A 70,977-nucleotide genomic window follows, 5' to 3' on the forward strand; every position below is an offset into this window, starting at 1 on the left:
GTTGTGTACTTCAATAAGTGGACGCTCATATTTTGTTTACGAACTTTTTATAGAGCTGTTTCATACGTCTGAAATAATGAACTAAAATATCTGTTAGTCAAAAGTAAAGATTATTCTTCCTAGTTTTAATCCTACTAATCTTTTAAAAGGAAGACAAGAGTGCATAAAGAGATATTTTCAGGGACAGTTAGTGACGTTTAAGGCATCACCGTATATGGACTTTGTCGCCAAAGTCACAGATTTATATTAATGTATGATACATTAGTCTTGATGACTCTTCAGCTCCGAATGAAAAAAGCTAGGTTTGGAATCTGCCTTATATGAAGGAGTAATATAGTTTTTAATTACTTGGTGATTATTTACCCTAATAAAATCTAATTAATCATCAATAATTAACAGATAGTAATTCATTCATGCAATTCTCAGCCTGATTCCCTTTGGACCGTCGAGTTGGGAAAAGGGAGTAGTGAATGGCCACCAGAGGCCAATTTTTGCTACTTAAAGGAAAGGGCGTCCCGTTGTCTTGTTCAATCGAGCTTGATTTTGAATCTGCTGACAAGGAAAAGTTCGTTACTTAGGCCGGAGGATAAACAAAAAACCATCAACGCAGCAACATGACAAAGTCTCAAGGCCGCTATGTGACATATCAAAGCAAAGTTTGGTCACATTTTAAGTACGCAGGTTACTAATTGACATATAGCATCCGAGTTACTCCTCGTTACGTAAAAAATGGTCTCAATGTGACTGGTTTTTAAGCCTCTAAAGGGCAAAAGTACTTACCCGTTAAACCTGTACCAGTTTGCGTACGAAGTAAAGCACATGAAAGGTGCTTATTGTCTATGAATGTACAAGGCCTGGAGAGCAACAAGAAAACTCATAACATTTACTCGAGTCTCTCCGAAAGGCTATCTAAGAGTCCTATCGTGACTCGGTAGAACCATGTGTTTTGAGCTGGTAGGCCATCAACTCTTTTTTAAAGTTCTGTTTATATGTCGGGCGGCTAACGCTATATGGTGGCGTGGCAAATTCTTAGCAAAACATATAACAACTTTTTAACTTGTATTTTAGTCGAATTTAAGCTGACTTTGAACCGAGACACGGCGACAGAACCTAGACAAATATGACGTCGCAGGCAGATAGCAGCTGCAGCGCATCAGTTCCAAGCCTCAAAATCCGCAGCAAATCTTCACTTCTGTTTACCAGTTCTTCTGAGGCTAGATCTTTGTGTAGATCTGGAAAAGAATTGGAAAAATTGGCTTCAGACATGGAATTTACCCTCAACATATATCAGGTCAGAAGCCGTCGATATCAACCCTGGTTCACTATTTTCCTCCAAGGAAGAGAAATGAAGGATCGATAAAGTCTTAAAGTCGTGGAATAATTACCGCGTAGGCAAGACCAACACAATGCATTAGCGCTAAACAAATTTAAGTCATAATAGGGTAAGACCATCGTTGAGCAAAATTTATCAAGCTGGAAAAGGAGAAATTCGAATTCAAATGAAGCAAAGTGCCATTCATTGGATCTGTGGTGACGAAGAATGGATTGAAGACAGAGCAAAGGAAATCGGATGCAACAGTCAAGATGGAGCGAGCAGCACATGTATCAGCAGTGCAGAGATTTATAGGGCTAGTAAGGCACCTTCCTTAATTCCTTCAAAACCTTTCAGAAATGTGAGAGCCACTACGCCGCCTGACAAACAAGAATGCGAGTGGATATGGAATCAAGAGATTCAAAGCACCAGTAATCAAGTACTTCAGCGAGGGTGACCCAAACGAGGACTAAGGAGATGCGTCCAAGGACGGGCTTAGCTTTATTAATAATCATGATCTTTTAATTCCATAAGGATTAACCGTGAGTAAATGTAAAGGTCTTTCACGTAAATTAAGTGACACATTCTGACATGTAAAGGAGGCGATTTATGGAAAGAGCGTTTTATCGGATAACCATTCATTTTATTTTATTCTTTGTATCAGTATGATATACTTGACAATGCCAAACTGACGGCTTAAACAGGGCCACTATTAACAAGTTCGAGTTGCACTTCTAATTTTTTTGTTTTTTTATCTTTCAGATTCTTGTCTGATAACCCGTTGAAGAGTTTGCCATCTGACATTTTCGCTACAAATACTAAATTGATTTGGCTGTAAGTTCATTTTTCCTCTATTAAGGGACATCAAACTATATTTGTCTTTGTATTTTAAAACACATTAACTCACTGTTATGTGAAATGTTTTTACCACTTTTAGTTTGAAAAACAAGAAAAATTTAACTTTGATATTATGATTATACGTTGAGACTAACAGATCATATGAAAAAATTAGGAAGGCCAAATAAATTGAACAATGATCCTCGCAGTTGACCTGTATTCTACACAGTTGCAGAAACTGAGAAGCCCAAAGAAAAATTTAGGCTTCAACAGGATTCAAACCCGTGCCTCCCCAAAACCAGTGGGATGCTTCAACTAACTAAGCTAAGACGCCACTCGTTGAGATCAGAGCATATTTTAGAGGGTTCTTCTTTCCCGTAAAAGAAAATTATCATATTTTTTGATGAAAATCAAGCAAAGCAATGATCCCCGCAGGTAACGTGCAATTGCACAACTGCACCTGCGAAGATCATCTGCAGGTCAAAATGAAACGTATTCCTTAAGAAAATCGGATCAAAGTACAAGACAAGGTATCGCAAGAACTTGTGGAATCATGCGAGGAGGAAAATACGATGGTGTATTTGAGAATCAGGAGAGATAACCTTTCTATACGTTTTCGGAGCAACAGATTCGGAAAGGAAACGGGGAACCACAACTTATCGTAAGAAGAACCCCCCCCCAAAAAAAGAAAGCCTGCTTCAGTTCGTCTATAATGGGAAAAGGCCCGAAAGGTGGCCTAGGACCGATGTAGCTGGAGGATTGTTTTCGAGGCCTTATGAGTAGCTTGTTTCTCCGTCAAAGGGTACATAACTGAGTTAGGATAAGCATGACAGACAAAATCTTGCTCGTCTTGACAAGTGAGAATATTAAAAGACACGTATATAGCTGCGCCACTTTGATTTCATAGTAAAATCTCAATAATAATCATTCTGAGTTGTCTACACAATCCTCAGACTGCATTTCAAAACTGAGTTTATTCCACTAGTCATCTGTTTTATTACTTTATATGCATCCCAGCTCTGTCCTTTATTTAGTGTGCTAAAGTTTCTCTGTGCTAAATTTTCATCGAATTCATAGGTACTTGTCTGAAATGCAATTGCACCACCTACCTCCAGGAATCTTTGACAAGAACACACAGCTAAGGTTTCTGTAAGTAACCTCATTTTTTTTCAAAGTGATCGGCGCTCTTAGATTTTTAGTGATGCAATGTAAGCGTTAATAAGATTAACAACATTTGCAAATATTTCATTCATAATATGTATCTGTTTAATAAAATAAATTCACCTATAATGAACACTACTAGTCAACTTTCGCACCTGCAGACTGAGAACTCTAATCTCAGACCAGCTGCACAACAGTTCTAAAGGCCTCCGACTGCTTTTTGTTGTAGTCGTTGCTTTATTAGATTTATCAGATTATTCGTTTCGCTTCGTAAATCAAGAATTAAGTAGCGATCTCCGTGAGAGCGTTCCAGGGCATTTCGCATCGGAAAAAAGTTTTCCCGTAAATTTAAGCTTTGTCCAATAGTCTATCTTTGGTAGCAAGTAAATAAAACAACACCAGTTTCTGGAAATACGTTAAAATAAAACTTTTAGAGCTCTTAGAGCTCTAGAGTCAAAGCTGCTTAAGGTACTTTTTGTCCTCTTGTGACAAAAGTTGAATACCCTGGTCCTCGTATCTCACCGCATGCAGCAAAAAATCTTTTGTATTTTCAATCTGTGTGATATGTAAGGTGTATAAAAAGCATTTTAATTTTGCTATTCGTTTATTCAGGGGTTCGTCATGATTTATTTAAGAACACTCGTTAGACAGCTTTCTGAAATTGGTCAAAAGTACTCTTTCTTTCTTGGTTGATATTGCTCAAGTCTAGACCAGATCATTGAAAACTCCGCTTGATTTCTTCTAATAAGATGTTTGGCTGTATGAAAATATAAAAACATCTTGCACTTATACTTTTAGCGATTTTGCTAGCGTGACAGCTAATTATGCAAATTAATTCACTGGGCAAACTCTGACCGTTTTATATAAGTAGCTCAATAAATCTTATATTTTAGCCATTTTAAGTTGAAAAGATAGTAGGAAAGAGCTTTTGGACCACACGATTGATACTCTAAACATTTCAAAGTCCAAAATTTGACAAATTTTCCTATCTCGTGACGAAAGATATCAACAACAATGCAGCGAATAGCGCTCGGTCAGCATTTTAATGGCAAACTCTTTTTAAAAAATTTGGCTTCTGCCATTTCATATTTGAGTTCTGACAGCTTACGCTATTCAAACCTGTATGAACATTTCAGAGCCAAACTACAGGATTCTATTTAGTGTAACCGGCGATGACAGCACATACAGAAATACACCGTGACCAATGACTCTGTCAAGTATTTCCGTCGTATAATTGTCCTGAACACCTCATGTCTAAATAAAGCAGCGATTGCTCGGATTTCTAGCTGACAGGAACAAATTATATTTGGTGGTCACACCTGTCTGCATAACAGTCTCTGTTCATAACTTTGGAGAGTTCTTATGTAATGATCCTGAATTGCTTCTCCTTTCTAAATAAGCAGTAGTAACATCGTTTTTTGGAATAGAAATCGAGTCGGCAGGAAGAAGATAAATTTTGTCTGCGCACCTGTCTTTACGACAGTTTCTATTCAGAACTTTAGCATAAATCCAATTCAAGTCTTTAATCCATGCATTGATAGCCTCGCCGATGCTGCACAAAAGCCCAGGATTACGCATTTGGAATCCCAAGTAGATTTTTGGGAAAAATGCTCCTTCCTTAAAAAATCTGAGTTTGTTCAAAAAGCTGGGGAAGCGTGCCAGCTGGTGTGCGATGTCATTGCTCTAAGAGATGGTAAAGCGTTATTCCAAGCGGTCGTAGACCATGGAAAGAAGTGCAAGACAGCTATTGATGTTGGACTTCAAACCCTTATGGTCGCCTATCAGAAGGCTCCCACAAAATCACTTAGCACTCAAATACTGAGTATTTATGCTGACAGATTCTCAGCCAACGAGCTTAAACGCATACATCAGCCGTTTGAAAATCTCTCCGACAGACAAATAAAGAAGGCAAGAGCACAGGCGAAGAGTGAGGTGCCTACTGAAAAAATTCCGCGCCACAGAATCCGTATACAACAGCGTCAGCTAGACCACTTCTTAGAGTTCACTATGAGGCCACATTACTTTCAAGACGTAGCCTACGGCACTCACACCATCAAACTTGAGAGTGTTGAAGAGTTTGTCATGCCTAACATGGTGCGCACAGTGGCCAAGTGCACCATCATTAATCAGTGTATGGACCATTGCAAAGAGAATGGATTTGAACCGAAAAGTAAATCCACGATGTGGTGAGTACTAGAAGTTCAAGAGGCCAATCAGAGGAAATCATTGCGACGTCTAGACGATACCGCAGCTGAGGGAGCGGATGGTTTTAAGAATTTTCTCCAAATTATAGACGAACTGGAACGCGTGGGAGCAGTAAAAGGATTAGTGTAAAGAACTTCGGATGAGACGTCAGGAGAGCAAGTTGTATTTCAAGACTACATACCGTAATCAATACAAAGAGGACGATAGGAAATGTGCCAATCACTGTAGGGTCTTTGCACCGAGCAGTGCTGGTGATACTGACTTTCATAGTCAAAGCATGTTCTGAGAGCAGAGAAACAGGATCAGTGCAAGCGGCAAATTCTTGATTCTTTGAAGGGAGATGAAGCATTTATAGTAGTTGACTGGGCAATGAAGTTCATAGCGATCAAGTTCCAGTAAAAGCAAGCAGAATGGTTTGCTCATAGGGGAATCAGTTGCCATGTGAGTAGTGTTGTTGTAAGACAGGAGAAAAGCCTGGAAGTGACCAGCTATGTACACTTTCTTAACAACCGTAAACAAGACTGGTTTTCAGTGCTGTCAGTCCTTGAAAATCTCTTGTCACCATGAATTTACAAAGTCCAGGAATAAAAAAAGCTTTCTAAGATAAGATAAACCAGGTTGCTGTCACAACGGTAAGCTGGTGTCATCCCCACGAGAGCTCAGATATCACCAGGGAATCAAACTCGTGGGGTACGATCATTCTTAGCCGCAAGCTGAAAGGGATATGTGTGACAGGATCCTGTGTCCGTTAAAAGCGTCAATCAGGAGATACTGCAACGAAAGCCATGATGTTGTTTCTGCCAAAGACACAAAGACATCCATACCGCATTGAAAGAGAGACCGGTCAGGGAACGACGGCGTCAGTGTGCATAGTCCAGGAACAGAACTGAACCCTAGAAATTAACAAGATTGCCAATTTCAGCAACTTTGAGTTTACACAAGAGGGCCTGCGCGTTTGGAAAGCGTTCAATGTTGGGCCTGGAAAGTTTATTCAATGGAATTAAAATTGCAATTTGTCCACAGAAAAAGACGGATCTCGCAGAGGAGACTCCATTCTTCCCCCCTACTACTGATTGATAGTTCCTATCAATTCCCTGAGACTGCAGCTGGTTGCAATGAAGATTTTAAGACCTAGGCCGACCTTGACCTCCATATGAACTTGCTAGTTCATCAAGTAAGTCCTGTGCCTGCGAGCATGACTGAAAGTCTTTATGAAAAAGTGAAAAGGGAGTGGGTTCATCACTTTAAGTCATTGTCATAGGGGGGTGAAAGTTCGACTGAACTGGTTGCAGTGGCCACAGAACCTTTGAAAAGTGCTTCACAGCTTCCCATGGGATGGGCTCTTCATAAGAGAGGTGCACGTGTACGACTTCCGCAAAACGTCTGGCAGTACTTGACACAGAAATTTAATATTGTACGAGACACTGGCAGAAGACAAGACCCAGAGCAAGTAGCAAAGGACATGCGCACTGCTTGCACTGTAGATGGAGAGAGAATGTTCGATGAAACAGAGTGGTTATCCAACATACAGATTCAGGGTTTCTTCTCGAGATTGTGCCTTAAACAGCGATCTAAAATATAACAAGAATCGGATGATACCACAGACGCAGACGACGAAGACGACGACTTGATAGAGGCACCCGAGTCTGATGTAGACGAAGAGTGTTTGAGAGAGGCCTGGAAAACAGTAATGGATGAGATAGGACTGAAACATCCAATCATGTTTGATGTCTATGATGTGTGCTCGTTGGAAAAAGAGTGAAGGTTTCCTAACCTCAAAGTCAAGATACTAAGAGAAATGTGCCATCATTTTGAGCTCGCATTCAAAATGCGAGATACAGAGGCAGCACTTCTTGCAAAAATAGAGGAAATGATTTCGGAGTGGAGTTGTTATGCAGTCTAATTATGACGTCCACTGCGACTGCGATATCCTTTTTCACAAGAACTCTCGAAAGTTATGAACAGAGACTGTTATGCAGACAGATGTGACCACCAAATATCATTTTTTCCTGTCAGCTAGAAATCCGAGCAATCGCTGCTCTATTTAGACGTGAGAGGTATTCAGGACAATTATACGATGGAATTTCGTGACGGAGTCACTGGTCACGTTGTATTTCAGTGTGTGCTGTTATCGCCGGTTACACGAAATAGAATCCTGTATTTGGTTCTGAAATGTTCATACAGGTTTGAATAGCGTAAGCTGTCAGAACTAAAATATGAAATAGCAGAAGCCAAGTTTTTCTAAAAGAGTTTGTCATTAAAATGTTGACCGAGCGTTAATCAAATTATGATATTCGATGCATTTTTGTTGACGTCTTTCGTCACGAGATAGTAAAATTTGTCAAATTCTGGCCTTTTAAAATTTTTAGAGTATCAATCGGCGTAGTCTGAAAGCTCTTTCATACTATCTTTTCAACTTAAAATGGTTAAAATCTAAGATTTATTAAGCTACTTCTATAAAACGGTCGGAGTTTGCTCAATGCATAATCGGCTGTCACTCTAGCAAAATCGCTAAAAGTTTGAAGTCACCACGGCGAAGAAAATTAATAGATGCAAGATTTTTTAATATTTTTCTGCAGCCAAACATCTTATAAGAAGAAATCAAGCAGAGTTTTCAATGGTCAGGTCTGGATTTAAGCAATATCAACCGAGAAAGAAAGAGTACTTTTGACCAATTTCAGAAAGCTGTCTAACGAGTGTTTTTAAATAAATTATGACGAACCTCTGAAAAAACGAATATCAAAATTGAAATGCTTTTTAAATACCAGACATATCACACAGTTTAAAAATACAAAGGATTTTTTTCTACATGCCTTGTGATACGAAGACCAGGCTATTCAACTTTTGAAATTTTCGATGTCGAAAGAGGTCAAAAAAAGGCCTTTTGCAGCTTTGACCTTTGAGAGCTCTAAAAGTTTTATTTTAACGTACTTCCAGAAAATAATGTGGTTTTATTTACTTGCTACCAAAGATAGTTTATTGGGAAAAGTTTGAGGGAAAACTTTTTTTCCAATGCGAAATGCCCTGGACTGCTCTTACGGAGATCGCCACTTAATATATCAAGCATCATGAAGATCATACATCGACTGTTGCATTCTGCATCTTTGTCCAGGACTGACCGTTTATGAGATCTCAATGTCTGTATAACAGGCATCAAGAAGTGCCTTCATTTAATAAAAAGATCATTCCAATTTTCATCGTTAACAAATTTCCATATCTATGTCACATTAAATTAGAATCTTATGTTGTAAAATGAGTAAACGGTGAAGTTAGCACAAACAACTCTTTGCTCAATGACACAGATGCCGACTTTTGCTCACAAGTCATAGGAACCGTAACTATCTTCGAAAACAGCCCTGAAAGGTTTCAGTAGTACCCCTATCTTAGCAGATAAACTTCTGGTGGATCTTTAAACTAATTGTCAGTTTTATATGGTAAATAACGCAGACGCCTGAATGACAACGACATGAAAGGGTTGAGTGGAAGTGCCTTCAAAAACTTGACAATGCTAAAGGAACTGTAAGTTAATTTACTGTTGTGGAAGGAAAACTGTTTTTGTAACGCAGCAGCATTCCCCTCTCTTACTGCCTTGTTTATACTTGTTTTTCCAATTAACTTTTTTCCTTTCTCTTTTCTTCCCTTCCCCTCAGTGATCAAAAGACAAGTCAGTAAATACCTGTTTTAATAAAACTAAACATATTTTTTTACATACAGCTCACATATACATATTTTTTAATTTCAACACAGATGGTTGCAAGACAACAACTTCACTGAATTGCCCCCTAATTTATTCCAAGATCTAAAAAACTTGAAAGAACTGTAAGTTATTTCATACAAAGCTTTCTCCTTGTTTTAACTCAATAACTACATAAAGTGTTCCAACACTTAGTAAAATTTTCCTCTCTTTTATTAAATCACTGCTAGTGTATTTAAACACAGATTCTGTCAGTATCAAACTTTTCTTCCCTTTCCCTAATAAGAGCATATAGAAAGAAAATAGAAATAAAATGTTTTCCAGTTGCAAATTTTAAAATATTTCCATCTGCACTTACAACACATTTTAAAATTGAACCATCTGAGATTTTGTGTTCGTTGCTGAATTGACATTTCAGTGACAACGATCATACATACAACAATGAAATTCACGCATGTTATGAATATCAGAGTTGTTTTTATGGGTTATCTTTCTCCGTTTTGAACCATGTTGGCATATTTTCTTAGATCACGAGCTTAAAGATTTCATTATTGATCCACGAGAGGCAGCCATTGCCTTTGTTGGGGAAAAGAGTTCAGTGTGCACGCAGATTTCAAGTTTTCAGTGGCCTTCGATTGCTTTTTGTTATAAATATTGCCCAAACTACATGAATGAAGTGACTCTTAAATGTTCTCTCTACTATAAGACAAAAAATTGCATGTGTACGACTGCGAACTGCTCTTTGTTCTTTGGTTGTTTCTGATGACCAGAATCTTAATGTATTTTTGCTTATAAATTTCAGATCGCAGACTTAATGAAAATTTATTATCTTGTCTCGTCATTTCTATCAGCTATTTGTCAAATAACAAGTTGAAGAGTCTACCAGACAGACTTTTCAACAGCCTTTCCAAGCTGACATATCTGTAAGTGAGCTAATTATTTAACCAAGGAGATAACTGGATAAAATCAAGTGATCATTTTTAAAATATTCTTTCCAGCACAGCCGTGAAACACCATGAAGTTTTCCTGCTCGTATTTGCAAATCTTAATTGAATTAGACGATGCTATCTTATCTATTTGTTGTGCTTTGGTTAGTAATGTTAAGTTACTTTAAGATGTAAGAATTAAATAGCTTCTGTTTAAATAGCAACCTTAACAATTCTCAGATTTCAGTTGGTAGCTCTAACATAAGCAAAATCTTTGTAACTGTGTAATAATTGTTTTCAGGGATTTATCAAACAATGAGCTTGAAAATCTGCCAGCGTATGCTTTCAGAAACATTAGAGCGGTAAAATTTCTGTAAGTAAGATTGATATCGGCCCAAAATATTAAAAATTGTTTCAAAGGATTTTCTTGAAAATATCAGCACTTGGTGACTATAACAGCTTCTTAGTGAATGACAACTTACATTGTAATTTACTTCTGGAATGCAAAGGTTTTTTTTTTTGTTTCCTTTTTATCCGAGTAAACAATATCTAAGAATTTGTTGTATTGCCAGATCAAACTACCCTAGCACTAATTTTGTAATTTGTAACAGAGAGTGAACTTGAGAGTTTTCGCGCTTAATCTTGAGATCATTATAGATATGTCTGTGTTCTTTGAAGATTAAGATATAAACATTGGGAGCTATTTTACTGGAAAACGTTGCCATTCCCTGCCTTAACCACAAACGTTGCTTAATAAAAAAAGTAGGGCTAAAGATATCACTACCACATGAGCACATTTCAGTCTAAACTGCACATGATGCTTTCTTCAGGAAAGTGGAGTACAACAAAATTGAGAAGCTTCATGAAGATCAGTTCCAAGGCTTGGTGGAGCTATTAGATTTGTAAGTGCATTTAGAGTTTAAACCGTTTTCCATAATGATCTGAATCTCAAACCGTATACAGTTATATTATTTTACTGTTAACTCCGTTATTTCTCAAATAAAATTTGCCTTACCCAATCATATTATGTTACTGCATTTTAATATTTATTTCATTATCCGTTTCACCTTTTTAAGATATCTGTCGGAGAACAAAATCGAGGCTCTGCCTGATAAAATTTTCAAGGGCGTTAAAAAGCTCAGATCTCTGTGAGTACAGTTAACCACATACAAAACTTCAAGAATATTTGAAGTGATAGAATGAATATGATATCAGCGTTCAAAATCTGAGATTTCAGTTAACAAATTTAACATGATGTAGGACAGACGTGGTGCAAGTCATCTGGCTTAACAAAGCAATGATTTATATATATATATATATATTGCACTAAAAATGTGCTTTTATATAACATTCTTTTGGTACGTCAAGTTGGATATTATAAAAAACGGCAACAAACATCATGAAGATCTATGTAGTCTTACCTAGAATTCCATGTGAATTTATTAGGATGAGGAATATGACAACTGCAAGCCCCGTTTAGGTGTTAATTGTAAATTATTACGTTCTTCCTTTTAGCAATATCTTCGGCAATAGGATACAAAACGTTACTAGCACGACTTTCAACTACGCCCACGAATTGCGATTTTTGTAAGTTCACTGCAAATGACAGATGTTCATCTAGGCAACAAAACTTTGTTGCATATATTGAAATCGGATAACACGTAGGCGAGTATTCTTGTGATTTTGTTTTGTCAAAGAAAAGACCCGTGCATGCTGATTTTGGAAAATAACAAATATACCAAAGCAATGTTTCACTGGATGAGTCCGGAAAGAGACTTTTATACAGCGAACGAACTCAACCGAATGGGCTGCCAAGTCCATAAAATCATTAGCCATCAAAAATTTCCAAAAAAGCAGGACGAGACTTATCTTAGGCTAAATGATAAATTTTGGAAAAAATCTTTGAGAAAATCTCAAGCTAGGGTCCGTACTGAAGATCCTCAGCTAGGATTCTTGATTTTGTCTTTTTGGACAGTCTATTTGAACATTAACATTAGCTCAATGAATCTTATTATTGAAATTCATTTTTTTAGGTTATTTATTATATAAACCAACCTAATACTCACATCATGATTACTTGAAATTACAGGTTTATGCATTACAACCTGATGGCTGAACTTCCTAAAGGCTTTTTCAAGCATTTGACGCACATCATTAGAGTGTAAGATTCCATAACGATCCTTTCCTTCACTCCCCCTTCAAAAGATCATTTTAATAATAGTCTATGTTATTAATCAATTAATGATTATTGATGGATTTCAACGATGCAATTATAAAGTGTTATTTCTTCTTTTTTTTCTTTTTTTTTTGAATCCCAGAACCTTGGACACCAACCTGATGTGCTGCCATCTCGATCTTTTCAGGCAGGATGCTGATTGCGAATACTCCTTCAATGACAACTTCGCAAGCTGCCACTCCATGTTCCGCCACCATGCTCCAAGGAGAACTCTTTGGATTGTCGGTCTTCTCTCGTTACTAGGGTCTATATTCGTAGTTGGGTGGCAGTATTGCTACACTGATAACAATGTGGTCCAGTCTATCATGTTGGTGAATCTGGGTGTATCTGACGGTATCATGGGTATATACCTTATCATTATAGGTATAAAAGATCTGCAATGGTCAGGGGAATACTACCTGCATGACTATGAGTGGCGAACCGGTTGGTTTTGCCATTTCAATGGTGCCATGTCTGTCTTTTCAAGTGAAGTGTCAGTGATGATGATTTCTCTGATTGCATGGGACAGACTCAAAAACATCGTGTTTCCTTTCACCTTTGCAAAAATTACCCCAAGGCAGACCCGTATAATGTGTGTAGTTATCTGGCTGGTGGGAGGCGTCATGGCATTCCTTCCCTTGTCTGGAATGCACTATTTCAGTGAGAGGTATTACGGTAATAATGTAGTGTGCCTGCCCCTGCAGCTTTCCCCTGAATTACAAGAAGGCTGGGAATACTCCACTTCCATCTTTATCGTTTTGAATTTTTCCCTATTCATCTTCATCACGGTTGCTTATATTGCCATATTGTGGAAATCATGGTCGTCAAGCAGACGGCTTGGTGCACATAGAACTGTTCGTGAAATACGAGCAAGAGCACAAAGTGCACAGGCTAAAAGAGAAAGAGCACTTGCCAAAAGAATCTTCTTCATTATTCTGACCGATTTCTTGTGTTGGATGCCAATCATTGCTATCGGCATCCGGTCCCACGTCGAGAAAACATTTGACCCCCCTGGTGATCTGGCAGTATGGATTGCAGTGTTCGCTCTGCCGATCAATTCAGCTATCAACCCTTTGCTGTATACACTTTCTACCCCACAGGTAACATGTGTTTTTTTGTTGTTACTTTGGAATAGCACCTACCGTTATGTTCAAATTTGCTCTCGTGTCAGAGCGGGCTGGCAACTTAATTTGTAATTGTAACGATTGACATACAAAACAAGTGTGAAAAACGTCAATGACCGGACGGATTTTGTCAGCTTCTCCACCGTTGACTTCAACCATAAAGACCAACGTGACTTCTTAATACGTTACTTGAAAGTCTTTACGTAAACCGTCCAATATATTTTGAATGTCTAGGTGCAGGCTGTGTTGAAACCAAAACTGAGGAAGCTGTGGTCCAATGTTCGATCTATTTTTAGCAGAGGACAAAATCAAGAAGGTACAGTTTTAAGATCCATTCAAAAATACCATGATAACAACAATTATATTCCAAACCTTGAAATGAACAAGCTTTTATCACATTGAGTATTAGCAACCCAGTTTTCTCTAAGTTACTTATGTCATTTTTACTCTCAAGGCTTTCAAGAGGGAAGAGGGTGGAACTGGTATGAAATCGTAGAAAACTGATGTATTTTTTTTAATTTTTTCGAATAAGAAACTGAGCAAATTATTGAAACCAAAGAGGTACAACTGACAATATGTAAAGTTATAATACGTGGCAGACGTAGAAGAGAAAACAAGAGTGATTCTAAACAGAGAGAGGATCAATGTATTAAATCATTTAAATCATAGAGTTCAACGAAAGCAAAAACGCGATTAGAAATCATGCTTTCAGCTCGATTTTTGAAGGTTTGTATCTCTACAGCCATGTATTAGGAACATTGAGACAAATGGTTGTCATTGGGACAAAATTTTTCAAATAAGATGCTGGCCAAAACTCACTCCGCTGCAAACAATTCTCAAAAAATAAATGGCTATACAGCTGTCTTAAATTATAAGGTAAAGATACATTCCGAATGTAGGACTTTTTTTTTCTTTGGATAAACCTGACAATGGCCAATAATTTTTTGTTGATGTTACTCTTTCATATAAAAGAAGCAGAAAATGATCAACAGGGACAGACTGGAAATGGAGATGAACATGCTAACGTCGAAGATGGTAAAAATAGAGTGCTTCTTAGTATAGTCACATACGAAATAACTTCTCCACGCCTTAGTAGGGTTCTTTGTGTGATACTTTTCTTTCCTTTCTCTTTTCTATACTTAATTCCTTTTTTTCATTTTCTTCCCTGTAGGAGAGCAAATTGAAATGCAGGTGTTGGAACACAACGAAATCCCAGAAGTGGAAGCCCCTGAATTGCCTGCACCGCAGCCAGGTCATTTAATAAATATTAATAGGAGTTTTGATGCCAACGATAAAGCTGTAATTGACTTTGCAATCCAACTCTCTTGGCGGGCATGTATATTCTAATTAATTAACCTGGCAAATATTAGCTCTCTCAAATTAAAATACCTATAAAAACTACAGCATTCCTTTTCTGCTCTGATAATTTCTGTTGGAGCATTTTGAGAAAGGATAGATTGAGGAATGGTTTCCCATGTGACAATAATGGGATAAAATTAGGTTATATTACTTTTGGTTGATAAGTTACCTCCCGATGTTCTGGTGATAAATTGCCTTATGTACTTTTAAGACCTCCACTCATGAGATCCCCATTCCTTTACAATAATAATCTGTTATGGAATATTGTGGAAGGAAGATACCATCGTCCTCCATATGACACGGTTGTAGTAAATAAATGATACGTATATGTTGACAATGATCATTCATTGTTTCCAGTTTTCAATTATATTGTATGAAGAATAACTTAAAGATAACAATTTGCTCTGTTGACAGTAATTGAACAAGCCTGTAGAGTGGAAGCGAATCCATCTTCCTCAGGTAAAAAAATATTTATGAACGGAATATAAAAGGAGGTACAGACAAGCGCTTTATTTACGTGAGTAGTATTGCAAAAATTACAATTGCACAATGTGACTTCAACTGCAAATTGCACTTTACCTACCGGTCATAAGAATCGCCAAAATGAAGACAGGTAATGTGTTGTAACAACTGCATTTTGCAGAGGTATCATTCCAGCAACCATTTTCATGCAATCAAATTAACTTGTAGATTTAAATGTGAGCTTTGTAACTCAGTGATATTTTATCAATCAATAAATAATTGAATATATCTGAAATTCTGACGTACCTAAAAAAAAAAAAAAGAGAAATTCATTGCAGAATAAAACATGAACCATAAGCATTTTGAAACGTTTTACTCTACTTGTTCTTTAAAACAGATTATCAGGGGGATTTCGACATCAGAACAGCCACTGCAAAGACTGTGGAAGGTAAACACCTTTTCATTTTTCATTCAATTTTTTTGGAAATTTCGTAACTCTAAAAAAAAAAACAGCGAATGGTTGCTGGTGCAACCAAGCTGGCGCACTTGGTACACTTGATTGCATGGTTTTGTATGTCACACCAGTAAGATTGGGGTTAACATGTTAACGCTTAATCACTAACCAAATCACAGATTCTAAGTCTGTCATATGAAAAAATTGACGAGAGTAGCTTGTCGGTCTCTATTTCCGGTAAGATACAAAACCCTTCGTCAGTTACTAAACCTAATGGGTCGATTAACTTTAGAAAGTCTTATTGGAAAGTTTGTTGTCTTCAAAGACTTAAGACTTAGTTGCGTTATAAATGTAACTAACGTAACTTTCAATAAAAAATCTAATTTTACACAGCTGGTAAATCTGAGGAGCAGGTGGAGATTGAAGAGATTTCAGTGCTCAGTAACAAAGGTAAAGGAGATAATGGTTTTTGATTGGTCACTATAGAGATGAAGGTATTTAGTGAGTAATTAAAAGATCTCTTTTACTTTGGTAGTCACTGGGACAATTCCAGTGTGGAAATTGGTGAAACATTAATGATTTTAACTCTAAGTACAAAGACAAAATTTAATGACTGTATACTAACTTACTTTGTATCAAATAAATCATTTTCTAAAGAAGCCAAAAAAGCTGAAGAAGAAAAGACGACGCATGAACCTGACATGGATGTCGCAGAGGAAGGTAACATTTTTTTATAAATCAGAAGAAATAAACTCAGATTGATCCACACATGCTTTGTAAGGTGACGCATAATCATTCCATTCTATTGACAGAAGGTTACTTGAAGTGCTCTGTCGAAAGGTCGTGATTCACATCGGGAGGTGACTAAATTGAGAAAAAAAAAAGACACCACTTGAGTATTATTATACCTCCTGGTAACGAAGAGCCATAACTTTTTATACAACGCTAAAATCCAACATTTATGAATCTATTGAACCGTTTTACATGTTTGTTTGTTTGTTTTTTTTTTAAGTGATACAGTAGATACAGAAAACATAGCCGCCACTTACCACAACTCATTGAATGGAAATAGTGACTGCTGTGTACCTCAGTTTTCAAAACACTTCAACACAGACATGCACAAGTTTATTGAGCTTTGATAAGTGGCAGCTCTCTTTTCTGTGTTTGTGAAAATTATTATTGTATCACTTAAAAGAAAATGAGCGCATTGTATTTCAATCTCTTTTTGTATTCCATCCAGGGGAAGGAGAGGTGTTTGATACCAGGCTTTAGTTCTTTGTTTTCGAACCAAGGTAAATGCTTACTACGTCTGCTTTGATTCTGAATACCGCTGACTAAAGGGATTTTGAAAACAAATCTCCCTAAAGAAAATGTTTTTTTTCTGTTACATGTATCTTTCCAATCTTATAGAAAAAGTGTAATATTTGAGATGTAGGGTGAAAATCTGATGCTTTACCGTGTACATGCATGTATAGTTGACTCGTGATTATTTCAACTATCAATTTCTTGAACCCGATCTATATTCTGAATCAAAAGTGACTTTTTTGATGCCATTCACAAAGCGTAACTCTATCATAACTTTTTTAACTCCTTGGCTAACTCAAACCAGTTTCAAATTAGAGATTTCACTGCAACTGTCGTGTTTGAAGTTATTGGAGATGAAGAAGGAAGTCTGATTTATCATAGCTGTAATGTGCTGCTTGTCTTTTTTCAAAGTCACTTGCCAATTTTTTCGGGCAGCCCATTAATTCTTGGCACTAAGGGTACCAAAACATTTTCAAGCTAATCAATTTTTTCTATGCTTTTGTGATGTATGATTTGAAATAGTATAATTTAAAAAAAAAACTTCTGGGTGGCTAATACGCTGCACTGGCGAGTGCTCTCTTTGCATATGCTTGTATATTCATATGTGCCTTCTGTCCTTAATGCACTGACCAGCTTCCTGATTGACAGTCTGATCACCTGACTTTCTGTGCAACTGGCCGGTGAGCCGTCAAATTGAATTGACTAGCTAAGCTATGACTACTGGCTGACTGACAGGTGGGCTAATTATCTGCCTGACTGTCTGCCGGACTCTCCACATAGCCAGTTGGCATGGTTATAACTAACTAAGTTGTATTATGGCTGCAAAACACTTCAACACAGACATGTAGACATTCAATGCTTGACTGACTGACTGTCGGATCAGTAGATCAAACAAGCAATTAATCGATAAGTAACTTTTACATTAATTGATGAGCGCGCTTTTTTCCTTTGCCTCTGACAGTTTACAAGAGCCAAAAACATTGCCATTAGTATAGCGACCGCGAGGGCTAGAGAAAAACTAAAAAAGTGCCAGGAAAAGGAGAAAAATTATTCTAGTAATCAATTCATACTGTCTATGGTAACATCTTAGTCTTTAATTTCTTTTTCTTAGATTTAATGTTAACAATACCTAGGAACTTTGTTGTTTGAACTAATCATTGTACACCTAGTGCTCTATCTATCAGTACGTCTTTCTTTTGTTTTGTTTTGATCGTTTTTGGTTTGCTTGTTTGTTTCTTTTTGTAACATATAAATTTACCTAACACTTTGAGTCTGTTAGTTTTAGCGTATTTCTAAAGACCATGATTGCTACACCGCAGTTAAGTCGGATAGCTCAAGACGGAACACAACAATATCAGGGGTGTAGCCAGCCTAGAGTCCTGTACCTCTTAACTTTTATCACATCACTCGTGCAAATTCTGAAACAAAAATTGAACTTTCTTAGGGTTTAGGCCAACGACAAGTCGAAAAGCTGGCTATGCTCCTAATGTGATCAGATATTCTATCCTGCATGCTGATCTTTCCATTATTAATTAATTAATTATTAATTATTAATTATCTGTGTAACTGTTTTGATAAAGAACACCTCACTGGTTTTAAAAGTAATGTTTAAGCTCATTTCCATGGAAAATGTTAAGTTTATTCGGAGTTTACTCCTAGTTTAGAGGGGATTTGATATCCCTGAAGAACTTTCTTTTAGAGTTCCTAATGAGGAAAACAGCAAAGAGGGTTAATAATGTGATTATAACAGAAAACTAACGGGGTGTAATAAGAATTACTAGAGATTAATCTGTATGACAACTATTTAGATAACTGACATCTAGGTTTTGTTTAAACGCGAAAAATCACTTTAAATTTGATAAGAAGAACTTAGAAAAATGCACGGGTGGAAGAAGTCCACTTATTAGATATTTGAGGGTACTCTAGTAATCCAAATAGTCCATTTCTTAACATTTAAGAACTCATCCGCGAGCATTAAAGTCATAAGTGACGTTAATTTTGGGTTGCATATTATATCAAAGAACTTCGACTTGCGGTTAAGATTTCCGAAGTAAGTAGACGTTAGGCAGTACAACAACAATATGAATAGTTTGAACATTATTAGAGTATTCAGAGTACGTGTTGGGTTGTTTAATTTTGTTAGTATCTAAATACGTCACACAAAAAAAGAAGAACAATTACTGGATAAGACGTCATGCATTAGAGATTTAACAACTTATTGAATGACCTAAGTAGCTCATTTCTAGAATTTTTATAACTCGTATGAGAGCATAATGATAGCTAAAAGGTAGAGTGACGTCTATTTTCGCTATGTTACCAAGTTCTTTATGAACGCAAATTCCTTAAAAAGAAATTAGGAAGATGTTGTGGTAACGAGTGACAAGTCAGATATAGGATATTAAGTGGTACAACAACAGTTTGAATAGTTCCCTTCCACAACAAGCTTGTGTGAGTGCTTTGCATGCAAACTACGTCTAGAATTGTTAGAGGAAAATAGACTAGGTCAGAATTCGTTTGTTAGAGATTTTGTAGAATGAAAATTATTCAAATAGGTCATGTCTCAGAGTTTTTATAACTCGTTTGCGAGCATTAGTGAACTCTGTCATGGCTGAAGCCTGCTTCTTTACATAATTCGTCATTGTTATTAACATTAACTTGAAAATCAAAAAAAGGAAAAAAGAAAAAAGGTCTTAGAATACCATTAACTTAGATATTTAGTAGAGTTTTTAAGTCTAATTTTGTAGCCCATTTCTAGATTTTTTAACTCACAACGAGAATTCTAGTTCATTTTAGTATGTGGTATTCTTTTATATCTTTGTTAAAACGGGATCATCAACATGGCTTCTACAGTAAGAAAAACTTGAATGTGTTAGTGGCTTTTTGAGGGAAGTCACATAGAGTTACGAGCAGGGGTTCACGATCCACTGTAAAACGTTAACTAAGACTTCAATAAAACATCTTTAAGACCTTACACATGAGTCCGTTCTCAGTTTACCCTATAAAGGTTTCTAAGTCATGCGTCGGGTTCATCCACAGTGTGGATTATGTGCCACAATGACCTACGACAAGAAAAGTGATACAAAATTTGTTTTTTGTATCTCTCGTGATGTTGAACTTTTTGTTTTAATGAATTATTCAGTTCGAATTTTTCCCAAAAACTGAGTCGTTTTCTTTTGACATGATGTATAATGAATCTCCTTGACGCGACTCTTTTTGGGGGTTTTTGGTTACCCCTGATGTAAAATAAGGGATAACTAAAATATATTTCTGGGAGGTTAGAAAATATTTCTAAACTTTACATTTTCTATCCAAAGACTTCCTCCAAGGGTGGGTGGGAGTGACGGTTAGTATTTCAAAAACCCCTAGATATGAGTGTGTCAACCGTTCAGATAACTCAAGAAATTCATTAACTTGCCATTGCGGTTTAATTTACTAGGGAACTAGAATTTACACTCCAAATTTATATTTCCAATGACGGTCTCGAAGCTCTAGCATGTAGAGCTACGCAGCTAATAATGACCAAACTTGAGAGAGACCTTAAGCTAAACCTGAGTAAATCGAGCCACAAACCTGAGTTAAACTAACTTAAGTTAACTAACGCCTGTACAACTCACTAGAAGTAAACCAGAAAATCTTCCCTTCCATTCTACACTCTTCCTCATGCTACACAGCTAACCTTGCCTCTGGAAGCCTGACAAAGTGAGGACGAGCATAAACTTGGGGTAAGTGAGAGAAAAATCTAATTAGGATGAAGTAAGTTGTCATGCCTTCCAAGAACCTCGCCGATTTTTCCTCGCTCTCTTTTACTCTTCTCTCCTCTAACCGAGGGCCTATCACTAGCTATGCCTTTTGCGACAAAAAAGAAAAAAAAAAGCCCCAAGTAGGTTCTCTCACAAATTTAATTCACTCGGAACACATCTACATCAACTGATCATTTCATATAATGAAATATATGGAGAAAAGATAAATCAATAGTAGGCGTTCATGCATATTAGCTTGTAAATGAATACTTCTGCAGTTAAATCACTTTTTACATATAATTACAAATACAACATTCATTTGAAATATACTCGAACTTATCTTCAATTTCTCATGTGTCTTCTGTAAAAACTCCATTGACGGGGCAAGCCAAGCTTTGAAATCCACCCCAAGACAGAGATTTCAACATTTTCGTTCGCACCTTTGATATACGACTGCGGAACACCAAGGTACGCGTATCGTCGACTCTCGAGTGTTTTCATTCCTATCTGAAACTGTGTTAGTCAATCGTATTCTCCCACTTTTTTCTTAAGAATGAAATCTTTAATAAACTGTGATTCGTCTAGAAATCTCGTGTCACCCTTTTTTCCCTACATACGACTTTGGAATATCAGGTTACGAGTTTGATTCGTTAGCGCGTAGCGTCAACTACAACGCCTTTGTGCATTTACGGGCGGAACGGAGAAAGACAGAATGTGGCTGAGACTAGTTCAGAATCATTTTATACCACTTCGATAAACAAATCATGGCCAGTGTTAGAAATTGACTCCAATGACACGAATGGTAATGTACACTGAAGAGGTTCGAATGCTGAGGACTGATCCCCTCTCCATGTTTCAGCCTATACACGAGCACGTGATGTTCATGTGATTACTCAACCAGCATGCATTAAGTGTAGGTAGAGCTTAGCATTGATTCAATTTTACGCACTATGAAAATGGATTTTTAGTCTGAATTGTTTACAATAACATTGCGAGATAATTTGTTTTTATCAACTGATTTGATAAAGTGAATTAGCCATTATTAAGAGCTCATAAAACTGATGTTTCGAACGTTATACCCTTCGTCAGAGCGAATAAAGGTATTGTGGGTTGTGTGTGCTTTATATGCAGAAAAAAATGAAGGTGAACTATCGGTGGGAACATGTTAACGTGAAAAAAACAGAAATAACAAGAGAATAATAAAGGAATAACCAAGTTATGGCTTCATTTTGTTATTTACTGGATTACAACGAGATATCTATACCTGGGCTCCCTGTGCTAGCCGAATACCAGTCCTGATTCCACTTTGAATCTGACCCTATTGATAAAGAATTCGTCTCAATTAAGAACTAATGCACCATTTTTAATTTATCGCTAAATAAAAACGTTTCCTATGCAAATACTTAAGAGAGGATGTCAGCATCCATCGAACACATTTGAAATATTGTGGCAAGTCGCAAGTCGATGGTTAAAAAGGGGCCGTATGGTGAAACCTAAACATGAGCCCGCTCGCAGGGTAAACAAAAGGCGGTAAGAGGTCTTATAGTCAGCGCTATACTCCTTTTTTTGTGAACAGCCATTCAATATTAACGTTCTACAGATTAATCACCTCTATTTCGAACTCTTGAGTAAATGTCCGCGAGTAGCCTTTAACCATTTTCTTCGTACCTGCTCTAAAGTAAATTCCTTTGTTATGAAGCCTGAAACAAAAAGAAACAAAAAAAAAACGAAAAAAGCGGGAAAATTATAGATTCAACAAAGTCGCACTAACAATAAATTGCAAAACACAAAGTCGGTTTTTTTTCATTTTTTAAATTTCTTTGTTTGTCATTAAAATAAGAAATTTTCACGGAGTTGGAAAATAATTGTGCCATTTCAACCAAGTTTCAAGTTTTTCTTTAATTCTGAGCACATGCAATATGTAAATCCTGTGTTGTACTCCAGAACTTATTTTGACATGAGTCATTGACCAATAATGAACGAGATATCTGTTAGGCATGTGGTAATAGCCAAAAAGGGAAAAATTTCTTTTAAATTTCTTGTGATAACATAGAAGGGCAATGGTCAAGAAGCTTTTCCTTTTCCCTGACTTAGCAATATTTCTGCACAGCACCATACTTCATTATACCAATAGTTTATGGATAAAGAAAACAATGGCAGAAACAATATATTGCCTCTTGGACTATGACTTTAACTTGTTTTATTACAATAATAGAATGGGATTATACGGAAATCTTTCTGCTACTCGTGATATTAATATCATTCTACGTTACTAAATAAACAGCAAATCCTAACATTTTCTTATCTTTGCTTTATTCATACATAGCTAACTCTGTACTTACTTTTACCACCGAGCTCATGTCCATTAAGAGGAAGTCGCTGTTCGATCCAAAGTTATAACTGCAAATAGGATTGTGGCCGTTCGTGGCTGGAATGGTTAGTGTTTGAGAAAGGTGACAATCGAGGTAAAATACCCGGAGCGCAGGCAAACGCGTGACGTTTTAATTTAGATATAATTGATTGACAGGATGGTGCGAGTTTTCTGGACCAATCACAGAGCAAAGTAAAGCAAACCCACAGCGAACTTGGCTTGCTTTCCGACTCTTCACTCTTACTTTAGACACCGAAAAATTGCTCTACATCGATAATTTCCGAACCAGTCAAATAATTTATCGGAAAATATTATCCACCTCTATTAACGATCATTCAATGATAATGCTACTCTTATCTCTCTTCCAATGGATAACTGAAGTTAAATGAGATAACTTTACAAGAAACGAGGATATTTAATTCGGCTTTCGCTCAATGATGTGGAATCCTGAATTGAAAGAACTTTCATAGCCTTACAGAAAGTTTAGCTTCAGAAGAACTCAAAACTAAGCCTAAAACCAAAATGCTTTAAGAAGGAGTAAAAATATAGATAAGTCATTTGTCTGCTGAAGGTTGGCCTCAATAGAAGTGAACTATGAGCAAGGTTTTAAACACGCCGTCCCGTCGAAAAAAAACGGATATTTATAGATAACACAACTCATCACCCGACAGAGATCGCCTGCTGCGAGTGTGCGTGTATGTGTATTGTACTTGTTTGTTTGTTTTAAAAAACTTGTGAAAAAAAAAATATATATATATACACACTTTTTAAACTCAATGTTAAGTGACAAGTTTGTCAGTTTTGCTCTGCTAACGAAAGAAGCAGCGCATTCAAACTAAGGAAACGCCGTCCAATTACGGACGGTAAAATTGACGCACCAAGGGGCAAAGGAAAAACACAGCGAACCACTGAAACCGAGGGTGAATAATTGTTTAAGTATTTCCTAAAACAGTGAAGTGTTTTTTTTTTGCGAATTTATGGGCCGGGACGAAGTCAAGATCTATAAAAATGCAAAAAAAAAAAAAAAAAAGGCTAAAATCCGGCCGTCTTGACAAAACAAGCTTAGTCAATGAATAATTTATCAAGTATAGCAGAAAGATCGTCGGTTTATCAAGAATCAAGACTCGTTTAGTTAAAAAGACGGGAAAGAAAGCTAGCTGTTTTTATAGCACAATAAACCAATGATAGTCGTTTACGTTTCCTTCGTTTTGACTGTCTTCTGCCGCTTTCTGTGACTCTATCGCTGATGTCCAAAAATTACGATCTTTGCCGGTTTGCCAGCGGGATCAAAACGGGGAATATAGTATGGCAGAAAGATCGTCGGTTTATCAAGAATCAAGACTCGTTTATTTCAAAAGACGGGAAAGAAAGCTAGCTGTTTTTATAGCACAATAAACCAACCATAGTCGTCTACGTTTCCTTCGTTTTGACTGTCTTCTGCCGCTTTCTGTGACTCTATCGCTGATGTCCAAAAATTACGATCTTTGCCGGTTTGCCAGCGGGATCAAAGCGGGGAATTCCGAGTGGGAAACATGGGCTCCTTCTGAACGCTCGGGTAGCCAATCAGAACATATAATTTGCTCCATATTACCCCGGTAACGTGAGCGATTTAATAGGAGATACTAAATAGCCAACGAAGTGCTTAACACCGAATAAACAATCATTCCTCTCGCACTCGTTGGATATGAGATGATATATAGCCAACGACGCCCGTCATCTCATATCCAGCGAGTGTGAGTAGAATTATTTAATTTTTTCATTTCATTTTCCTTATAAGTTGTCTTATCTCAACCTTTGACACTAATTTTGCTTGTTCTTTTTTGGCGTTGTTTTGTATTTCAGCTGCAAACTCGTGTAACGACTGGAGTTGTAAGTACGGTGGGATAAAGAACGGAGTTTACCTGCTGTCACTTGAAAATCAATTCTTTAAGGTAATGTAATTATAATATTCATATGGGAAGTAAGTGTCCAAATGGAAAGAAAGTTATGTATGGCGGAAGCTTAGCCTACCTCACTCACTTTGAAATGGGAGGCAAATATAATAGAAGAAAAATTCATAGGTATGGGCGTTTTGGAGGAGGAATAGAAGACTTATTCCTTACTTTACTTATTACGTTTTTCGTCATACTCCGAATTTCCAAGAACGTAATTATTTTTTGGGCAAAAAAACTGTGGCGATCTCTTCCCCCAAATTGTCCGAGTCATACGGTCTTTCCATCCCTACCGGTAAATTAATGTTCAGTGTCAAATTTTTTAAACCAATATTGGCGGTAAAAATAAGAGGTTTACAGCACCAACTTGCCTCCTTGACCACCAGGGGCCCATCACTTAGAGCGTCCAACCCTCATACGAAGCTTAACATCTTTTCTCTCACTATAAAATAGGTGTACGTAGTCTGTGCTAATAAGCGTCAGTAATTTTGTTATGATGTAGTAAATTATTCCGTCTGTTTTGTCAGGTCCAGTTTTCCATTTTAGGGTGATTCCTCAGTATTGCACGGCGCATCCTCTACTGTGCATAAATATCACGTTATCAGGCGAATAAGCGCGCGCGCGCTACGAGAACACAGTATTTTTTTCTAATTAATGGACCTGGTGAAGAGGAACGATTGTCTTAAGCTTTTTTTGTGACCTATATTCTTTGTTGCATAATTTTGATGTACAATTTATCCTTTTTAAATTGGGGATATTCAAAATAATTCTTCGAAGGGAAATAAAGATAAAGCTAAAAGCGTGCACAAACCCGTTATTCGAGGAGGCATATTATGACCTTAAAAGGAACAACTCGAGGAACGTTTAAAGTCGATGTCGTTTAAATTTTCGTGATTTTCCCACATATTATATATCGAATTGTTCCATTCGCAGAAGACTTTCTACCTATCAAGTATTTTTAAAGTGTTCCCTTAAAAACGATTGCTTCCAGCAGCTGCAAAATGTACCGTGAACCCATGAAATGACGCGCCAGATTAGTGCCAGTACAGGCATTAATGGGGTAAGTTTAGCCCATCATACCTCACAAATAAGCAAGGTGACATATCTTTTATATTGCATTTTTTGAAACGGACATTGGTAAAGAAATACTTTTTTTTTTTCCTGAAGAATCACCCTAAGTATTCACGTCCTTTCTCCTTTGTTTTCATATATCCTTTTCTAAATTTCGCTTACTTCATGTCTAGTTTTGGAAAATATATTATCGATTGCTGGGCAAGAGTGCGTCTTTGCGATTATTAATTTTTTGCACTTACTAATTCATCGAACATCTCTCATTTAAATTTCATCTTTCATGTTTCTACGTTTCAAAATGTACCAGTGAAGCTGAAGAACGTACTGATAAGCCACGCCTGCAAGTTAATGACGTTACAGAACTTGAGTCGCCATTGGTTCTGTGACTATTGCAAAATATATTGTATATCAATTTAAAAGCAGCGCCAATAAATGGCTAAACGTTTTTCCTCCAGTGCTTCAGATCAGAAAAGTTGATGTGATTACAGAGTTTGTTTTTAGACGGAGACATAAATCATGAATCATGAATCGTAAATCATGAGTTCCGACGGAATTAGTCAGATTAGATTTCTTTACGGGAAAGGAGAACCAATAAGATTTACCTCCCTCCATTTTAAGAAGCGAACAAACCTAACTTGGATCTTGTTGGCCTTAGTTGCAAAAATCTGTATGAGCCAACTTGGAGCACACAAACATTTCGATCGAAAAGTACTAGTTACGGAGACTTTAGAAATGGCAAAGTTTGGATTCAGTGACAGGTGTTTGGGGAGTTGTAATGTTCAGCATGGTGGACAGTATAAGTCAACTGAAGGATTCCAACAGGCAAGCTGCAATGGAAACATCCAAAGTGCCTTGAAGATCGGTTTTTGGTGTGATTGGGATAGTGGTGATGGATCCGTGATGATGATTGGTGGGGGAGGAAGTAACTGTTTACGTGCTGATCACGGAATTGGGATCACAGAAGATAACGAAGCATCCTTTGAGTACGGATCCCGTGAACATGACTTCGGTCAAGATGAAACTGTTACTGAATCTTATTCGTTTAATTTGTGGATCCGTTAAATGAATTTTTTACAACTCATTTGTGTTACTTTTTTGAAGTTTTGGGCTGAGCTGCTAGAAACAAGACTATTCTCATCAGAACTTAGTTTCGGAAAAATGTATTCACCACCATGACAATTACTGCCAGAAATGTAGCGTAATGCCAAACAAGCTTTGCATAAGTCGGTCGAGGTCTACAGAAATTAAAATTTTTAACAATGCCTATGGATTTTGATGAGAAGCAAGTGCTTGAAATAACGAAATTTATGTAATGTACAAGAACACTTTTTTAACATTTATTTGTGTATATATATATATATATATATATATATATTTATATATATATATATATATATATGTATGTATGTATGTATGTATATATATATATATATATATATATATATATTATGAGAGGAAAAAAGGACGCAACTACATTTCCCGACAAGCCTGTTTCGTGAATCGCTTCACTCTTCAGGGGTTTAGAACCCCTATTAAATTTTAGTTTATTAAAGTTTATTAAACCCCTGAAGAGTGAAGCGATTCACGAAACAGGCTTGTCGGGAAATGTAGTTGCGTCCTTTTTTCCTCTCATAATATTTACTCTGCTCTGCTTCAACGTATTGAGCACTGTTCCACGCGAAAATCGACTTGCAGACTTCCTATATATATATATATATATATATATATATATGCATGCTCACTAGTTTTTCTAGTTTGAGCACTCTGGCATGGCTTAAGTGATCCCACATGTGTGAGAACACTTGGGGTGGCTTTACTGCCTTACCTCCATCCTAGCATCAGCACTGCACTGATGAGGCCCAGAAGGCCGAAACAGTACTGTCTGCAGTTAGTTATATATATATATATATATATATATATATATATATATATATACATATATGGGATCTTTGCAACCATTTCTGGAGTTGACAAAGAAGATTGGAGGTGTTCGTGACATAGCTGGTCCCATTAGACTTTAATTGCTTATGAAAAGTATATTACAGAGACTAATTATACACGAGATAGTTCTTTAATGTCATGTGTGTCTTATTTGAAGTGTTTTCTATTCTTAGTATTCGGCTGATTGAAGATAAAAATATGCATTAATTGTTGTTTAGGCGCATGATTTTGCTCACCTTATTTTTTCTCTGGTCATCAAGTATGGAGTGAGATTGTCTGCTTTAATACATTAATTTTGGTTTGTTTTTTTCTTTACCCACGGCTGACCCAGAGTCCTATCATTTGGTGCCAGTATGGATTGAACTAGCTGGTGTTCCTTCTGCAATAGGTTACGTTCAAGATAAGACATGTGAAAAAGCAAAAACAAAAGCTGAAGAAGGAAAAGGCTAGCAGAAAAGAGATAAGTTTAAAATTAGGAAACAAATACATAACAGCAACAACAAAATCAATTGAAAAGAAATCGGCATTCCGCACGTAAGCTTGCCACATCAATATATTTTCTCCATGGTACGTGCATCTTCTTTTAGAGGGGAAATTTTTCCCTGAGTTTTTATTTACAATTTATTTTATTTCGGTCTTTTTCGATTGAACCAATGAAAATAGGAATGAAATCCAAAAAAATGAAGTTAATACATAAATAATAAATGAAGTTTATGTATACATAGACATTATGAAAATAATCGCATTTGGGATTCTGCAGATCGTTACAACCTATTGGAAAGCGTCTTAGAGGGTGTCAATGGTTCGACAGCGGAACTACGGAAACTAAAACAATTTCAGATCTTTCGAAACAAACGTATACTTTCCTATGACGCAATCTATCTTGACTTGGACACATCAAAACGCGGTATGTACCATTTGATTACAGCGTCAACGACTCAGTATTGATATCATTCATTCAACCAGAACAGTACGTAAAGATATTTTATTTAGCTGTGACGCTAGCTTTAAACGCTGATTCAACTGACAATTCTCCAGTACCGGCGTTAAACCCTTTATTCTCTTCCCCTCGATTCTCCTCTTTCTTCATTGCAAATTTTACAAATAAATTAGTTTTTGAATATAACAAGTTTCCCTTCCTTTCAACTACAATTAGATTTGCGCAAAAGAAGAAGAAAAGGAAGACACGATGCATTGCGAAAGGATTCATTGTTTTAAGTGATCGAGATGGCAGACGGGTGAATTTGGATAAATCAGTGGCTGAAATAGTGGACAAGATGGCCACCACGCGTGCGCAATTAGCCCAAAATAATAATCAAATCGTATGCCTGGAGTGTTGCATAGAATTTTGTAATATATTCAGCCATAAGCAGTGTGAGTTAATTATTTATTGAAAATAATCTTCTATTTTCGTCATAATGAACATTTAAGAAAAGAAAAGCGTAAAGACTTGTTGTGTAAAACCATCAACTGATGCAAAATCTGCGAATTTTGGTGGACACATTGCCCAAAATTCGGCGAAATTAAATGAAGTCCTCTCCCTCCTAATATAAAACATCGTGACTCCCTCCAAGCCGTCATCACGCCTTTCTACATGAATATCATGATACTCTCTTATTTTTCTGTTAACGTCATGATCACTTTAAACTTTGCCTTTCATGTTAGATATCCCAGTACTGTCTTAAGGAGTAGATACAAACGTTACACCTCCGGTAAAGGATTCGGAGAAAAGAACAAAATGAAAAAAGGTAATCCTCTTGAAAACTCTGAACGAAAACGTTGTTACTTTTTCACGAAAATAAAATGAAAAACTAGACAAAAAAATAGAAATTCCCGTATTTGCTCTGTTCTGTTATAAAGCAAAGAAGCGTCAAAGCATTCATGATTATTAGAAGGGAGAAACAATCGATAACATCGGCTTCCCCCCCCCCCCCACCCCTACAATTTTCGTTTGCTTTAGCCGCTTCCTGCGGCCTGTTTTACTTTCCTTGATGCTTTTTATCATCTTGAATTTTGAGGAATTTCAAGGTAATTCAATTTTCATCAAGTGAAGGTATTTTTTTCCCTTAATACTTTCATTTTTTCTGATCTGCTTGATAGTGTGAAACTCGAGATGAGTACAATTTCACGATGGAAGTTTTTGAGTTAGTGAATGTCATTTAGGACTTAGTGGTAATAACTTAGACCACAGTTAAGCTTGCAATGCACCCTTTTGAATTCTTTCTAAGCTGCCCATACAGAGTTATGATGGTAGACGTTTGGTGATTGCCGAAGATACATGTAGCGGCAGGTGCTCGAGATAGAGTAGCTGATTCACTGGAAAATTTTTGACCAGCAGTGATCGATAAATATCGAATCGTCTATTCTTAGTTAACTTGTTGTTATTGTAAGCACGCGTGATTAAATTTAACCTGGCCAGAAATAACAACAAGCAAGCCCGAAAACAAAATTCAACACCTGTACCGTACTGTAAAAAAAAAAAAAAAAAAGGACGACCCGAAGCCAGGTTTAACTAAGCGAGAATAGGAAAAGGTATTATAAACACTTCACATAGAAAATAAATACAGTATTAGACACATCTGTTGGGACATGTGCATAGGAGATTGTGTTTCTCTGTCTCGTTATGCAATCTGTTCGTCTATTCATCGTTTTATCTGTTTGTCAGTTTTTCAGATGAAGTGGTCAGTCAAATACTCAAGAAATTAGATCGACAGATAATTTGGGTGAAAAACAACTATTTATTATAGAGATATAACTTGCAATCCGCTTTCAATGTGAAAGTTTTAATTTCAATTAAAAGTTGGGTATGCTCATCTTGTTAGTTCCTCGTAGGTACATTTGTTTACTTTACGTAATTTATAGGGTGGGTTAATAAAAGCAAGAATTCAAAATCTTTAACTCTAAATGTGTTCAAAATTTCCAAGGTTTTATGAAAGTTCGACATTGAAGGGGGTTCTTCTGGAGAACTGTGCAAAGGTAAATCCTGCCAAGAGGCCCTATTGAAAAATTAATAAATACATGTAAGCAACAGATAGGAAGATAAATAAATAAATTAGGACATTAATAAATAAAAGTATAAATAAATATCGATTAAGATAAGGTACGCTTAAATTGGTATTACCACCCATTTATGCGACATTTTGTGGATGCGACATACAAAAAGTGATTCCTGGAAATACGTGTGCAGAAGAGGGCTCGTATGGAGGACAAAGAAAAAGTTCGTGGCACCAATCTGCGATGGAAAAGCTCACTTTCGCCAGGAACGCTAATGCGAAAAAAACAAACTGCAGGTGCTAAATATGCCACAATCTAAATGACGTGCTCAGCCAATCAGTGGATGAAAAGAAACTGAAGGCGAGGTAGGAGGAAGCTAATAAGTACCATGTAAACTCATTTATTAAATTCGTCGATAAGCAAGAATACAAAGACTTTGTCAGTGAAAAACATAATTAGCCCCTTCTTCAGCAAAGGAGGAAAAAGATTCAAGGAAACAGCTTGTGCAACTGCTGTTCTAGACATCCATGTCTCACGTGACGGTGACAACAAAAGAAAGCACCAAAACAAAACGAAGAAAGGAAAGAAAAAACTGAGCTTCGGTCACTTAACCCTCATTAAAATATCTAGAGAAGACAAGCTTAGACACTTAAAGTGGTATGTCATCGATAATTGTCACAAAATGATTTTAATAAACAGTCGAAGTAACACGAATAACCTAATCGTGCTTTTGTTTACCTGTTAAATATGTCGAAAATGTAGAGTCATACTTCTGAAATTCTCGCAGGGGAATATCTCGTTTACTCAAAGTATCTTTTTCCCGGCGTCCCATGCGCTCCCTGAGCTGTATTACCAGTAATTTCCAGCCATCTCTCCACTGAAGTTGACCGGCGATGTTCAGAAACGTGTTCCTCCTTGCACAGTTCTCACGTAAGCCTGCCTCACCTCCCTTACCTCTCGCCTTTCCTAAATGAATGAAGAAAAGTGAGCAAGAAAGCATGCTAAAATACCTTCAAAGCTAAAGCAAATGTTAACCTAATGCTTTCACTCTCATTAGAAATACACAGACACACACTAAACAATAAATTGATTGCAAATTACTGTGAACTGGAGAGATGAAAGAAGTGATGTTGTTAATTATGCCAAACCAATCAAACGCCCCTATTTCGACCGGGTGTCCTTAATTTAAGAATCTTAGGGGATAAGCCACGTAGTTATCTTAGAAACACCATGAAATAGAAACTTTAACAAAGGAAAATCGACGAAAATCAAGAATTTCGTCCATCATAATGATAAGAGGTTCGAAGCTCTTTGAGACCAAACTGATACTTCCAAGCTCTCCCAATTTAAGGTTCCGAAAGTGGAAATCCTTAGTTGAGAAAATTCAATCAGTCGTTTAGTCTAAGTGTGTTAGCTTATCTTACCAACTAAAAGGTTCACACATGTTATTCTTCTATTGAGGACGGCAACGTGAATAGACGATCTCCTAGATGGCATCATCCGACATGGATCAATACCTAAGCTCATTAGTCTGGAAACCACTCGCTCATGACCGCGATGGGAGGCAATGTACAGAGCTACATAGCCACGTTCATTAAAGTGCGCCCCTCTAAACCAACCAACTTTATGCTCCATCACTCTTATTCGCGACGCCATCACGTCTGATTTCATATTAAGAACAAAACAGTTAATAAACATTCATATTTACTTGCGAGCCGTTATATTGCGAGTGCACGAAAAAGTCACGATCGCTTAGCTCTGCATACATCTACCACCACAATGAGGGTTGTAGACTAAAGCAATATAGTAGCCCTCGAATAAATCTCGTAAACATTTTCTTTTCATTTCAAGTGAACGTAGATGTTGAAAAGAGCTTGATGTGAATCAGGACGAGCAGGAGATCGAAAGATTGCAGCCATTCAAACTGAGATCTCTCTCCCACACAAATCATAGAATTGTAGAAGTTTCAGTCTGAAATTGTTAATTCTGACAGAATTCGTTATAGATTTGGGTCAAAATATAAACCGTGTTATGTGTCTGCATATTAGCTGAAAAACCACATGGCTCAAATAAACCATGAGCCAGTAAGCATATAAATGTTGCCTTTATTTCTTTATTCAGCAAATTTTCGATGAAGGTTTTGATTTAAACTAGAAATTGTCCACAATTAACACATAAATGACCACGTAGTCAGATAAAAATGACTTACTTTTTAAGTCACCACGATAAGCGGCTTGAATCAGAGAAGCCCACTCAGGCCACCATTTCACTGTAAGTATGGAGTTTGGTACTACATGGAAGAAGGACAGTTTTTTTCTGTCATCCATGTCTAGTTCATCAAGATATGTTAAGCGTTGCAATTGCCTTTGAAAATAATTAAAACAAAAAAACAAAATTACAAACATAGAAACAAAAATACGCCGAAGAAAAGAGCAATTAAACAGTGACACGAGACGATTGTACTCTTCCGCTTACATTCAGGATCTTGTCTCGCGAAAATTAAATGTTCAGTACCAGGCTCAAACAAGGGACGAAAGGATACGCTTTTCACTTTTGAAGGTCAAATGGCTCCCAATTTTTTAGGCGGAAGGGATCCTTTATCAAAAGACTTTTTATCTGTTTTACATTAACGCTTTGTTACGCAGAGAGTTTCAAAAGTCTAATGTCTATCAGAGTTTTATGCCAGAATTCTTAATACATTTGGAAGTGGCTCACTGCATCTAATTGAAAATAAACAGGATTTCAAGCTGAGAGTAAGACTTGAGCTTGCGGCTCGTTCAATTTTGAAAACTTACAAACAATGCCCAGTGCATAAATAGTACATTGACGTTGAGACGATTTCCTCTACAAATGGAGCGATGTAACTGTACCTCATCAGTAATTATGATTTAAAGCATAACTTCCTGATCGCTGGAATTGGAATTTTTCAAAAGGAATCACTCAATCTTACCGTGGAATCCCACATTGCAACTCAATTTTGTCTTTTAAGGCCAGCACAGTCATTGATGTGACGACATCGCTTATCACGATTTCTCCAATGGACGTAAGAACAATCTTAACAGGGAAAGGGCGGTTCTTGGCAGAAGAAATTTGACAAGGCATCTTCTATAAAATCTCATGGAAATCAGAAAACTTCTCCTTTTGTTTCTGATTGTTTTATCTCCGTTTACGTCATAATAATGATCACGTGAGAAGTTAGTTAATTGCACGCGCAGTATTTCAAAGAATTTTCTATAGGAGTTTCGTGTGTCACATAATGTGGTCGCTCGTTCAATTACTGAACGAGATCGAGTCACACATCAGTGCAACGGTTTATTCGATTGGTAAAACAGTCAAATTCAAATCTGCCCTTTGAGGTACAGTAACCGCTTTAGTGGGTGAAAGACAAAAGCGATTTGCTCAATTATCAAGCCTTTCAGCTCTTAACTTGTTTTATGGTAATCCAGACAAAATCATGCATGAAAGATTCCCATTTAGGGGCAACTCACACGATCGCACCAAAAAGTAACTTAACAGTTTTGAAAACATCATTTAAAACTCTTTGTAAATCTTTTGCATCCTTTACCTTCCAAGTCATTGATCATTGAGTATTCCAATGCAAAAAGTTGTGTCTACCACTGTGCATACATGGGAAACAAGAATTATGAAAAGTTTTAGTTTTTTTTATATCTCAAAATCGCAACCAAACCTCAAAATTTTTTGATGTAGATCCAAAAGGGAATAATGTCAACGTGAAATTTTACTTTAATGAATTGGGTAAATATTTTTGCCCAAGAACGCTTAACTGCCCCCTCAAAGTCATCGAACTAATTTGTATTCTAAGTGATTTTTTCCTCGGGATTATTCTGGTTCGCACTAGCCAATGGACTCTAAGTGATATATGGCCAAAAGGCGTTCATCACTTAATGAAACTAATGAAAATAGAGAGTACGCTATTAACGCAGTTAGACACGCGCACTGACTTAGAAATTACTTTCATTGCATGATTCACCTTCATTACAATATGTATTCAACTTAAGTTGCAGATCGATATCTTTTTGGATTGAATTTTCTAATATTTTCAATGTTTATTTTTGGGAAATGCTCGGCTTTTGCCATTAACAACCTGCAACGAATGCAATCTGCTTACGGAATGATGACTCGTCGCTGCCTTCAAGTTTATAGTACACTGTTTAAAATCTGTGACCTGTCACAAACTCAGCTAATTAACGGCAGTGTTATTGGGTCTGAAAAGAGAGATTATCTTTCAGAATTCCTAAAGGTCAATGTTTCCGCGAGTTTTCATTTTTGTCAGCCATTTTAGCATGGCGAATACAATGATTACAACCTTTGGGACTGCAGCTCTGTTAAGGAATAGTATTTGGCTATACGAAAATCTTTCTACGATTTTTCTGGCTCATTAATTTTTTGCATCCGTTGGATTTTGTACTTTGTTTATGAACGTGTCACAAAAGCATTCGATGACTTCTTCGGTACAGTCGTATTTTGGTGCACGAATAAATAATTAGTTTGAATCAACTTTGTATATGAAAATCACGATTAGCGTACTGTTTTTATTTGATGATTGATTCTCACTTTGACCCACAACTAGCAAATTTATCTCATGCTTCAGCGATGGCTTTCCAAGCTCATCTCATTTTTATCCTTCAACTAGTTGTCGCTGTTTCCACGTGCAACATTGCTCTAAAGGAATGTGAAGCCGATAATTCTTCGAAGCTAGGATTTGTCCTCGTTGGTTACGCTTTTAAATCATTAACAACTGAAGACCTGGCGTTTTGCTTCAGTGTTTGTAACACGGATCCGTCCTGTCAAAGTTTAAATTATAACCTTGCAACCAAATCCTGCGAATTGAATTCAGAATCAAGAAAAAGTCATCCGGACAATTTTCACGGGGACGTATTTCATGTTTACTCTGATAATTCTAACCGAGGTAAGAACTAATTTAAGGCAATGTGATAGTTTATAAAAGGGAAGAAGCCAACTATTCGCTTTTGTGATTGCTTCTAAAAGTTATTAACTGGCGCCTTGTATGTCATGGCGGTTTTTCACTCTTTTTCTTTGGGGGGGGGGGGGAGAAGAGGGGAGATTGTAAAGCTGTTACTTATCGTTAACAGTAGGTTCTGGAAGCATTCAAACTTTTATTGATATACAAAGACAGCATGTATGAAGCAAGTCCCCTTCGTGAAGCTGTGAAGTCTGAATGTTAGTATAGCATGATTAAAATTACAGCAACAATCAAAGGAAATGATAAAAGACATAGGTTTGTTCCTGGTTGAGGTCTTAGGATGTGTCAATTTCACTTATGCATATTCCTTCAAACGGAAATATGGTTACCAAGTCGTCCACACAGAAGTCAACAGCACCCTGATTCTCCGAACAAATTACACGAATTAGCTTTGTTTGCATGAATTCGAATTCCCAGTGAGAATAGACCACTCTGTATCGTAGGACCATGCGGAAAGGCATGCGAATCGAAAATGGAAATGAAACACGTGTAGCCACTCTAAATTTACAACTATCAAACGTGACTCTGACACCTTTTTTTGTGTTTCCACAGGTTTAACTTCGTAGGAAACCCATGATTTGACATTTTGCAAACGATTGAGAAACAATTAAATCAATCAATGAAGTTTATATGAATACAGCAATGGATAGCAAATAACTATCAACCCAGTTTTCTTTTTATAAATGTTCATGAGATAAATTACTGTAACACCACACTTTTATTTGCTTCAAACCGAGAGTCCATCGCTTTGCGCTAAGCATATTGCTTTCGCGCACAAAGAAAAAAAAAGAACGCAAAAGAACTCCGACCTCTTGGCTGGCTGGAGTTCTAAAATTTCTCTCATTAGCCAACAGTGTAAGGTTGCTATCTTCGTTATAATAACTTGTGCTCACCACAGCCGCGAACACAGATTTTCAAAAGCTAAAAATAAGTTAAGTGCATGAGCGCGATAGCACAGCCTTGATCGGCCCTGTCTGTCCTCATGTTTGCTCTCGTCACTTTTTATGATCTGTTTTTTCCCCATTGATTCGTTCGTTTAATCCTTCATCGACTCCTTAACGGTCGCATGTTACCCGCAACATCAATCTGAATACCAGTTGGGAAACATGAAGCAATCGTGTAGCACAATGTAACAATGTTTTCATCTCCTAGCTCTGCGCAAAGGCAATAAGCAACCAACACTGTCATCAATCTGAACCAAACATCAAACTAATAATAGAAATTTGCCCTTTATGCTTTTGTTTTGTTATGAAGGAAAGAAAGGGTCTTTGGTTACGGTACCTGGCCTCTCGTGTAGAAATATCCAGGATAATGGAGATCTGGACTCTAGTGGTATATATTGGATTCGGCCTGCAGGGTCCCTTGTTAGTTTCCAAGGATACTGTGACAAGTTAGGAGTTGGACGTAAGTTTACCGATCGAACAAATATTTAAATTTATTATGAATAAAAACGCTATGTTTCATGAAATGATCCAAAAAATTACCTTCCAACCTCTCTCATCTCGATAAATCTCGACCTTAAATCAACGAGACTCTCGCGATAACCACAAACCATAACACTTACCGAAAGGACTTAAATTTTCTGGTTAATATCATTATTTGTGCATGATATCATTGGCAAGCACGCAATACTAATGATACGATTGGTGCAGAAATACATACCCTAATGTGGCAATCTGATTGGTGCGAGATACATACCTTTTAGAAGCAAGGTAATTTAACTGGTGCCAGACACATACTCAAATGAGAAATTTGATTGGTGCGAGATACATACTCTAATGCAGCGATCGTATTGGTTAGAGCAACATACCTGCCTATATGCAGAATTAGTCCTTTTTTTTGTTACAAAAATAAAATCGTATGATAATAAAAATGAAAGAATATTAATAATAACTCAAAAACAAATGTAAAATGAGAATTAGAAAACTCTCGTGAACTTCCAGGAAAGTGGGCATGTACTGAGGGTGAGCCAATTTGTTTTATTTGAATCTTCTTTAATTTATTTCTAAGATATTATTGCTTTATCATGCATGCTCATGAACACGATTGACTGAATGCTTGATGTAACTTCTGCACGTATAGAAAATAGCTATTGTGCTGTGTGAGTACCATGTAACAAAACAAAATCGGCAAGAACTGGTAGTGAGTGTTTTGGCCAACTGCAATAGAATAAGAGGAACAAATTTGGAATTACAAATATAATAATAATTCCAAGTTTTTTTTTTTAAGTCATCAGAGCGAATGACGGAGGGCTAATACTCGAAACGTTATTTTTGAAACTCTTTAGCTATTTCCCATTATCAGCTCAGTTGATATGACCAGAAGTATCTTGTTATACTTCCCCACTGACGCAGCACAATAGTTTCTTCAGAAACTTTCCCCTTTTATTTTTTTGGAGATTGTCACACTGTTAGGAAATTTATTAATTTGGTTTTTCCTTCCTGTCTCAGAATGGACGAGGGTAACTCCACAATGGATCGAACAAACTTTCAAAGATGGAGTGATCTTAAAATACACTGAAGAAAATGATGGGCTCACCATTTCAGGCCAAGTGACATCAAATGGATGTCTTTCAGGGAAAAATCCCGGAATCCTGACTCTGATTGAAAGCTACTGGACTAAGATAAAATGCACTCAAGAATTCTATGGGAAAGCTGTCTGTTGGAGCATATTTGGAGATAGCAGGTAAGCATACTTTTTAATCATCCCAGTATTAACACACGTATACCACATTTCTTTGAGCTTAAAATTAGTTGAATAAGTTGAAACTCGAGAGAAGTTGATTGTCTGTTTGAAATTTACAGGTATGGTCGAGCTTCAGCTGGCAAGAAACCAACGGGAGTGCATCCCTTTAATTCCTCTCAAAGAGATTCCATCACAAATGAATACTTCATGGGTGGAGATTGTAAGTAAACTCCTACTTTATTTGTCTGTTCTTTTCTTTTATTCATATCCAGCGCCTAAATGTTTGAAAATGGGAAATTTGCATTTTTATAAAACAATGTTCTGCGTTAGAGTAATCTTTTCTTCTATTATTCCTTATTTGTTTATAATGAAAGGAGTGTATTACGAAGTACAAAAAACAGAAATTATGAAACGCGGTAATTAATGATATTGCACACTTCAGGACAACGACAAGAAAGTTAATGCAAACAAATTCAAGTAAGGGGGACCTTAATCTCCGTCAATTACCGCACGTGAATGCTTTTGGTATATTTAATTTTCATGAGGTAATTTTCAATTGAATGTTGAAAGTAACTCGGGATTACTTTGGTTTTCCTTTAATTCAGTCTGATTGGTCCTGAAATCTCATGCTCAGCTCTGAAACTATTAAACGCAAACGCCAAATGAAAACCAATCGTCACTTGGACACCCACGTATCTCGTTCTTTTGGTAGTTTGCCTGTTTTTACTCTGAGTCCTCATTGGCTAATAATGACGCAAACCTTTGATCTGAGTGGCTGTCGTAGTTAATTTGGTTTAGGTTTTACGACAGTTAATTAAAAACCGCTGTACTGAGGTCAAGCGTGAGCTTAGTCAGGCTTAAATTCCTGAATTTTATGTCAATTTTATCTTTTAGCCCATATCTTCAAAGGTAAAACAACAAGGTGCAACGATTTAGCGACAAACTTTTGGAGTAAAACAGACCGAAATGTACGCTATGCGATAGTGGTTCTCAGAAGGAAATTGAGTGCAGAAAATGCCAGTATTTTTACTGGCACATCGTGTGGCACACCAACACTTCATTATGCACAGAGTTCTTGGTTAAAGAAACAGCAAACATACCTTATCCATCAGCTATGGCATTCCTAACTAATATTATTACATCCTTCAGCTATTTGTCGCTCTTACCGCGTCCAACATTTCCCTATAGCAATGTAAAGCCGATAATGCTTCAAAGCTAGGATTTTTCCTCGTTGGTTATGCTTTTGAATCGTTCGCAACTTTTATACTTTTCTTGTTCTCTCCAAAACTTCCCGCGTGCATCCATAACTCGATATACATACACTAAGCATGGACCCATTCTATAACAGTTCTTAATTTGAGTAGTCACATGTATTATAATTTAAAATAGTTAGGCCGTTAGGAAAAGTTTTTCTTTTTTCCTTTTTTGTCAAGGAATGGACAAGGGTAACTCCACAATGGTTCGGGTGTAGTAAAACTAAACTAGAAACCATTTTGAGGAGACACTTCTTGAACTTCTCTCGCGAAGGTAAGTTCAAAATGATATCTACCTGCTTTCTTAATTGTTTTCTTTTTATAATCTATTTTGACAATAAACGGACTTTTGTACTTTCATTGGATTGATACGATGGGACTGGTTATTTTTTATCTCTTGCGGAGGTGAGGAGGGTGAGAGGAACGGATTTGTCTCTCTTTAAAAATTAGCTGATACCCCCTAAGGCTCTGTGATATTTCTGTGATCCCCCCTAATTGGCAGTTAAGTGGCAGTTACGTGGCAGTTACGTGGCAGTTACGAGGCAGTTACGTGGCAGTCAATTTTATATATTCTCCTTTTAAACTATGTTGGCGAACACTGATCTCCCTCCGCTCCCGCTCCATGAAAACCACGTAATGCCTCCCAAGAATTGAAAAATCTGAAAATCATGCAGGCGCACAATAAATTTAAACAGTAGAGTACTTTGACAATAGCCTACGACAGTACAGGAAAATGTATTTGATGCATCAAGATTAAATATTCTAATTTATTTTTTTCTCAGTTCGTGAGCAGGCGGTATTCTACAAATCCTGCAATCTGATTGGTTCCAAGAGCGGGCAGTATTCTCCCCATCCGGCAGAGTTAATAGAGTTAATATAAATGGCTGTGATATTTGTTTTTTGCCGAGTTCCGTAGATTTTTGTAAATTGTCCTCCAAAGTTGTATGAAATTAAAGTCTTGAAAAGTGTCAAGACAAGCCTTTGCTCGAGTGAAATTTAATTTCCGTAAAACTCTGAAAAATAAAGAGATCTGATCAAACGAATTGTGGTTTTAGTATAGGTACATGAATGGCCTACAACACACAAGAAATGAGCAAAATCCGTGTCTCAAGCAAAATCGACCAGACCGCACTTACAGAGACACTCTCTTAATTTTGTGGCTCATGAACCATCCGCAGAATCTACAGTAAATAAAAACAACACGATTTTTCCTATTACCGAGCAGTTGGTGTTCATAATGACTTTATTTGATCGATCAGTTACTTACGTCCAACGGCTAATTGGTCACAGTATCCTTGGAGACTAGCGAGAGAGCCTGCAAACCGAATCCTGTAAACGCCGCTAGCGTCTAGATCTCCATTAGCCTGGATATTTCTTCCTGAGAGGCACGGTACTGTAGACTGAGACACTTTCTTTCCTTCAAAACACAACAAAAGCAATAAGTTAAATTTTCAGTTAATAGTATGATGTTTGATTTAGATTGATGACGTTGTTGGTTGCATATTATCGTTGATAAAGCTTAGTGGTACATTACGTGACACTGTTGCTTTCATTTCAGTTTCCAACATGTATTTAAAATGTATCGGGTGACATATCACTGTTGATGAATGGATGAATAAACAAGCGAAAGAATAAATGAATGAACAAGTACAGAAGCGTGTCACGGGTTGTACGATAAAAATTAATGCATAAATAAAAAACAAACAAACAAACAAACGAAGCAAAACGAAGCAAAGCAAAATAAAACAAAATAAAACAAACAAATGCAATAAAACACCTTCGGTCATAATTCTATAGTTTAGTAGTGTGGCTGCTTTCTCACTAATGATATGATAATGTCGAATCGGTTCCCGAGATGATGTCATGAGCCAACCCGCCCCATTCACCCATTTATTTATCGGTCGTGAACAATAAGGAGGCCAATTTTGTGATTGAAAATTCATAAGAAAAGATTTATAAAATAGATGCCACGTTAATTTTTTCGACTCTGTTATCAGTAAGACAAGGAAATTTATTTTGTCGGAAAAACACATCTTCGAGTTGGTGGCACTCTGAGGTTGTAGAATGTTTATACTCGCTATGTGGTCACGGCGCATTGATCATTAAAAGCACCTCGCGTGTCCTCCAATATTGTTAATAGTAGGACATTTAAGTGCATATGAGGACAACCAGTTCAAATGGGCCTGTTTGATATCTAATGGGTGACGAGTTTCTGAATTACCAATCACACCGGAAAAAGAAAATAACAGCTTCACTCGATGAAAATTGTTTTACCTTGAAGTTCCTCAAGCAGCAAGTACTAAAACTAAAACAACGAAAGACTGAAAAAGAAACAGAATAAATTAAACAAAGGAAACAAAATATCATGATGCTGATTGATGTGCCTAATTTTTGTACAGTTCTTCGAAATATTACCGACGAAAACGTCTTTTACTCTAAAGTGTCCAAGTTGTATCAAAGCCTTAAAATACTTTTTTTCCCAAGTGATTACTGAGATTTTGTAATTTCTCACCATCTTCGTTCGATAGTGCATTTTCGTTGAAGGAAATTAAAAGCCATATTACTCGTAGACGCCTCCGTGATTTTTCAGTATTTATTATTCATTGCCCTCTAAAGTGATAATAATAACAATAGCGTAATGAGTCTGATTCGGCAAATCGGTGTTCAGAGCTTGCAATTGTTTTGCAACAGGTGGGTCGCTGAGCTCGTTTTTATCCATGTGCGCTTGCGTTTCATGTCTATCGGAATAAAAGTTAAGAATTAAAGCTCACCTCAAGGCCAAGGTGTGTCTGTTTGCCAGGAGCCCATTATTTAATGGGTTCCTGGTTTGCTAAGTTGTTTCCAGAAAGGGAGGCACTCCTTTATTTGCCTTGAATTGCGAGGTACCGTTGTATGGGGCACCAGGATATGCAATTTCATAATCTAGTCTTATTTAACAAGGTTCTTTTTTTATTTCGAAGCCTTAGATAGCGTTTGAACCTTAGTGACATGACGTCTACACTTATTGGGACAAACAGTTTTCACATCAAATTTTGTGTACTCTGTCTGAAAATGCTGGATGGCGGAGGTGGACATGTCGCAGTCTATACAAACTTATTTTTTATATTATAAGGGTGGCTATGGATATGTCTTAAATGGATCAGAAGCTCTTTGTCTCGAAGGCACAAATCCGCTTCCACCCTCTATTTCTAGTCCCACCTGAGAGTGGACTGTTGTTTGATTTGATCACTGATTTGTTTATTAAGGGTCGCAAATGTGGTACTGTTCATCTGAATTCAGATCATTACTATGAAAGTAAATGCAAATATTAGTCATGAAAATCGACATAGTTCCTCATTATAGTTTGTTATTAGGTTCTTTTAAAACCTGTAATAGCATTCAAAATTTTTTACAATACAAACTTATTTTTTATATTATAAGGGTGGCTATGGATATGTCTTAAATGGATCAGAAGCTCTTGGTCTCGAAGGCACAAATCCGCTTCCATCCTCTATTTCTAGTCCCACCTGAGAGTGGACTGTTGTTTGACATGAATTTGAAATATTGATTGATTGATTGATTTGATCACTGATTTGTTTATTAAGGGTCACAAATGTGGTAGTGTTCATCTGAATTCAGATCATTACTGTGAGAGTAAATGCAAATATTAGTCATGAAAATCGACATAGTTCCTCGTTATAGTTTGTTATTAGGTTCTTTTAAAATGTGTAATGACATTCAAAAATTTTTTTCTTTCTGAACTGGTGAATCACTATATGGAACAAAGACAATAACTTGTCCATCACTTAAGCTATAAGAGCTTCCGACTTAGAATTGAGTTTGCAGGAAGAGAAAGAACACCCAACAAAGCAGAAAAAATTACTTCATCGTAATATGTTAAATATAATAAAACAGGCTACCAATTCTATTTTTTTACGAATAGTTATATCTTCCATACGTGCAGAAGTGATATAAAGCCGATGAAATGAAATATATTAAAGCGTCAAATCAGCCCTTCTCGGCGAAGATCAAAATACTTTTAAAAGTATACGTAAATATCCTTTATCTTGTATGTTGGTGTGCCACACGATGTGCCGGTAAAAATACCGGCATTTTCTGCACTCAGATCTCTCCTGAGAATCACCGTTGCATAGCGTACACTGGGGTTATTGTTTTGCCAAAAGTTTGTGTTTACACTGCTGCATTTTGTTGTTTCACCATCAAAGATGTGAGCTAAAAGATTAAAATAAAACAAAAGTTTAAAAACTCGAGCTAGAAATTATATTTTAATTATCTAAGTTGACGAGAATTTTGATCCCGAAAATTCAGGGTATTTTAGGTTTCGTTAACTTGTTTTTGTTTTGTTTTAATTTTCTCCTCGTTGAACAAATTTGTGGATCCTTAACTGCCGTGATAGTAACTTTAACTTTTGGCAGTACAGGGAGAGGGAAGTGGGGGCTGATGGATGCCTCTCCCACCCTATCTGGTTTTTTTTCTTTAATTTCATAAAGAGGATTTTATCTGAGGAACTTTCCATCTCAATAGCTTTCTGTTTATCATGGAGACATATTTACGGCAAACTTGGTGGAAATCAAAGGAAATATAAAATGACCACCTTAAGAAATGGCGATGAAATAGCACTGTATCTCAAGAGAAAATAAGAAAGAAATAGAGAAACGCTTTACTCACAATCTCCACCCATGAAATATTCATTTGTGATGGAATCTCCTTGAGAGGAATCAAAGGGATGCACACCTGTTGATTTGTTTCCAACTGAAGTTCGACCATACCTAGAATTCAAAAACATAATCGACTTCTCTCGAGTTTCATAACCTTTGCACTTTACTTTTAAGCTCCTGCAGCTTATTTCAGGCTCATTAAATTGTCGAGCAAACATTCTGGTACTGAAAAGATTTCAATGTACATGTGTATATATACTCACCTGTTATCTCCAAATATGCTCCAACACGAAACTATTCCAACGAACTCTTGAGTGTATTTTATCCTGGTCCAATAGCCTTTAATCAGGGTCAGAGCCCCGGGAGGTTCACCAGAACCACACGCATTTCTGGTCACCTGGCCTGAAATGACGAGCCCGTCATTTTCTTCAGCGTAGGTCAGCGTCACTCCATCCTTAAAAGTTTGCTTGATCCATTGCGGAGTTACCTTCGTCCATTCTTGTACAGGAAGAAAAAAATTAACATCCTAACAACCTCTCTGTCTTCATATAGAATGCAATTGAATGGGCACAAACATGTTACCGATTCTGTTGTGTTACGAACAGTAATATCGCTAACAGATGTAGAAGTGACATTAAGCCTTTGGTCTGGTGTGACATGATTATACGATCAACTCTTAGACGGAATAACCTGTTCCGTAAAATGACATAAAAAGCGTCAAAATGAAATGAAACAGATAAGATTGAAATTCCATGGGACCGTTGTGGTAAATGTTTTGCAGAGTATGTTATCTTTTTTTCTTTCTTCTTTTGTTTTTCTTTGTTGTGTTTTGCGTTTTTTGTTTTTTTTGTTTTTTTACTGTCTGTTTGTTTGTTTTAATAATTTGCGTTGCAAGAAATTATATTTAAGGCTCAATGAAAATTCACTGAATCCACTTTTAAGAAAGCCCATAACATTTTTGAGTTATTCTATTTTATTTATTTGTTTTTTAAATAACATATATGTTAGCGTTTAGAGAGTGGTATGTTGCTTGCACCAATCAGATCGTTTAGGGTATGTATCTCACACCAATCAGAGCGCCGTTTTTGTTCTTTGGTTTGAGAGTGTTCAAATTTCAGAATGAGAAATGTTGGCTTTTCTGTGTTTTTAACGTGTATTTTACCGCGCTTTAAGAGAAATGCGATTCAACTGGACAGCTGAAAGATATCAGATTACCTATAGTAAACGTGTTACTCATGCTATGAAAGTGGTGGATAGTTATTCGACTGAAAATGGAGTCCTGTGCACTGTTGCACGATGATGGTTATTGTTCCTTCACGACGAGAGTGAGTGGAAAAATTTTGAATCAAATATTGCTTGAGGTGTTGATGAATTGCACCAATAAACATTTTTGATTTGAGCAGGTCTTTAACGGCAAGCTGTGTTGCAAGATTCATGATTTGTTAAGTGTACCGATTATATTTTTCTGGATTGGTTTGCTCGGTGCTATCTCTAGATGAATGTCTGATTAAAATTAACTATGGACGATTTTGTGTATGTTTTCGATGCCTGGAGAAAGTGATCTTGTGGAGTCGTTTGTGTTTGGCCAAGGACGAATTCAAATACCATCGTTGCCACGTTTATTTGATTTTATTATCTGGAATAAATGATTTACGGAGGTAAGTTAATACGATGTGATCTACTAACGTCGAAAATTTATCAAGTCGGAGGAACAGTTTTGGTCTCGGTCCGCATTTTTGTCAACAAAATAAACACATACCGCTCAAAAACGGATGATAATACGGACCACGTGCAAAGCTGTCAATTGTTTCTCGAATGTTGCGCGTATTAAATATTTAATAGTGACTTCTCATTTACATCTACATCTACTTTTACTACCTTCATAAAATCTGTGTGGACATCACACAACCAACTTGCGCAAAAAGTGAGAAGACTATATGAAGGCTTGAAATTATATTAAGATCGATTTTGATCAAGAAATGGGCCAGGAATATTCAACAATAGTGTAAATAATCGTGAAAGCTGATCGCGGAAAAGTGATTGCGATCAGTAAACTTACTTCCAACAGCTGACTTGTCACATTATCCTTGGAAACTAACAAGAGACCCTGCAGGTCGAATCCAATAAACGCCGCTTGAGTCCAGATCTCTATTTTCGTCAATATTTCTACATGAAAAGCCTGGTACCGTGGGCAAGGACCCTTTCTTTCCTTTAGAACAAAACACCAAGAAAATTCTGTCAATAGTATGACACTTGATCAAGATTGATGACGGTCCTTGATACAAAATTTCTTTGCGTAAAGCTGGGGGATGAATACATTTATATATATATATATATATATATATATATATATATATATATATATATATATATATATATATATAACTAACTGCAGACAGTACTGTTTCGGCCTTCTGGGCCTCATCAGTGCAGTGCTGATGCTAGGATGGAGGTAAGGCTACATAGCCACCCCAAGTGATCTCACACGTGTGGTATCATCTAAGCCATGCCAGAGTGCTCAAACTAGATAAACTAGTGAGCATGCATAATGCAAGCAGCAATGACTCATCCTAGTAGAGTGCTCAATTTGGACATGAAAGCAAAGCTTTGTATGCCAAAGAGCTATATCTAACTGCAGACAGTACTTTTTTTTTTTTTTAATATAAAAGCCTGGAGACCAGGCAGTTTTATTTCGTCAATGATATCTATTTACAATTCTAATTGATTAAAGTATTCGAATTAAATTATGAGTTATTTAGGTAATTACAGGTCTCAATTAACTAATGATATTTTCTCTTACAGGCGGCACGAACAGCGCACGGGCTATAACAGCCCGGAGTAAGCGCCCACCTGTAAGAGGTAACAAAGTTCTATTTAAAAGTTTTCTATTTACTATTTACAAAGAGATATTTCAGACCATGTGGGGCGCAAGCAGCGCGCGGGCCTGTAGCCCGGAGTAAGCACCCCTCATGGGCGAGATTTAACAAGTTTTATTATATACAAAGGTTCAGGGGGGAGCAAGAGAGGGGAAGAAGATGGGCTTACCAGCGTCGACCGAACAAAGTACGTTTTTAAAAGACCAAAAATTCCTTAAGGTATCAGTGTCGTTACTAAGAATTCTGAGTTGGACATCTTTCTTAATTAAGTCTATAATCGCGTTGGAGCTCAAAAGAGAACCTTCGAAGGTAGCTTTATTTCTGGCAAGCCAACACCAATATATGATGGTTGCCTTGAGAAAGTTAGATAAGGATATAGCGGTGGTAGATTTGTCTAGGGAAAAAGGGTAGTAGATAGATGTAGGGGAGATAGAGAAGGGGGAGTCGAGTAGAGCACGGAAAAGGGGGGAGAAGTGGTCCCAGACTTTCACAACTCTGGGACATCCCAAGAAGCAGTGTTCAATAGTTTCCGTTTTTCCGCAGATCGCGCATTTGTCATTATTGATGTATCCCCAAGACTTAAGGAGATATCTTACGAGGATCATTCTATGGATCAATAGCCAAATTAGATCGTTCTTCTTGTTTTCAATTAGCTTTAGGCGAGACTTGCGCCACACCCAGGCCCAACGATTGATGGGGCGGTCCATAGCAGACGCCCAAAAACCGGAGCACCGGGGTGCAACGCAGACGGGGTCAAGCAACAAAAGATATAAATTCTTACCGGTGAGTAAATCAGGTAAGGCACCAGTTTTCTGATGCAAGGTACGGAAATTATCTAGACAAAGGCGGTAGTAATTGGAAGGAAGGAAGGAAGAGGGAGCAGAATTGGTGGGAAAAGAAAAACGGGGATCTAGAATAGTTAGCTTATGTCCTAAAAAATATCGAGCTAGGTAATGCCATTTGGATGTGCCAAAGTCATCTCTTAAACTGGAAAAAACAGAAAGGCGCAGGCTAGCGCACTTAGCTTTAAAATTAACGACGTTGAGGCCCCCGGATGATGGGGGCGCACAACAGCGATCGCGACTAACATTTTCCATTTTCCCTCTCCAGATAAAAGGCCAAATGATCGACTTAAAGCTATCGTGCACCCAACGGGGTGGGGGGATGACTTTAGCAACGTGCCATAAACGGCTTGCGCCTAAAGTATTTACAATTAAGGTCCTACCGATAAAAGACAGGTCTCTTTGTTTCCAAAGATTTAGAACCGAACTTAGTTTGTCTAATTTGGCCCGCCAATTGTCGTCGTCGACATTGACGAGGCCGTTTGAGAAGTAAACACCAAGCACTCTCATTTTAGTGACCCATTTGAGGCCATAGGGAGATTCAATTCTAGTTCGCCATTTTCCTAACCACATTGCTTCAGATTTGGACGTGTTCAGTTTAGCGCCAGATCCTTGTTCAAATTTTGATACGACTCGGAGAAGTGAAGAAAGAGATCTTTCGGATTTTAAGATGCAAGTAGCATCGTCAGCGTACTGGGATATTTTATATTGAAGGCCCCCTGCTCCGGGGAGCAGGAAACCTTCAATATCTTTACAATTACGGATTTGCGTTGATAATACTTCTGAAACTAGCACATAAAGGAGAGGAGATAATGGGCATCCTTGTCTCACCCCTCTTCTTAAGTGGACAGGGGGGGACAGGGAGCCATTAACAATGATTCTAGAGAAGGCTTTAGAATAAAATAGTTCGACCCACCCACAAAAGGAGGGGCCGAAACCAAATTTACGCAATACTCTCATCATGAATTCGTGGTCAACTCGGTCAAAAGCTTTTTCTTGATCTAAGGAAATGAGAATACCCGGTTCATTAGTTTTGTCAATCATGTCGAGGGCATCACGAAGTAAGGCCAAATTTGAGAAGATAGTGCGGCCGACCACGCCGCACGTTTGGTCTGAATGCACGATGGAGTTCATGACTTTTTTCAATCGTTCAGTGATGATTTTAGATGCTAACTTGTAGTCAGTGTTTAACAAGGAAATTGGGCGCCAATTTTTTGCGAGGCGTCGATCATCTTTTTTGTGGATGAGTCGTAGGAGGCCCTCGTACTGGCTATCCGCGAGGGAGCCAGCAAGAAAGGCCTCGTTCAAAACAGAAAGGAGAGATTCGCTCAAATCGTTCCAAAAACACGAGTAAAATTCTGTTGGGAGACCATCAGAACCGGGTGACTTGCCGGTCTGAAGGCCTTCCAATGCAGTAAGTAATTCTTTATTAGAAAAAGGGCCTTCACATAGATTGCGCTCATAATCAGTCAGTGAAAATTCGAGGCCGTCAATTATTTCAGTTTGAATTCGCATATCAAGAGGATCTTGGGTGAATAAATTCTTGTAGAAATTGGTTAAAATTCTTTCAAGATCATTTTGAGAATTTCTGAGAACACCGTTCTCGTCAAAAAAAGATTCAAAACTATTCATGTCAGCTCGTTTTTTCTCCAGACGGAAGAAATAGCGTGTTGGTTTCTCACCTTCTTCGAACCATTGTGCTCGGGAGCGGACTTTAGCTCCTTCGGCTTCTTTCGAGATCAGAGAGGACAATTGGCTTTCCAAATCGCTAATTACACCTGGGTTATTTAAGCGATTAGAATGTAAAGCGTTTTTAGCATGGGTTAATTGCTTAGTAATTAGGATTCTTTTGGCATTTGCTGTTCTCTGTTTACGGATACAGTATGAAATACTTGTTTTGCGGATTTCAATTTTTAGAGCATCCCACCATTCGCGAAGGGAGGCGAATTCGGGGATTTTAAGCTTAAAGTTGTTAATCGATTTTGACATAATGTTTTTAAATTCTACATCTGAGAGTAAAGAGCTGTTGAACTTCCAAATTCCAGGACCGTGATTAGAAGGGTTAGTCGTTAGTTCAATTTTTACAAAGTCATGATCGGATAGGTCGTATACGCATGGAAGAATATTACATTTCGTTACTAGGGTTAAGCCTTTAGCGACGAGAAAGCGGTCAATTCTAGATGCCTGGGTATGGTCTTTATTAGACCAGGTGAAAGTTACTTTGCGCGGGTTGTTTTTGCGCCAAATGTCTGTAAGTGAGAAGTCAGCACAAAGGGATCGGAGAAGTTTTTGATCAGACAATAGGATGGCGGAACAATTTAATTTATCTAGGACATTGTCCACACAATTAAAGTCTCCCCCGATCACTAGGTCCCCTTGGGGGAGAAAGTAATTGTGCAGACAAGAGAAAAAACTTTTACGATCCGAAATAGTATTGGGAGAGTAAATGTTTACTAAATTTAGTTTAGAATTATAGTAGTCAATGAGTAAGCTCAATATTCTTCCTTCGGAATCGGTCAAAAAACGGATAATTTTGCCTGGAAAGTTTAGAGAAAAGAGGATGGCAACACCGGCAGACCTGCCAGTCCCGAAGGACCACAGACATTTGCCGCGCCAGAGTATTTCGAATTCCTCCGCTTGTTTTTTGCATGAGACATGTGTTTCTTGTAAAAGGATTATGTCACAGTTTGAATAATTTAATTCTTGAATAATTTTTCGACTTTTACTGGAGGACCCGAGTCCTCGCACATTTAGAGAAATTATTTTAAGCTTACTCATTGAATATAAATAAAAAATTAATATCTGTACCGCCTTCTCCTAGGTTTAGCTCTCTCCCATCCATCATCATCAGTTTCGGAGCCAGAGTAGTCACGGCGGGAAGATCTATCGCGGTCATCGCGGCCGCGATAATAATCTCGATCGCTTCTATCTCTCCCTCTTCTGTCGTCTCTCCGGTCATCTCTTCGTTCTTCTCGATCGTCCCTCCCTCGCTCGTCTCTTCGTTCTCTTGGTCGTTCTCTTCTACCTTCGTCGCGTTGTTGTTCTCGTTGTTTCTCTTGATCTTGTTGTTTCTGTTGTTCTTGCTGTTCCTGCTTTTCTAGTAATTTCTGTTGTTCTTCTTGTTGTCGCTGTTGTTCTCTCTGTTGTTGTAGTTTTTTCTGCCTTTCTTCTCTTTCCTTGGCGCGCTGGGCTCGCTCTTGTTTCTTTTCCTTTTCAGTTTTAGGTGGCGTTGGCTCACTATCGACGTTCGCGCTGAAGAGCAGGAAGGGGCATTGAGGCATGGAATGGTTGTCCGCTAAACAAACGGAACATCTTGGCGAGTCTTTACATTCTTGAGCTCGATGCCCAGGGCATTCACAATTAAAACAACGGACTGCAGAGCAGTCTTTGGCCATGTGGTCAGTAGCTCCACAATTCCGGCAAGCTTTTGGCTGATTTGGGTACCATATTTTGATAGGTTCACCAGCTATGTTGATGTTGGCAGGGATAGTTCGATGTAGCGCCATTCGAGCCGTTCTTACTCCATTCTCGATATGTTGTGCAATTTTGTCGCGCCGAAATGAAAGGACACGACCGTAGTGGCTGAGTCGGCCAATCACGGCAGTGTCGGGTAGTTCAGCGGGGGCTTCATGGATCTTGACGAGGACCAAACGATTTTCGCAGTCGCCCAGGAACACTTTGAGACCGGCAATCACGACAAAAGGTGTTTCAAGAGCGGCTTCTTTAGCTGCACGGCTCTTAAAAGTCACGATCCAAGATCTATTGGACGCCTTTCTCTGGATTCCGGTGATAGCGTCAATATCGATTTCTGCCGCGTCAAAAGCTTCGAGAATTATTTGCGATGTGACGGTTGTATCAACGCTAAAATAAATAGAGCGATCCTTCGTGATTCTACTTTGACTAGGAGCATTCAAAAAAGGCACGGCCTGAAATTTCACACCCTTATTTTCCAGATTTTTTAGTACCTCAGGGATTTCGATTTCCACGTCTGCGCCCCAGGACTGTGAACCTTCTACCACGCTTGCGTCTACGACGTCTCCTGGATTCGCTGTCGAGTTATCTGTAGTAAACTGGCTGATATTTTCACTTTCCTGACTGTCCATGTTGACCAATTGCTGCAAAAGCAAGGAAAATAAACTTTTCATAAGCCTTTTAACCTTACCCAAGAGGCCGAGAAGCTTTCAGTACTGTTTCGGCCTTCTGGGCCTCATCAGTGCAGTGCTGATGCTAGGATGGAGGTAAGGCTACATAGCCACCCCAAGTGATCTCACACGTGTGGTATCATCTAAGCCATGCCAGAGTGCTCAAACTAGATAAACTAGTGATATATATATAGTATATAGTATATATATATATATATATATATATATATATATCTAATACACATACATACATATATATATATATATATATATGTATGTATGTGTATATATATATACATATATATAATTTGCACTATGGAGAATGTGCTTCCGTTTTCAACGCTTTATTCAAGACCCTTTTTTTTTTTTCCGTTTTCAACGCTTTATTCAAGACCCGACGCGTTTCGGCATTTGCCTTCCTCAGGGGCCTTAACATGCAATTGTTACAGAGTCGTAATTGGTTAATTGTGTGACGTAGTACAGTGCATGTTGCTTAATTAAATGCTGAGTCAAATCTCTCGTAAACAATTAGTGTTTCTAATTGGTTAACAGTTTTAAAACCTTTATAACGTATGTTATAAACAATTTATGTACCTAAAACTTTATAAAGGTTTTCGCGTAAAAGCTTTATCCAGTTCTTTTGTTTAGTCCATATGGCTGAAAGGAGTTTAATGTTCTTTGCCAAAAAATCTCTCTTTCTCTAAGGACTTCTTTCTTTTTGTCAGTCTCTAAATGATCTTTTCGGATTTGCTCTATAATGGTTATGGTAACATTCTTGTTGAAGTCGTGAGTTCGTTTGTTATGTAAAAAGTGTTCCGTGAGTTCGCAGCTACTCACTCCCTTTTTAATATGGTTTCTGTGATTGTTTAACCGTAGGTTAAATGCAGTTTCGCTTTTGCCAATGTATTGAAGTTTGCAAATGTTGCACTCGATTATGTAAATGATCCATGACGATTGGCAGTCCACTGTATGAAATATGGTATAGGTCTTGTTGTTATTGGGACTGGTGAAAGTTGTGGTCTGGTTGATCTTTTTACACCAACTACACTTCGTTCTTTCACATGCTCTACATCCCTTTGGTATCAAATTCTGAGGTGTTTCGTTTACAAATCTTGAACGAACAAGTCTGTCTCGTAGACTTTTCGGTCGTCGGTAGGCTACTAAAGGTGGCTTGTTGAAGATGAATGATAATCTTTCTTTTGATTTGAGAAAGTTCCAATTTCGTTTAGCAATTTCTGCAATAAATGTGGTATGGGGGTTGAATGTCGTAACCAGAGGAATTCGATCTGTTGGTTCACGTTCTTTGGTCTGTAAACATTCCTCTTGAGTCAATGTTAGCACTTTCTGCATTTCGTGGAGAACTTTGCGTTGTGCATAACCACACGCTACAAAGAAATCCGAATATTCGAGGATTCGTTTCTTCAATGTGTCTGTTGAAGAGCATATTCGCCTCAACCTCAAGGCTTGACTGTATGGGATGCTCCGTTTCAGATGAGGTGGATGTGCTGATGTCCAATGGAGGTATGGATGAGTATCAGTTGGTTTCTGATAAACATCTGTACTGATGTTGCCCTGATCGTCCTTTAGAACGGTCGTATCAAGGAAATTCACTGAATGTGCGGAGATTTCGTGTGTAAACTTGATTGAGGGTGCTACACTGTTAAGGTAATTTATGAAATTAATCAAAGAGTCTTTATCACTCTTCCAGATAAGGAATATATCATCTATAAAGCGTACCCAGAGTATGATATGGTCCATCCACTCTGTTTGGTACACGAATCTTTCTTCAAGTCTACCCATGTATACGTTTGCAAAGTTGGGAGCGACTCTGGTTCCCACGGCTGTTCCTTTGATTTGAATGTAGTGTTCATTGCCAAAGGTAAAGTTGTTAAGCTTAAGAACCTTCTCGAGGAGACACGATAATGTCATCGGTGATGGCTTGTTCTGGTTCGTTTTGCCTAGCTCTTCCTCCACAATAGTGAGTCCTTCGTCTGTGTCTATATTCGTATATATATATATATATATATATATATATATATATATATATATATAGCGTCACGTAATTGCTTCTTTTCTTCTGGCTTATATTTCAAATGTTTCTGGTAACATAAGACTTTGATTCGGAAAAAATATGCTTAATATAATGGAAAGTGAAACGTAATTCTCGCCTCCCAGCAAACGTTAGTTTTGTGTTACAACGGTTGTATTCCGTGAAGATTTATATGAGGAAATTTCAAATGTGTCGGGTAACAAGATTTTTGATGAAAAGATGAACAAATAAGCAAATAAATCAATGAATAACTCACTATAGGGGGGAAGGAGGTTTTCCTTTTTTTTTTTTTTTGCGAAAACAATATGCTTAATATAATGGACATTGAAACGTAACTCTCGCCTTCCAGCGAATATAAGTTTTGTATTACAACGGTTATTCCCCGTGAAGGTTTATAGGAGGAAATCTAGATTCGCAATTTCTACTATTCAACTCCTTATTCATATAATTGGCATTAATTCAACCATTAATTTTTCAATAGTTTTTCTTAGATGTCAACACACTCGTGGGGTGGTCCTGCAAAGCTGAAACCATGGCTACACGTTACCATTCGGTTATGGTTTCTGCCTCTTTTTGCGTCGGAACAAAACTCTCCTAAATGTCTAGGCGGCTCGTTTTAACCGAGAACTTAAAGTCGTGCATACAAAGCTCATAAGTATCGTTTGTTTGGGACATTACATCAACGATGATTGTTAGGCGGGCGTCTCGGGAAATATGCTTTCGTTGATAAGTTTATCTATAAGTGTATTTGACGTTGCTTTTCCTTGACAATAATATTGATCGAACTCTCCTCGCTCCAGGCAACATACATACGACATGTGTAAATCAAAGGTTGAACAACACTGCTTCCAAAACTATCAAAGATAAGCAAACTCCCCCGACCCCGAGAGAAAAAAGGAAAACTGTTTTCACTTGCAGGAAACCAGCTGAATTACTTAAGCAATCGTGAAAGAGAATTGGTGGCGACATCTTTTTCATATATTATCAGATTATTGCTTTAAAACTCTTACCTCGATCAGGATTATCAGAGTAAACGTAACCATCGCTCGCGTGAAAACTGTCAGGTTTACTTTTCCTTGATTCTGAATTCAATTGGCAGGTTTTTGAAGCGAGGTTATAATTTAAACTTTGACAAGACGGATCCGTGTTACAAGTACTGTAGCAAAATGCTAGTCTTTCAGCTGTGAATGACTTAAGTACATAACCAACGAGGAAAAATCCTGGCTTCGAAGTAGTCTTGACTTTACATTGCTTTAGAGCCATGCTGGACGGGGAAACAGCGACAAGTACTTGAATGATGAAAATGAGATCAGCTAGCAATGCCATAGCTGAAGGATGAGTTGTCTTCGCTGTTTGTGGTACAAGGTAAAAATTAATCTTGAAAAACGAGACATTAATCTTGATTTCATGAACAACGTTCGAACTAATTATTTATTTATTCATTCTTTCATTAAAAATAGACCTATATCAAACAATAAGCAAAATAAAACAAATGAAAATTAATAAAGAACAAAGAAAATTTTGTAGAAACCTTTTGGTACAATTCTAAAACATAGCTGTAGTCCAAAAGGCAATCATGACAATTGTTTCCCCCCATTGTTTTCTTTATCGAACGTAATATTTACATTGAGGCTGACCTCCATGATCTCTTAAAGATAATTTCTCTTTACAGGGTATGACAGTTGAAGACCCAGGAAAAGTGTTTATGTAAAGGTAATAGACAATACGTGTAAAGCAAATAAATGTAGCAATTTGTAATCAGTCTTTTTGGCAGATCGCGTTCGTTGTAATTTCAAAAGACAGAAGTCATGCATTTACAAAACCAAAGAAAAGAAAGTTAAGAAAAACAATAAATTACGCAAAAATCCTAAACTTGATTTGAATATAGTAATAAGCGCGAATCGTTTAATAAATTTCGTTTTTTAAAAGTTGGTGTCTAATTGCTTTGATAGCGGGGTGCTTTCTATTTTCGTTGGTTTAATAAACTGATGAATGCCTTTTATTCTTTAGCCAGCTGTCACTTGTTGTAAATTGTGCGTGCCAATTCTAGAATAATCCTGCACAGAATCAACAAGTATTCGTATTATTTCGAAGGCTTTCTAAAATTCATGAGAGGGGAATTGCAACTGGGAACGATTCCCCTCTAGATCTATAGCAAAACATTTTGAGACGTTGTTTGCGAGGTTGCGAATCTATCTTAAAGACGACTATTAAGTTCGGAATTCTAGTTTGCCATACAGTGGTAATTAAGCAAAATAAGTATGAACACTTTAAGAATAGTGACGATGAAGATCAATAATTTAGAAGATTTACATCATGGTGACGCACGTTAAAGGCCAAAATGTAATAATTGCCCTAAATGTAATAAAGTCCTAAATGTAATAACATTTGGTCCTAAATGTAATAGGCCTTAATTCAATACAATCGTTTAACTGCGCTAGTGCATTGTTGTTGAAGCGGACATTCCCACTGAGATGTCAAAGTGACAGATGTTGCACCGAAGAGCCCTCTAATCAATATTTATGCCATATTGCGGGCTCGTTGATATAAATCAGCGTCTTTTTATTTGCTAGAGACGAAGGTCGAGAAGAATTGGCGACAAACCCTTATAATAATGTGCTTTTGGCATCTAATTGACAGACGTCAAAACAATGAGAACGCTGATGAATACCTCTCTTTATATCACTGGCTCAGACTCTTTAGTGCAACAGATTTTGACGATATACTTGTGTGATCAGTGCTGAAGTTAACACTTTATGAGCCAAATTACAAGGAAATGGAAGTCCACTGACCTACACGTTAGACAAATTCCAGGCTCGGAAGTATATTTTTTGTACTGTCTTCCCTTGCCAGATTTGTACGGGTCTGCATGAAATATGTTCATTTGCGTCATTGACCAGGGCCCAGTTGTATAAAGGGCGGATAAATCGCTATCCAGCGTATAAGTAACAGCACAACTTATAGTATTATTCACTGGATAAAGATTTATCCAGAGGATAGCGTTATCCGATCTTTGAACAACCAGAGCCAGGCGTGAGGTCAAGACAGCTGGATATTGGCCGAGTTCTTTTTTTACTTTTTTTTAAAAACGCAGAAAAAGAACAAGGTTAATATCCAGCCATCTTGACGAAATAAACTTGTGGGCTTTACTGGGGTCAATTTTCGCTCTGTATGTTCCGCCGGCCATTACGGTCAATTCTGTGGCCTATTAAAGACCTTTCTTGGTCACCTTTGGGCAAATGAAGCTTTCTTGAATGTTAATATATGAAAATCATTCATGTAAACTGCGGATAAAGACGTAAATATGATTGTGGTCAGTAGCCCATTACTTGGTTCCTGCCATGGTAAAGCACTGCACCGGTATCGCAGAGGTCATGGTTTAAAATCCCATACAGGCCTGAATCTTTTTCAGGCCTTATTTTCACTACTGCTCTAGTAGTGTTCATTACTACGACGATTGCTTTCATATTCATGTAGTTTTCTTGATAGCTACTTTGTGTTTATTCGTCTGCTTTGTAAAGCGTTTTAAAAGTAGGCAGAATATAAACTGTTTATATTCTCCTGAACTATTGTCAACCCCCTCGTCAAAATGTGAATCCATCTATCGGCACATCCTTCTTGGCTCATTACTGGGAAGTACCCCATGAGAAAGTCTCACATAGTAAAAGGACATCATGCGCAAAATATCCACAATTATGTATATCTATTGCCAGCTTATCTCGTACCCAGATCCTACCGTGTAAATGTAACTGAGATGTAGGACCTTACAACCGCTTGGCCTGAAATGGTGAGTCCGTCATTATCCTCTTTGTAAGTTTTTTCGATCCATTATGGAGTTTTATTCCCTTGCCCTTTCTTAGGCAGAAAAAAAAAAGCGTTGATATTCTAAAAGCCTGATTGTCTTCAATTAAAATGCCAATTATTATTTGAATCAAAAACTGTTTTAAAGTGATAATACTTATTCTACATGTATTTTAATTGGCCACAAACACGCTACCAACTCTTACCAGTACTGTTCCTTAATAACTTAATTTAGTGGCTCATGGACCATCCGCAGAATCCACTGTAAATAACAATAACACGATTTTTCATATTACCGAACAGTTTGTATTCATAATGACTTTATTTGATCGATCGGTAAACCTACGTCCGACGGGTCAATGGTCACAGTATCCTCGGAGACTAGCAAGAGAGCCTGCACACTGAATCCAGTAAACGCCGCTAGCGTCCAGATCTCCATTAACCTGGATATTTCTACCTAAGAGGCATGGTACTGTAGGCTGAGACACTTTCTTTCCTTCAAAACACAACAAAAGCATTAAGATAAATTTTCAGTTAATAGTATGATCTTTGATTTCGATTAATGACATTGTTGGTTGCATACTATATTTGATAAAGCTTGGTGTTACATTGCGTGACACTGTTGCTTTCATTTCAGTTGAACATGTACCGAAATGAATCGGGTGACATATGACTGTTGATGAATGGATGAATAATTAAACGAAAGAATAAGTGAATGACTAAGTCCAAAAGAGTGTCACGGGCTATACGATAATTCATGTATAAAAACAAACAAATAACAAAATAAACCAAACAAAAAACAAATACAATAAAGCACCATTGGACATAATTTTATTGTTTGGTAGAGTAGCCGCTTTCTCACTAATGATATGAATAATGTCGAATCGGTTCCCGGGATGATGTCATGAGCCAACCCGCCCCATTCACCCATTTATCGGTCGTGAACGATAAGGAGGCCAATTTTGGGATTAAAAATACACGAGAAAAGATTTATAACGTCGATGCGACGTTAATTTTTTCGACTCTGTTACCAGTACGACAAGGTAATTTATTTTGTCGGAAAAACACATCTTCGACGGCACTTTAAGGTTGTAGAAGGTTTACATCACAGTGACGTGTGATTTGACTATGTGGTCACAGCGTATTGATCATTAAAAGTACCTCGCTTGTCCTCCAATATTGTCAATAGTAGGACATTTAAATGCATATGAGGACAACCGGTTCAAATGGGCCTGTTTAGTATCCAATGGGTAACGAGTTTCTGAATTATCAATAAAACCGGAAAAGAAAGGAAAATTTTATAGAAAATAACAGCTTCACAGCTTCACCCGATGAAAATTAATTTACTTTGAAGTTCCTCAAGAACTAAAACTAAAACAACGAAAGACTAAAAAAAAAAAATAATATAACAAACAAAGAAAACAAATTATCATGATGGTGATTGATGTACCCAATTTTTGTATAATTCTTCGAAATATTACCGACGAAAACATCTTTTATTCTAAAGTGTCCAAGTTGTACCAAAGCCTTAAAATATTTTTTTTCCCAAGCGATCACCAAGATTTTGTAGTTTCTCGCCATCTTCGCTTAATAGTGCATTTTCGTTGAATGAAATTAAAAGCCATATTACTCGTAGACGCTTCCGTGTTTGTCAGTATTTATTATTTCATTTCCCTCTAAAGTGATAATAATAGCAATAGCGTAATGAGTCTGAGTTGGCAAATTGGTGTTCAGAGCTTGCAAAACTGTTTTGCAACAGGTAAGTCACTGAGCTTGTTTTTTATCCATGTGTGCGTGCGTTTCATGTCTACTGGAATAAAAAGATAAGAAATAAATAAGATAAGAATAAAAAGTAAGAAAAAGATAAAAAAAAGATAAAAGATATAAAAAGAAAAAGATAAGAATAAAAAGAATAATAATAAGAATAAAAAGATAAGAAATAAATAAATAAAATAAAGCTTACCTCAATGCTTTAACTTGATATTTGCGTTCATCTCCCTTTCTAACAGGTCTTGGGGATTTTAAAACTGAAAATTCTAACTATGGTACTTAAACCCTGGTGAAAGAACTGCGATTGAGGTAAGCCAAGAATTAAACATCAAGGCTAAGGTGTGTTTGTTTGCCAGGAGCCCATTATTTAATGGACTCCTAATTTGCTAAGTTGTGTTCCGGAGGGGGGGGGGGGCACTCCTTTATTTGCCTTGGATTGCGAGGCACAGTTGTATAGGGCAACAGGATATACAATTTCATAATCTAGTCTTATTTTAACAAGGCTATTTTTTATTTCGAAGCCTTAGGTAGCGTATGAACCGTAGTAATATTATATCCACACTGACTGGGACAAACAGTTTTTACATCAAATTTTGTGTAATATGTCTGAAATGCTGGGCGTGGATGGCGGAGGTGGATGTAGCAGTCTATAGAAACTTATTTTTTATGTTATAAGGGTGACAGTGGATATGTCTTAGATAGGATCAAAAGCTCTCGGTCTCAAAGGTACAAATCCGCTTCAACCCTCTATTTCTACTCCCGCCCGAGAGTGGACTGTTGTTTGACATGAGTTTGAAATATTTCAAAATGACAGCCTTTCACTGATTTGTTTATTAAGGGTCACAAATGTGGTAGTGTTCATCTGAATTCAGATCATTACTATGAGAGTAAATGCAAATATTAGTCATGAAAATCGACATAGTTCCTCGTTATGGGTTGTTATCAGGTTCTTTTAAAACGTGTAATAGCATTCAATTTTTTTTTCTTTCTAAACTAGTGAACTGCTATATGTAACAAAGACAATAACTTGTCTATCACCTACATGTAAGAGCTTTCGACTTGGAATTGAGTTTGCACGAAGAGAAAGAACACCCAACAAAGCAGAAAAAATTTGCTTAATCGTAATATATTAAATATATTAAAACATGCTACCAATTCTGTTTTTTACGAATAGTAATATCTTCCATTCGTGCGGAAGTGATATAAAACCTTCAGTCTGGTGTGACATGATTAGACGATTAAATCTTTGACGGAATAACGCGTTTCGCAAAACGAGTGAAAAAGTGTCACAATGATATAATATATTAAAGCGTCAAATCAGCCCTTCTCAGCGAAAATCAAAATACTTTTAAAAGTATACGTAAATATCCTTGATCTTGTAGGTTGGTGTGCCACACGATGTGCCGGTAAAAATACCGGCATTTTCTGCACTCAGTTCTCTCCTGAGAATCACCGTTGCATAGCGTACTTTGGGGTTATTGTTTTGCCAAAAGTTTGTGTTTACACCGGTGCATTTTGTTGTTTCACCATCAAAGATGTGGGCTAAAAGATTTAAATAAAACAAAAGTTCAGAAACTCGAGCTAGAAATTATCTTTTTATTATCTAAGTTGACGAGAATTTTGATCCCGAAAACTCAGGGTATTTTAGGTTTCGTTAACTTGTTTTTGTTTTGTTTTAATTTTCTCTTAGTTGAACAAATGTGTGGATCATTAACTGCCGTGATAGTAACATTAAGCTTTGGAAGTACAAGGGGAGGGAAGTGGGGGCTGCTGGATGCCACTCCCACCACATCTCGTTTTTTTCCCGGCTTTAATTTCATAAAGAGGATTTTATCTGTATCTGGAACTGTCGATCTTAGTAGCTTTTTGCTTATCTTGGAAACACATTTATTGCGAACTTGGTGGAAATCAAAGGAAATATTAAATGACAACCTAAAGAAATGGCAATGAAATAGCATTGTACCTCAAAAGAAAATAAAAAACAAACAAAGGAATACTTTACTCACAAACTCCACCCATGAAGTATTCATTTGTGATGGAATCTCCTTGAGAGGAATTAAAGGGATGCACACCTGTTGGTTTGTTTTCAACTGAAGTTCGACCATACCTAGAATTCCAAAACATAATCAACTTCTCTCGATTTTCATAACCTATGCAATTTATTTTTGAACTCCTGCAGCTTTTTTCAGGCTCACTAAATGTGACCCTCCACGGGCTTTCAGGGAATAGGGTGAACGCATGCACACGGCACGTTATAACACGCTCGCACGCTAATGGCATGACACGCTTACCGTGCAGATATCCACATAAAAACAATTGATTTTGGAAAGCTTGTTGTAGCCATTGTTCCTATCTGGCCAACACGGTAGATTATTGTTTCTATAACACGCTGGATTTTTTTGTTTTTTTAACACGCTAAGCTCCTTTGTCCCTTAACACGCTAGCTTATCGTGTACAACCCAGCTCACTTTGTTACTAAATTATCATGAGAATGGCGTTTGTAAAGTATATTACTTATGGAATATAAGCAAAAATGAAGAAGATCTTCTGTCGATCCTATCCGAAAGTTGTAATGAAAAAAGGAAACTGTCACGGCAAATCACGGCTCTTTCCCTGAGGATTTTCACAAGGAATTCAGTAAGCACGACGTGTTTCACAAGGTCCAGAGGAGCTCAGTTTGAACACATGAATTACTTTTTTAAAAATTATTTCTTACCTTATAAGATATAAATCCTTATCGCTTCATGAAGTTAATAAGCCCAATACCGAATCTTTGTGAATCCTTCAGCAACAGTTTTCCGGCTCCATGTCTCCTACGCGGTCGCTGTTCATCACTCAATGCAAACCGGCATTTTTAAAATGAATAACCGCTAGTTAGCCGGCGCAATGCGAAGCCTTCCGAGCGAAGCCGGCGTGTTATAAAACTGGCACGGTCACCGTGTTATATCGTGAAAAGCGTGCTAGTGTACCATGTGCGTGCGTTCACCTTATTCCCTGAAATCCCGTGGAGGGTCGCAAATTGTCGAGAAAACATTCTGGTACTGAAACGATTTAAATGTACATGTGTATGCATACTCACCTGTTATCTCCAAATATGCTCCAACACGTAACTTTTCCACGGAATTCTTGGGTGTACTTTATCCTGGTCCAGTAGCCTTTAATCAGGGTCAGAGCCCCGGGAGGTTCACCAGAACCACACGCATATCTGGTCACCTGACCTGAAATGACGAGCCCGTCATTTTCTTCGGTGTAGGTCAGCGTCACTCCATCTTTATAAGTTTGCTTGATCCATTGCGGAGTTACCTTGGTCCATTCTTACACAGGAAGAAAAAAATTAACATCCTAACAACCTCTCTCTCTTCACATATAATGCAACTGAATGGCCACAAACATGCTACCAATTCTGTTCTGTTACGAACAGTAATATCTCTTATACGTGTAGAAGTGACATTAAGCCTACGTTCTTGTGTGACATGATTAAACGATCAAATCTTAGACGGAATAACTCGTTCCATAAAAGGACCGAAAAAGCGTCAAAATGAAGTGAAACAGATAAGATAGAGATTCCATGGGACCGTTGTGGCAAATGTTTTTGCAGAGTATGTTTTCTTTTTTTCCCCTTTGTTTTGTTTTGTTTCGTTTGGCGTTTTTTCTTTTTTTTTTGTTTTTGTCTGTCTGTCTGTTTGTTTGTTTTTTAATGATTTGCGTTGCAAGAAATCATTTTTAAGACTCGAGGACAATCCATTGAGTCCATTCTTAATAAAGCCTACAACATTTTTATCTTACCCATTAGCTACTGTTCATAACAAATTTGTTTGATCAATCAGTAAACTTACGTCCAACAGCTGACTTGTCACAGTATCCTTGGAAGCTAACAAGAGACCCTGGCGGTCGTATCCAATAAAAGCCGCTAAAGTCCAGATCTCCATTTTCGTCGATATTTCTGCATGAAAAGCCTGTTACCGTAGGCAAGGACCCTTTCTTTCCTTCATAACATAACAACAGGAAAATTTTGTCAATAGCATGACCCTTGAGTTAGATTGATGACGGTCTTGGATACAAACTATCTTTGCGTAAAGCTGGGCGATAAATACATTTTTAGAACGCGTCACGTGAATGCTTCTTTTCTTCTAGCATATATTTCAAATGTTTCGGGTAACATAAGACTTTTGATGAATAGATGAACAAATGAGCAAATAAATGGATGAATTGCTCACTCTAGGGGGAAGGAGGTTTTTCAATTTTTATTTCTTATGCGAAAACAATATGCTTAAGATAATGGAAAGTGAACCTAACTCCCACACCCCAGCGAATATTAGTTTTGTGTTACAACGGTAACATCCCGTGAAGGTTCGTAAGAGGAAAACTAAATTCACAATTTCTACTATTCAGTTCTTTATTCATATAACTGACATTAATTTAACGATACATTTTTTAAAATATTTTTCTTAGAGGTTAACACACTCGTGGGGTGGTTCTGCAAAGCTAAAACCATGGCTATACATTACAATTCGATTTTGGTTTCGTGCTTCTTTCTGCGTGGAAACAAAACTCTCCTGGATACCTAAGCGGCCTGTTTTAACTGAGCACGTTTGTTTGGGAAGTCTCATCGATGTTGACTGAGAGGCAGGCGTCTCGGGAACTTTGGTTTCGTTTATGAGATTATCTACAAGAGTATTTGACATTACTTTGACAGTAATATTTATCAAACTCTCATATTTCTAGGTATAACAACCACATTGAGAGAACTTACCACATGCATACGACATTTTTAAATCAAAGATTGAACAAAACTGCTTTCAAAACTATCAAAGATAAGCAATACCCTTCCCCGACTCCCACAAAATTGGAAAACTGTCGTCACTTGCAGGGAACTAGCTGAATTACTTAAGCAATCGTGAAAGCGAATTGGTGGCGACATCTTTTTCATAAATTATCAGATTATCGCTTTAAAACTCTTACCTCGATCAGGATTATCAGAGTAAACAGAACCCTCCCTCGCGTGAAAACTGTTGGGCTGACTTTTCCTTGATTCTGAATTTAATTGGCAGGTTTTTGAAGCGAGGTTATAATTTAAACTTTGACAAGACGGATCCGTGTTACAAGTACTGTAGCAAAATGCCAGTCTTTCAGCTGTGAATGATTTCAGTGCATAACCAACGAGGAAAAATCCTGGCTTCGAAGTAGTCTTGACTTTACATTGCTTTAGAGCCATGCTGGATGGGGAAACAGCGACAAGTAGTTGAATGATGAAAATGAGGTCAGCTAGGAATGCCATAGCTGAAGGACGAGTTATAATTGCTGTTTGTGGTTCAAGGTGAAAACTAATCTTGAAAAACAATACATTAATCATGATTTTATGTACAACGTTCGAGGTAATTATTTATTTATGTATCCTTTCACAATAAATACAACTATATCGAAGGAGTCATCCTCTGCCAATGCTTTTTAGAATAAAACAATATACAAAATAAAACAAATGGAAATCAATGACGGGCAAAAAAATGTCGGAGGGAAGTTTTTGTACAATTCTGAAACAAAGCTGTAGTCCAAAAGACAATCAATTATTTTCTCCCACTGTTTTCTTTATCGAAAGCAAAATTTACATTGAGGCTGAACTCCAGGATCTCTTAAAGATAATTTCTCTTTACATGCCCAATTATACCGTTAAGTGGCCGAGGGTATGACAAGTGAAGACCCAGGAAAAGTATTTATATAGAAATATAAAACAGTAAGTGTGAAGCAAATAAATGAAGCAATGAGTCATCAATCTGTTGCCGGTAAATCGCATTTGTAACAGTTTGCAAAGAATAGAATTCGTGCATTTACAAAATATGAACGAAGAAAATTCAAGAAAAAAATCAATTGTGCGCAAAGCCTAAACTTGATTTGAATATAGTAATAGGCGCGAATCGTGCAATAAACGTCGTTTTCAATTTGGTGTCTAATTGCTTTGATAGCAAGGAGCTTTCTATTTTCGTTAGTTTAACAAACTAATGAATGCCTTTTATTCTTTAGCCAGCTACCACTTGTTGTAAATTAGTGCGTGGCAACTCAAGAACAATACTGAAAAAAAACAACAATAAGTAGACACAATATTTCGATGGATTTGTAAAATTCATGAAAGGGGAATTGCAGGTGGGAATGGTTCCCTTCTAGATGAAAAGCGAAACATTTTGAGACGTTGTTTGTGAGGTTGAGAATCTATCTTAAAGAAGACTATAAGTTTGAAATTGTAGTGTGCCATATAGTTGTAATTAAAACAAAATAGATTTGACAGACTTTGCGAATAGTGACGATGAAGATTAATGATTTGGAAGATTTAAATCACGCTGATTGGTTGAGAAGGTTATGCTGGGTTGTGGAACAATCAAAGGATCAATGAGATTGAGAGTAATTTTAATTGCATAAATAGTTTTACGAATAACAAGCTACTCTAATTTGAATGGTTCTGAACAACGTCAATCAGTTGTCGGATTTGACGTGACCTGTAAAGCAACTTGAATCAGACAGTCATAAGCCAATAATATTTAAGCAACAAGTGCTTACTGACAGACGAGATTTAACGGCCTTCCGTTGTTAATACCAACCAGCCAAAATGAAGCGCGACAAGCAGGCTTGTGTGCTTCAGTTTTCAAACGGAAAGAGGAAGAATATAACGCTCCATTTTACTTTCCTGTGGTAGAATTAAAAACAGTTGACATATTGATTCGAAAATAAAGCTTAAAAAACAAATAAAATTTCTTCCAATTCTTGTGAACGCAAATTGCTTATTGAACATAGCGTTGTACAATTTTGGCATAACCACATCAGCCTCACGAATCGAGCTCAACCAATTCAAGATGCATATACGATTAATTGTGCTCCATTTAGTTATGTTCACATCAATTATTATGACTGCAATGATGTCAAGCTGTTGTTTATTCATTGTAACAAAACACTTCCACGTACTTTCCATTTTTGAGGAAAATTTTCCTTTTTTTGACACTGTTAGGTGAACCTCCACTATTAAATTACTGACATTTGACCTCAAAAGTCGAGCTTTTCCATGCATCTTTCTTGAGGCTGGGTAAGTAAAAAACAATAAAGTTTTCACGTTGGGTTGTTAAGTAATTATTCTAAAACATTTTAAGGGAGTCAACGACTGCTGTAACAATTGAATTTTCAAAAAGGTGCTAAAATGCAGATGATGTGGGGCTAGAAATTTCAGACAGCAAAAAGTGGAAAATCATCTAATCAGGTAAGTTTAGATGACAATATTGACTACGCGACGCTTTCTAATTGCCACCGTAATCTTTTTTTTATTTCATCGGGTAGCTTGGGAACAATTGAGCTACTGGAGTAGCCTCTGTTGCGGCACACATACTCTGCGGTTTGCTTTTGCTCTCAATTTAAACTTCATTGATACACTAATAAGGCAGAATTTCCTACAGATTTAAATATAGCAGTATTTTTTACCCGTGCCGTCTTCCTTCCGACTTTGTAGCCTGTAGACAATTATTGACTCTATTCAAAGGAAAATTAAGGGAAAAAAAGCTCTTTATGAAATTGATTAAATAAAAGAAAATTGACGCTACATCTACACTTTTATCAGGCCAAACTAAATAAGACATTTCTTTTTGAGATTTCACTGTGTCATCAAGTTGATTATGGACCAACTCTTTCTTTGTGTCTCTTAGTTTTGTATCTATTCAATTCTGAACGACCCCACATGACGTCATTTCCTTTTAACTATGCATAGATCAATAATTCAAGGTTTCTGAGAGATAAGAAAGTTATTGCATGCTCGAGTAGCCCTTTATTGGTCCAAGCAGTTGGTGGTTTGCCACCACGATTTAGTGAACATAAAATTTTTGCGCAATTTAAATCTTGTTTATACGTGAAAGTTATTTAGATTCCTTCTTAAAAAGTGGTTTGAAGTTCATTTCGAAGTAGAAATATTCAGAGCATTCACGTACTTTCAAGAGCTTACGATTTCCAATTGTATTCTTACACCTAAGACGGAGTGTACATTTTGCAGAACTCATCCAAACGTTTCGCAATCCAGCTCATGGCTTACGTTTGGAATCTTTTCTTCTGCTAAGAAATCCAACTTGACGTCATCTCCAATTAGATGAAAGACAGCCCAATCCTTCACATAATCTTGATACTCCCTAACATGTTTCAAGGCTTGATTAAGTGCTTCACTGGCTTTCTTTTCAGCAACTAATTGTTTATAAAAACACTTCATTAACTCCAGAGTGACCTGGTCATCAATCTCACATAATGCCACCAAAATACAACGTGCACCTGCCGCCAAAAAGCCTCGTGCGATCCCAACTGCACCTTCCGCTTTTATCTTTCCTCATACACTATGGCAGCAACTTAACTCTACCATTCTCGCTTGTAATTGAAGAGCAGTTAAATCAGTCATTGTTAGCATGTAGTCCTCCACTCTTGGTTCTTGCGATTCCCTTATTGGGTTTGGTGTCAACAAAATTTCTCCATTTTCGTCACCACCCTGCGCAGCAATGTGTACTAAAGAGGCAAATTTAAGGCGCCTTAGCACTTCCTCTTTCGTCGCATCTTTTCCAATGAGGGGCTCACTTTTAAGAATTCTGCCTACATTCTTGACTTCGTCTTCAGCTCCTGGAAGATTCCAGTTCCACGGCTGTTCGGTAACAATCTCCGCAAGATTCGGATTACCAACGAGAAGCACGCGTTGTTTGCCATGGAACTTTGGAGAATCCGCAATCAATTTCAAACTCGTTAGTGAAGGAACTAATCGTACTCTGTAAAATTCACATATGTATCTATCATGTGAGTCGATGAATGCTGTAAACGGCGCTCTACAGAGCGGGCCATCTGGGACAATAATTATTTCATCTCCGGTGAGGAGGTCTTCTACAGGTTTTATCACGACATCGTATAACATTTTCAGTGCTTCTTTCATCGATTCGTCTCGTTCTCGTCTGATTACTTCCGCCTTTATAGCACAACCCTCCGACAACGAATGAACTTCATTTTCAAGGAGAGGATAAGCCGCTTGTACCAAAGAATCAAATGCCAAGTTGAGTTCCCGTCCCAGAGCTCGAGACCGCTCATCAATTTCACTTTCTCTTACGTGAAAATCATTTCCATTGAGGACCCAGATAGTAATGTTTTTCTTCTCAATTGCTAAGAAGAGTGTGACACAAGAAAGACTGGAAAGCAGGCTGAGCAAACGGTGCCACGGCTGTTTGGTAACAACAACAACGTGTAGCAAACGGTCCAAATGATCGATTTCAGAACAATAGCTCTCAGAAGGTAACTTCAGAAGATCTACCAAGGCTTGGGCGCGTCCTTCCTCGGCAACTAGGAGAGCATCCTTAGTTTTCTTTTGTTTTAAAAGAGTTCTCCATAAGGCGACAATTACAAGCTTGTATTCATCTTGAATATTTTGTTACCCACTCATCGTTCGAATGACTTGGCTTTCGTAGGTTATCAAATGTTTTTTTACTAAGTCGAAGCCATCTCTCAGCTTTATCTAGGCTTCCCAGAGATTCGAAGCAGCAGCCTATCGCGTAACACGCCTTTCCTTCTTCAGCGCAGTTCTTAGCTTCTCTTGCAATGTCTAGACTCTTCTCGTGGTATGTTATGGCCTACTGGAATTCCCCCAAGCTGAAATAGACATCTCCAAGGTTGCCATATGCAATACCTTCACCCTCTTTGTCTCCTAACTCTTTGGCCAACTTCAAGTCTTTTCTATGATATTTGATGGCATTTTCAAACCTACCGTTATGGTAATGGCGGTTGCCAAGATAACGTTTCGCTTTTGCGATTTCTGTCTTGTCACTATCTCTTCGGCAATGTACACAGCGCATTTATACCACATCGCGGCCAACTTAAAATTTGCGATCTTAAAATAAAGATGACCAAGATTTTCGCAAGGTTGCCGTTCCTCAACTCTCTCTCCAGTTTCTTTAGCTATTTCGAGCTGTTGTTCATAGCAGATCAGGGCATGTTTATGGTTTCCAAGCCCGAGAATGTCCTTGCCAAGAATACCGTGCGCACGACCCTCTTCTTCTTCGATGTATGAAAGATAAAGTTTGTGGTTATGCAAAGCCTGTATGAAATCACCAAGATTGTAATAAGCATCGCCAAAAACGAGGAACGCTGGCCCTTGTTTTAACTTGTCTACAACGTTTTGGACTCTTTCAAGAATTGCAGAGTTATGCAGGTTATCACTCTGTTTGATTGATAAGAGAAGAGGAAGAAAAATTCAGTTAATGAGAAATGTGGACGAAAAATATTTCAATGGACTCTGTGGCATTCAGGAAGGAGCGAATCTTTTGCATATTATCCCCAGGCTGTGATTTTCAGTGATTGTGTTGCGTGTGCGCATGCCCACGCGTATCCGTTGACCTATAATAATCTATTGACCAAGAATCAACCGATAACAGTGCCCCTTTTGTTGAGTGAAAGTCTCGGTATGTAAGAAATATGTTTAATTGGTGTACTACACATTTTTTTCTCCTCATTGTATAGCCTTCTACATGGCATAAGTCACTCGCAGTTGTCTTTATTACCTTGGTTGGGTGAGGTAGACTGACACCTCCAGAAGAGAATTCTCGAGTAACTGACATTCAAACTTCTTCGTCGCTTTTTTAATCTTCAATTAAATAGCAACCAATAAATGAACAAACAACGCAATAGAGGGAATAAAGGGAAAGAGGGAGACGACGTGGTGCAAAGCTCTAAAATATTCTTGAATACTTTTTTGTCGTGCCTTGTCAAGCAGGATGAATTCTTACGTTCTTAGGTGTTAAGGATGC

The 70,977-nt window shown here is 37.4% G+C and overlaps 5 protein-coding genes and 1 pseudogene across 8 annotated transcripts; 2 read left to right on the forward strand and 4 right to left on the reverse strand.

Annotated features, from left to right (window-relative positions):
• The first annotated feature begins 1,499 nt into the window (after positions 1–1,499).
• LOC149052938 (uncharacterized) lies at positions 1,500–18,575 on the forward strand. The gene is made up of 19 exons (XM_089182081.1): positions 1,500–1,765; positions 2,075–2,146; positions 4,852–5,496; positions 10,061–10,132; positions 10,437–10,508; positions 10,966–11,037; positions 11,212–11,283; positions 11,651–11,722; positions 12,225–12,296; positions 12,454–13,450; positions 13,709–13,790; positions 14,447–14,509; positions 14,646–14,726; positions 15,248–15,292; positions 15,693–15,743; positions 16,143–16,199; positions 16,407–16,469; positions 16,990–17,041; positions 18,016–18,575. Exons 1-18 carry the CDS (start codon positions 1,500–1,502, stop codon positions 17,019–17,021), a joined length of 2,886 nt encoding a protein of 961 aa, XP_089038207.1. The 3' UTR covers positions 17,022–17,041; positions 18,016–18,575.
• A 12,250-nt stretch (positions 18,576–30,825) lies between these two features.
• Positions 30,826–34,265, reverse strand: LOC113681760 (uncharacterized). Of its 2 annotated transcripts, none has more exons than XM_027198881.2 (5): positions 34,053–34,265; positions 33,312–33,466; positions 32,527–32,763; positions 31,841–32,068; positions 30,826–31,104 (listed from the first exon to the last, which is right to left on the reverse strand). In XM_027198881.2, the coding sequence occupies exons 1-5, from the start codon at positions 34,202–34,204 to the stop codon at positions 31,019–31,021; spliced, it is 858 nt and encodes a 285-aa protein (XP_027054682.2). In that variant the 5' UTR covers positions 34,205–34,265; the 3' UTR covers positions 30,826–31,018. The 2 variants fall into 2 exon arrangements, with proteins under 2 accessions (XP_027054682.2, XP_089055909.1); XM_089199783.1 differs by lacking the exon at positions 34,053–34,265 and adding an exon at positions 33,578–33,745.
• A 1,451-nt stretch (positions 34,266–35,716) lies between these two features.
• Positions 35,717–39,919, forward strand: LOC113681759 (uncharacterized). The gene is made up of 5 exons (XM_089182087.1): positions 35,717–36,032; positions 37,362–37,511; positions 38,558–38,792; positions 38,912–39,012; positions 39,687–39,919. Exons 1-5 carry the CDS (start codon positions 35,717–35,719, stop codon positions 39,917–39,919), a joined length of 1,035 nt encoding a protein of 344 aa, XP_089038213.1.
• Positions 39,920–43,625: 3,706 nt separating this feature from the next.
• LOC149052939 (uncharacterized) lies at positions 43,626–56,154 on the reverse strand (annotated as a pseudogene). Its single transcript, XR_016187394.1, has 5 exons — positions 55,624–56,154; positions 46,763–46,912; positions 44,967–45,201; positions 44,714–44,814; positions 43,626–44,257 (listed from the first exon to the last, which is right to left on the reverse strand). The product of XR_016187394.1 is annotated as an uncharacterized LOC149052939 (transcript).
• On the reverse strand, positions 52,921–54,371 carry LOC149052940 (uncharacterized). Its single transcript, XM_089208556.1, has one exon. It carries the CDS (start codon positions 54,361–54,363, stop codon positions 53,191–53,193), a length of 1,173 nt encoding a protein of 390 aa, XP_089064682.1. The 5' UTR covers positions 54,364–54,371; the 3' UTR covers positions 52,921–53,190.
• A 2,681-nt stretch (positions 56,155–58,835) lies between the features above and the next one.
• On the reverse strand, positions 58,836–67,827 carry LOC149052941 (uncharacterized). Of its 2 annotated transcripts, XM_089208567.1 has the most exons (7): positions 67,643–67,827; positions 67,136–67,249; positions 65,147–65,400; positions 64,021–64,170; positions 63,264–63,498; positions 62,191–62,291; positions 58,836–61,726 (listed from the first exon to the last, which is right to left on the reverse strand). In XM_089208567.1, the coding sequence occupies exons 3-7, from the start codon at positions 65,397–65,399 to the stop codon at positions 61,533–61,535; spliced, it is 933 nt and encodes a 310-aa protein (XP_089064693.1). In that variant the 5' UTR covers position 65,400; positions 67,136–67,249; positions 67,643–67,827; the 3' UTR covers positions 58,836–61,532. The 2 variants fall into 2 exon arrangements, with proteins under 2 accessions (XP_089064693.1, XP_089064688.1); XM_089208562.1 differs by having other exon boundaries at positions 58,837–61,726; positions 65,147–67,249.
• Positions 67,828–70,977: the final 3,150 nt, after the last annotated feature.

Source organism: Pocillopora damicornis, chromosome 1 (genome assembly GCF_964200805.1).
Source record: "Pocillopora damicornis chromosome 1, jaPocDami1.2, whole genome shotgun sequence".
NCBI classification, from domain to species: domain Eukaryota; kingdom Metazoa; phylum Cnidaria; class Anthozoa; order Scleractinia; family Pocilloporidae; genus Pocillopora; species Pocillopora damicornis.

Excerpts from the sequence above, each read along its gene's own strand:
- LOC149052940 (XM_089208556.1), bottom strand. The coding sequence starts at position 54,363 with ATGGGTAGACTTGAAGAAAGATTCGTGTACCAAACAGAGTGGATGGAC.
- LOC149052941 (XM_089208562.1), bottom strand. The coding sequence starts at position 65,537 with ATGATTAATGTATTGTTTTTCAAGATTAGTTTTCACCTTGAACCACAA. Across the intron at positions 64,171-65,146 it reads CTCTGATAATCCTGATCGAG|GAAAGAAAGGGTCCTTGCCT; the intron begins GTAAGAGTTTTA and ends TATGTTATGAAG. Across the intron at positions 63,499-64,020 it reads TGACAAGTCAGCTGTTGGAC|AATGGACCAAGGTAACTCCG; the intron begins GTAAGTTTACTG and ends TTCCTGTGTAAG.
- LOC149052938 (XM_089182081.1), top strand. The coding sequence starts at position 1,500 with ATGAAGCAAAGTGCCATTCATTGGATCTGTGGTGACGAAGAATGGATT. Across the intron at positions 12,297-12,453 it reads TTGACGCACATCATTAGAGT|AACCTTGGACACCAACCTGA; the intron begins GTAAGATTCCAT and ends TTTGAATCCCAG. Across the intron at positions 15,293-15,692 it reads AGCGAATCCATCTTCCTCAG|ATTATCAGGGGGATTTCGAC; the intron begins GTAAAAAAATAT and ends TCTTTAAAACAG.
- LOC113681760 (XM_027198881.2), bottom strand. The coding sequence starts at position 34,204 with ATGCCTTGTCAAATTTCTTCTGCCAAGAACCGCCCTTTCCCTGTTAAG. Across the intron at positions 33,467-34,052 it reads TTGCAATGTGGGATTCCACG|GCAATTGCAACGCTTAACAT; the intron begins GTAAGATTGAGT and ends TTATTTTCAAAG. Across the intron at positions 31,105-31,840 it reads ATTTTCGACATATTTAACAG|GGCCTCTTGGCAGGATTTAC; the intron begins GTAAACAAAAGC and ends ATTTTTCAATAG.
- LOC113681759 (XM_089182087.1), top strand. The coding sequence starts at position 35,717 with ATGGCTTTCCAAGCTCATCTCATTTTTATCCTTCAACTAGTTGTCGCT. Across the intron at positions 37,512-38,557 it reads TGACAAGTTAGGAGTTGGAC|AATGGACGAGGGTAACTCCA; the intron begins GTAAGTTTACCG and ends TTCCTGTCTCAG. Across the intron at positions 39,013-39,686 it reads ATACTTCATGGGTGGAGATT|CCCATATCTTCAAAGGTAAA; the intron begins GTAAGTAAACTC and ends TTTATCTTTTAG.